This window comes from Diadema antillarum, unplaced genomic scaffold (genome assembly GCF_040938485.1).
Source record: "Diadema antillarum isolate AM-2024a unplaced genomic scaffold, OU_Dant_1.0 seq00000491_RagTag, whole genome shotgun sequence".
In the NCBI taxonomy this organism is placed as follows: domain Eukaryota; kingdom Metazoa; phylum Echinodermata; class Echinoidea; order Diadematoida; family Diadematidae; genus Diadema; species Diadema antillarum.
The window spans coordinates 27,859-89,279 of record NW_027271452.1 but is presented as its reverse complement, the minus strand read 5'-3'; the positions used below and the strand labels follow the sequence as shown (position 1 = coordinate 89,279).

The 61,421-nt window shown below is 38.8% G+C and overlaps 4 protein-coding genes and 1 pseudogene across 4 annotated transcripts in view; 3 read left to right on the top strand and 2 right to left on the bottom strand.

Moving 5' to 3' along the window:
• Window positions 1-10,424: 10,424 nt before the first annotated feature.
• On the top strand, window positions 10,425-18,556 carry LOC139733787 (uncharacterized). The gene is made up of 4 exons (XM_071644592.1): window positions 10,425-10,830; window positions 15,845-15,884; window positions 16,692-16,737; window positions 18,509-18,556. Exons 1-4 carry the CDS (start codon window positions 10,524-10,526, stop codon window positions 18,554-18,556), a joined length of 441 nt encoding a protein of 146 aa, XP_071500693.1. The 5' UTR covers window positions 10,425-10,523.
• A 1,490-nt stretch (window positions 18,557-20,046) lies between these two features.
• Window positions 20,047-30,746, top strand: LOC139733777 (UDP-glucuronic acid decarboxylase 1-like). Its single transcript, XM_071644581.1, has 9 exons — window positions 20,047-20,107; window positions 22,767-22,947; window positions 24,223-24,387; window positions 25,489-25,610; window positions 26,726-26,889; window positions 27,775-27,835; window positions 28,797-28,854; window positions 29,653-29,756; window positions 30,381-30,746. The coding sequence occupies exons 2-9, from the start codon at window positions 22,815-22,817 to the stop codon at window positions 30,462-30,464; spliced, it is 891 nt and encodes a 296-aa protein (XP_071500682.1). The 5' UTR covers window positions 20,047-20,107; window positions 22,767-22,814; the 3' UTR covers window positions 30,465-30,746.
• Window positions 30,747-38,314: 7,568 nt separating this feature from the next.
• On the bottom strand, window positions 38,315-55,811 carry LOC139733775 (armadillo repeat-containing protein 3-like). The gene is made up of 18 exons (XM_071644580.1): window positions 55,731-55,811; window positions 54,709-54,826; window positions 53,517-53,642; window positions 52,871-52,939; window positions 52,119-52,320; window positions 50,897-51,065; window positions 49,986-50,169; window positions 49,010-49,162; window positions 47,931-48,216; window positions 47,292-47,364; window positions 46,153-46,289; window positions 45,455-45,623; window positions 44,422-44,522; window positions 42,857-42,952; window positions 40,734-40,946; window positions 39,604-39,766; window positions 38,868-38,963; window positions 38,315-38,425 (listed from the first exon to the last, which is right to left on the bottom strand). The coding sequence occupies exons 1-18, from the start codon at window positions 55,776-55,778 to the stop codon at window positions 38,315-38,317; spliced, it is 2,514 nt and encodes an 837-aa protein (XP_071500681.1). The 5' UTR covers window positions 55,779-55,811.
• Window positions 55,812-58,167: 2,356 nt separating this feature from the next.
• Window positions 58,168-61,421, top strand: part of LOC139733786 (succinate dehydrogenase assembly factor 2, mitochondrial-like) — a 10,591-nt gene continuing 7,337 nt past the window's right edge. The window contains exon 1 of the mRNA XM_071644591.1: window positions 58,168-58,239. Coding sequence (XP_071500692.1) covers window positions 58,168-58,239 — 72 coding nt within the window. The remainder of the gene's footprint in view (window positions 58,240-61,421) is intronic.
• LOC139733774 (uncharacterized) overlaps window positions 60,617-61,421 on the bottom strand; it is a 2,151-nt pseudogene continuing 1,346 nt past the window's right edge.

The following is a 61,421-nucleotide window of genomic DNA, read 5'->3' as shown; positions in this document are numbered from 1 at the left end:
GCAGGTGTCTATGAGAAATGCGTGTTATGGCAAAATCAGTCAGTCCTCAACGGGTTAAACACTCTCTACTGTGTTTTTACTGGCCCAAATAATTGTTATTCTATGCATGCAAAAATTTCTTCCCTTTTTCGATGTATTAGCAGGTTCCATCTGGGAAATGTGGGGTGCACATGCAATTCAAATCTGTGCATGTATTTTGTCAGTGGTCTGTGTCCATGTGTTAATTCAACAATTAAAAGATATAATGTGTATATCATGTCTGTGGACATGATTGTAAAAAGCTACATGGTGACAGTGCTCCCTTTTTAGTGCTGGTTAAAGTACAAGCGTATGAAATGGCAAAATAGGATGAATAAAAACCTCTCTATTTACAGCTTTATTTATCTTATTGTAATGTTGTTTACTGTGTTGCAGAGAGCAAAGATGAGATATCACTTTGAATGCTTGTTGGCGTAGTAAACCTTGCATGAGTTGAAGTCCTCGGGACTGAAGAAAGTGTTTCGACTCAAGTGTTAATCATCTCTCACAAGAATCGAAGTTATGAAACATTTATGTGGTAATGTTATGCTATTTTTTTTACTTGTTCATGTTGTATTTATGTGTGTGTGTGTGTGTGTGTGTGTGTGTAAAGTACTGGGTATTTAGGCACATTTATGTTGTAGTTTGCTGTCATCGAAAACACAAAGTTTGTCCATGAATTGTGCACATGGCTTCCAATTGGGTTGTATTGTGCATGTACACTGTACTACAAAACAGGATAATGCATATGAATTTGTGTATAAATCTGTGTGTGTGTGTGTCATTGCATTTTATAGAATGGGTAGCGAGAATCCTGCGATCTGATTGGTCGAGAGCTATGTGTTCATTTTTACTGGCCGCACGCTGAGTCACAGTCGTAAACATGTTATCGCGCACTTAGCAAGAGTACGCGTACTTGTAACAAAGGTTCGCGCACTAAAGCAAGCGTTCGCGCACTCAGCTTGGCCATGCATCCAGTAAAAACTTATGCATGGCTAGCCATGCATCCAGTAAAAACCGTAAGTACGGGTATGCATGCCCTTTACGGAAAGCCAAAAGGAAATGCATCCAGTAATTTTGTCATCGGGTAACACGATAGAAAACTGGGTTTTTGACAAGAAAATTACCCATTCTATAAATCAAATGACGCACATGTCTTTTCGTGCGTCAGTCGGAATATAGTGTGCATGCGGTAACTATGGAATTTAGCCTAAACCCACTCGGCTTCGCCTCGTGGGTTAAGCATTCCATAGTTACCTTATGCACACAATTCCGACTGACGCACTCAGACCTGTGCGTCATTTGTATATTGATTGCGGATCATTGCTATTTCGCTAGCCAATGCTCAATTTAGACACCTGGGTGATACACAACTAGCCAGTCCTCATAATTAAGCAGCGGTGACTACAGCAGTCTGAAATGTGTTGTTTTCAGGATTAAAATCATGGAATTACTCATAAGTCATAGGAAATGTGCTCCAGTTGTTATGGTATGGATTCATATGTGAACACGTATACATAGAGTATGTGGGAATGTCACTCATTTACATCATGGCATACTAACATATACCCACACATAAACTTGGCTACATGAGTAAGATAGTAACAGGAGGGTGCGTTGGAGTCTCGTGTAGAGCAAATAAAGAAAAAAGAATATATACACAGTGTGTGTGTATAAATATATATATATATATATATATATATATATATATATATATATATATATATAGATATATATATATATATATATATAGATATATATAGATATATATATATATATATAGATATGAAGAGTTTGTTTGCAAAAACCGATAAGTCCATTTTTGAAGATTTTGAAGTAAGATCTCTGTCATAAAGTACAAAATAATACCTTTTAAATGATATATTGGTCACTACATATAAAGGTACATTTTTGAAGTTATGATCTAAAGATGCAAAAAAATTCTTATTATTATTCTCTTTATTTTTCTTGACCTTTAATCGCAAATATCTCCATTTGGCAAATATGGACTTATCGGTTTTTGCAAACAAACTCTTCATATACATATGTATATGTATATATATATATATTGTAGTTGCTCTGCGTATTGGCAGTACTAGAAATAGCAATAATAATGTCACAACAGAGGAATGCATTAAATGCCAATCTTGATTTTAATTAAAAATCCGAATTTTCAGGGGTCCTCCCCCTTCGTCAGGGATGACAGTGCAAATGAATTTTCACAGTGATATTAACAGTGAGGTGTTAATTCCACACCTCACTGTGAAAATTCATTCGCACTGTCATCCCTGACGAAGGGGGAGGACCCCCGAAAATTCGGATTTTTAATCAAAATCAAGATTGGCATTTAATGCATTCCTCTGTTGTGACAATATTATTGCTATATATATACATATATATATATATATATATATATATATATATATATATATATATATATATATACATATATATATATATTGAAAGAAATTGGACTGAGGCGGGACGTTGCTCTCGATCTTAGTCTCCCTTTTATTTGTCAAGCTTTCGGCCCGTCATTGGGCCTTCGTCAGGACCTACCAACAGAATGATTATCATATGAATAACCTGATGTGTCATATAATATATAATGCAATTTCATATATTACCAATCTTCTAAATCATTTCCTTTATATACACAAATCAATCATTCAATTCAATACAAATATCCAATCAGACCTCAAATCATCATCAGAATAACATCATATGTCCAAAATATATATATATATATGAATAAATTCTTATATCATAATGCTGCCATATAATAATCATATTGTCATATATATATATATATATATATATATATATATATATATATCTTTTTTCTCTATCTGCATATGAACACATGGGGAAATTGGGACTTTATGGGGTTTTTTTTGGCTCGTGACTGATGAGTGTGAAGTTTGCTGTATGTGCGTGTGTGTGTGTGTGTGTGTATGTATATGTGTGTATATGTATGTATATATGAAGTTTGTTCGCAAAAACCAATAAGTCCATATTTGCCAAAATTAGATATTTGCGATTAAAAGTCAAGAAAAATAAAGAGAATAATAAGAAAATTTTTGCTTCTTTTGACCATAACTTTAAAAATGTACCTTTATATGTAGTGACCAATATATCATTTATAAGGTATTATTTTGTACTTTATGACAGAGACCATACCTCAAAATCTTCAAAAATGTACTTATCGGTTTTTGCGAACAAACTCTTCATATATATAAATATATATATATATATATATATATATATATATATATATATATATATATATATATATATAATTTATTTATTTATTCATTTATCATCAGTAAAGTCCATTTTCCCACTCTGTCTGGTTGGACAGTTTTTTTCCTTAATAATGTTCTCCTTTGTGCTGTATAGTATATTCAAACAATGTTTATATCTTAAACATGGTGAAGGTTCAACTTTCAGAAATGTAATGAATATGATATGATGTGAACTTATGGTCACAATTCTGGTTAAACACGATGAGGATCAGAGGAGGAGGCGTTTCCATAGACATAACCGTATCTTGTTACTTCAGCCAAGGAGTGTATGTGAGTTGCCGGCATTAGTTTGTCCAGGGAGGTGAGACTCACCTCAAAGGGTTGTCTGTCTGCTTGATCGTTCTATTTGCAAAGTTAGACAAACGTTAAACACGGATTTGCATAAAAGTTTCAGGAAATATCGCTTATGACACAATCAAGCACAGATGATTAAATTTGATTAGTGATCCAGATCACCGTCTGGCGGATCAGGTGTTGTTGTTGTTTCATTTTTTTTTTTCGTTTTTTAGCTTTTGAATTTTTTAGCAGCGGTGGGGTTTATCGTGAACACTAATTGGCGCGCTGGATTTTGCGATCATCAGAGCCACTGCGCTGTTAGCCAGAAAGTACGGCGGAGGCAGCGACGGCTGGTCGGCAGGGAAGGTATAGTTTTGATGGTCAAAGAGTCAAAATGGTGCAGATGATTTGAATGTATTGGACTATGATATAGGGTAACTATACACAGCCCAGTCGCTGTAAAAATGCGTTTTTACAGCGACTGGGCTGTGTATAGTTAGATTAGGGTGGAAATCAATTAATATGGGTGGAAATTATTGAAGTGCAATGATTAGCGGAGGTCTGCGTACTTTGAGTGATTTCTATGGTAGTAAATGAAATGTTTCACTAGCTTGCCCACAGACATTGAATCAACAAAGGATCCTCTCTCTCCTATTCCAGGACTTCAATGGACTATTTGATCATTATAGAAATAGCGATCAGGCCATTTCCACAATGTATAACTCATCTTCTTTGGAATAAGTTGTTAGTTATTAGTGTCAAATCTGAATTGTTTACAATGTAGGGTCTGATTCCTCATCCTACTCAATTTTGCGTAGAATAGCACAGTATGCAATCAAACAGAGAGAATGATCGGTCACGGTATCATAAATACAATTCTTTATAAATAAATTCTCGTGTATCCTAAAACTTAGCAATGATGTCCTTCAGGGACAAAGTGAAAAGCATGATAGCAAAACGAGATAATTCACAAAAAGAGACAATTAAAGGGACATTCCAGACGATTTTCATAATTTCACATCATGTAGTACATAAATCGACAACTCCATTTATAGATTAATTTGTAGAAGTCATTGTGGTTCTTGAGCAGAGAAACAATACTTTGAAAAACCTTAAACAAATTACACTGAACAAGGATGATGACATAGGAGGTTCACATATTTAAGAAATGTAGCATTGTAATTCCATTACAATACCGCTTGCTTGCGAGTTCACCTGTGTATAATCTATGCATGCCTTCTTCTTTTGTTCTGCTTTCTTGAGCCCCAACTCATGCATTCTTATGGTGACTCTGCCATGTTATCATCCTTGTTCATTGCAATTTGTTCTAAATTTTGAAAGTATTCTTATTCTTCATCCCAATCATCACAAATTCTGAAACTCTGTCCTCAATCCTTTTGCAGTATAACTAATTTGTAGTTGTTCAAATGTAAAAATCTGAAAATTATCCGGAGGTCTCCTTTAAGTAAAACCTTTACCTTTTCTTATTTCAGCATTTTATCAGTGTTTATTGATGATCAATCACATTTCGTGATTAAATCAACAGATCAATACTTTTTCCAGCCCTCTGCGTGCCTACCCATAAGTTTGTGTGTGGAATGTGTGCACATTTGACTCATTGGCAGAGAAAGAGTTAATACGGTCTTCCCGGGACACAAATAGAATTGTCAGAGAACGCAAAGTAATTCACACATTCTGGATTGACACAAACCATGGAGGTGAGACGAAAAGCTTCTCACGGTTCCTATCACAAACACACAGTTTCACGAGGGAACAATGTGTAGGACGCCATCTTGTGTTGTCACACAGAATCCACGTTTAATGCGCTCATCAGTCATTTAGGCCTATTATTATACTTTTCTTCTTTGGCACGGACGACGTTGGCTTGATACACGTGTAATTTTCAACGTCGATTATGCCAGTTTTCCGAGAAGAATATCTATAAGCCCTTGTGACAACAAACACTACTTAAGCAATTTTGCAAGTCGTCTATCATATACGCCATAGCTGTCGCGAATTTTGAATATTATTTATGTACTCTCGTTTGTTTGATTGTTTGTTTGTTTGTTTGTTTGTTTTCATTTACGAATGGTTGGATGGACGTTGGAAGACTACGACTTCAACTAATTTGTAAAGCAACACACAGTTTATAAAGTAAATATTGGTCGAACATTTAACCTAAGTTTGGTATTCGGCATTTTATAGAAGATAGAAGACTTAGTGTTAGTGCTGTTTTGCGACGCGTCGTATCAAATTGTTATTTCTTTCTTATGACCACCACCAGCAGCTATGTGTTTCTCAGTCCTTCTCATATAGTTTTAGATTAAAGCAACAACAACAACAACAACACCACCAAAACAGCCAATAACGTATTTAGTCCTAAATCTACAAAATCCAGGGAGGCAGATGCTTCAATCCACCTCGTCCCTGATCTATACATCTAGGCAAAATAATCAAAATTAACAAATTAAAGACAGCACAAAACAACAACGAACATAAAATACCCTTCTTCCCCGCCATGTACTGTAAAAGTAGATATTTTCGCACGAGTAATTTTTCTCGCTTGGCCGGGTGAGAAGAGTTTCGCGCGTTTTTAATTCCGCGGAATCAAGACATCACGTGCAGGAACATACATGGCAAGCAAAAATATTCGCGTGCTTTTATTTTCGCGCTAGTTTCGCGGGTTGCGCGAAATGCGCGAAAATTTCGACACCGCGAAAATTTCCACTTTTACAGTATACCATTGCTTGCCCCGCCCTACCCAATATCGATCTCATTTAATTTCATTGTCTGTTCCTGTATACCTTGTCTGCAATTTCAAATTTCCCGCGATAGAAAAGTGAATGCATCTGGATGTGACATACTGGAAGTCATTTCATCGATTGGTGAGATTTTTTTTTTCCCCCAAACAACACGGCATATTCATATCTGTCTTTCTTCGTCTCCTTCTTCTCCCAGCTCGCTACACCACCACAACTTTCTGTTTGTTTGTTTGTTTGTTTGTTTGTGTGTGTGTGTGTGTGTGTGTGTGTGTGTGTGTGTGTGTGTGTTTAGGCATACTACAGAAATCTGTAGTTGCTATATCACTGAGTCAAGCTGAGAGTGCACAAGTTTTAGTATACACTGAATACTAGTAGGCCTATAGTGTCTCGCGATTGCGTTTCTTTGTTTTACCAGATTATTCACGTAATTAGTGACTGTACTTCAATATATATTTCATAAATGCTATTGGATATGAACATGAATCATACCACAGACGTATTACCTCCTTGGTTTATCATTCTTGTATTATTGACCATTAGATTATGTCGACTGACAGTCTGAGAGAGTCCGATTAACGTTCAGATCTTGAAGATTAAATTTTCAGTCAATTTCGATCAAACTTTGTTTGTATGAATTCTATCCACCGTCATATACTCAGCACGCACGAATAATATAGTTTTGTTGATGATGATTATGTGTGTGTGCCATACCTCAATTCATTATTGTTTGTTTGTTTGTTTGTTTTTGTTATTGAGCTATATTATTATCGGGCCTACATAAAGTAACATTTCTGATGACAGTATGTCAGAGGAACGGGAAATGCCAATAGGCAAAGGTCTCATTTCAAGGTATACACTAAGTTTGCATAATTTATTCAAAAAGATGAGCATGACTATACAAAGAACATATTAAGTTAGAAACGAAAAGCACTGCCAAAAATAATGATGTAAGTGCTTGCATTTTCGTGAATGAGCTTTATACATTAATATTGCAGGGCTGCTGCAATTAATCTATGCGTTTCACGTGCATTCTTGAACGCACTTCCACACTTTGTATATGATCTAAGAAAAATCATGCAATCGCATGCTAATGAAATCAAATTAGATGAACTATAGTTAGTCTTTAGAATGTTGATCTCAGTTATCATTCAAATTTGACTGAACATGAATCATCGCATCGTTAAATCGAAAGCAAATCTGATGAAATTAGGGTGGAAATCCTATAACAAAATATACATGAGAAACATGAAGGCATTATACTTATTAATTAAAAAGTTTATTTGTTCATGTATGCTTTGATTTGTTTATATCTTATTGTGATTTTTTAAATTAGTTTTCACGGAAAAGCAGCCAAAGTCCCATGGGTATATGCCATACACGGGCTATTGAAAAGACAAAAGACAACCCCCCCAAGAAAAAACAAAACAAACAACCAACAACATATTCGAGGCAGCAGCATGATAACCTAAACCACCAATATCTCGTTACATCGAGGTCCTAAAAAACAAACAAACAAATTAACAGACAAACAACAAAGATGTATACATAATATGTATGGAAGGTTTTTATCACCGATATCTTACTGAATATATTTTACAGCTTGCCAGGCCTGGAAGATTCATTGCATGTATGATTGCGGGTGTAGAAATTTTATAATTTGTGCCTTTTGTTTATTTTACCTGCAACGTGTCATGCAAACGGATCAATCGTTCCCAAAATCAAGTTTAATCGTTACTCCGCGGTGGGATAAAATCTTGTTGCGACTTTACTTAATTATTTTTCAGTTTCTTTGTGGATCATATATACACTTGCAACATATATGCACAATAATGATAATAATACAATAATCATGGCTCGACACTAACTTTTTTGCTTGGTGGCCCGATGGGGCCACCAAAATCCAACATTTCAAATTTTGGGTGGCCCGAGAGAAAAATTTGGTGTCCCCCCCCAAAAAAAAACAACAAATAAAAAACATTAAAAGTCCATTTTTTCATGAGTCAAATATTTAAGATTTATGATAGTAAGAATTAGAAGTTGGACATATCTATACTCATAAATAAACTTCAACAAACTTGCAACACTCACTCTCAGGCATTAATTCAGTCCTTTTCATCCATCCTTTGAACACATTTAACTGCTAATTTCCGGCGCAAAAAAGTTACGAATTTATTGACATACTTTTCAAAACATTTTGGTGGCCCGAGGCGGGCCACCAAATTTGCCCTTTTTTGAAATTTGGTGGCCCGACTTTCATTTTTGGTGGCCCCGGGCCACCGGGCCACCGTTAGTGTCGAGCCCTGCAATAATTATGTGTTGACATTCAATTGCAATGGGACACGAGAGTGAATAAAACTTTTTATATGTTTTTTTAAATGAAAAAGTGCATCATGGTCACAACTCGTGGTAATGAGATTATATGCCATGTTCGGAACTTTCCTCATCACAGCCGGTTTTACCTTGTGAAAATCAAAGAACTCAAGTCATTCTGTTTACAGATCATCTCTTGACTATGAATTTTAACGTGTATAATGCAACAAATACTACTTTTGATCGTATAGTTTTGGTTGATACCTATTATAATTTCAGGTTTCTAACATTACTAAGTGAGATGAAATAATAAAAAGAGCATGTAATTCTATGAGGAATTCAATGTCTATTTGATGTTTATTTGAAATGGCTGAGATATCCAAAAAAAAAGAGCGATTCTAATAAGGTGTGGGACCCACACTTCATTACGATCGCTTTGTTTTACTTTGTTTTTGGATGTTTCAGTCATTCCAAACCCGATGTTCATCAAATAAACTTTGAATTCCTCTAAAAAATGGTATAATTATATGCTCTGCACTATATCATAAGTGTTTTCTTGGTATCTCGCAAAAAGTTAAAAGCCCAATTCTCATCTCCACCAATACTGTACCATCCCTTTAAAAGGTACCGCATTTGAAATCAAGAAAAAAAAGTTTAGAATGATTCGATACGAAGGATAACCATGCAGTATCCATATCCCCTCACATTTAGAATGTTAGGGAAAAGGAGGAAATACAGTAAGGAGTTCGGTGTTAGCCGATGGGAGACATGATCCCTTATTAGAGATTGTGATATCACTCTCATGGAAAAAAAAAATGTTTAAATATTCCCCAACTTTGTAGCTATACGTATTATCCGATTATGATGAACGTGCAGTTTACTTTACTGTTCAGTTTTTTTTCATTCTTGCTGATGTTGTTTAACTTCAGGAAATCCACTGATCGAGCGGCATTACGAGGTGTCATGGTAACGGATCTCGTGTAGGGCCTATACTAATTTCCTGCTTGTTTCGTTCGTCTCAGACTCAGCTCCGGGAGGTTTGGTTAGGATGTTATTCAAAACATATGATGAGATGAACCCATGAAGATACAAGACGGTAACGCAACAGCACGATATGTAAAAGAAAAAAGAAACCCAAAATAGATATTTCATTATAATCATGTCCGACTTTATGTGATGATGACTACTGGTATTTCATGATTCCGTTCGAAGTGTGTCTTATATAGAGAAAAGTCCCTCATAAAACTTTCATGAAACCAGGGAGGTGGGAAAGATCATCCCTGATGAAACGGACCCCAGCCCACATACAGTAATTTGAAGGAGATAGGCCTGCACAAGCGCCTGTTCAGGTGAATGCTTCGGAAAGGCAAAGAAACGCCACTTTTACCATCAGGAACTTTTACAGCGAAAGCGTAGAAAGTAAAGATTTGGGTATGGAATTACACGACTACTCTCGTATAGTGAAACGGCACGGAAACGCAGTGCGTATATTTTGTACTGGGGTTATGTTGTGTATCGTGCGCGTGCAGTACTGTTACAACGTTAACAGGATCAAGGTGAATTCGAAGCCCCTACTTCCTCTGTGATCTGAAATCATTAGTCCTTACGAAGATTGACCAGACCTACAGTGAGGTAACACTTAGTACAAAGCGCCAGCAAACAATGCGGCTTAGAGAGGCAAAAGAAAGAACCGTGTGTATCTCCATTGTTTGTTGAACCCCCTTTCGATCGTACATCGTGCGGCCATCCCTTCCCCGAGCACACAGTACACGAGCGCAGCCCGTACGTTTGCTCTAGTGCGGGCCAGGGTCAACGGATTAACGGGATCCGCCGTTTGGCACCGGCCAGAGGAATGCACAGCGGCAGCAGTTCATTATACGATGAACGGGACACTGACAGTACGGGTACCGGACCGTTGCAGTCACAGCTGAAACGATCGTCAGGCGCACTCAACGAGAGTGAGCCGTTTGCCGCAGCCGAAACTCACCCACTCTCCTCCTCCCGTGGTAGCCCTCCTACATATCGCTCGGGTAGTAGTAGACACTGGACTTTCTCTTGGTACAGACGACGGCTCAGAATGAACTGGGCATCTGCCATGACTATGTGGAAACGCTGCAGAATATTCATTGCCTTCGGGGGAGTCTTGTGTATAATCATTGGTAAGCAGCGACTAGGTTCAAAGTTTGAGTTTGACTGACATCTGTTTGCTACTACTGTGAAATGTAGGTAGAGTAACTGCGTCAGTAAGCGGCCGTGCAGCCGTTCGCGGCAGGTACAACATACACGGTAATATACAGCTAAACACAGCATTGCACTGTCACATGCACACTACACATATACTAACACACTAGCAATCAACAAAAACCAACCGATAAAATGGGCACGATCTCTGACGAAAGTGAAATTTTCTCACCTAAATGACAACATATCGTGTCCAAAATGAAATTTTCGGTACTTCTTAACATAACAGTTAAGAAACAATGGTCCAAATAACTGGATTTTTTGTCGTTTTCTCGATGTTCATGGATTTTGAAAACATATCCTCACGTAAAATAGAACTTTCGCGAGCCGATGTGGGCCGCCATTTTTTTCGGAAAGTGGATGTTACCATCGAAAAAAAATGAGAAAAACACGAGAAAGACATCAACAACACCGCCAGAATTGCGATCTTGTTTGCGGCCAATGCATGTGCGCACGCTATTTTCACGTGCTTTCGCAATGGGAGTTGGCGCTTACGCAATGTTCGCGAGACATGTGAAGGCGTTCAGCTAAAGATCGCGGAGCACGCGCGTATTGCATAGGGATTGTACATCGTGCCGCAAGCAGAAATACTACGTCGCATATCGCCCTTATCGGCGAAAATTGTGCCGGGTTTTGCCCTGGTAAATCATGAAAACTGCGTTGGTCAATGGTAAATTTCTTTCATGAAAACAATTGCGTTAATGAATAATCTTGTCTATGATATATGAAATGGTTGAAAATAATTTGCCTGATTTGTTTACAAGTTGGAAAAACCCTTAACAATGCTTAAACTGCCGCAAACGGGATATTTTACTCTAGACTTTATTGGTTTTGTTTTATGTAACGTTACTGTACAGTGTCGACTGTGAGTGTTACTGTAGTATTAGTAGAAATCTACAAGTGTGTTAACTGTAACGTTAGAGTCTACACAACCATGTTGCTGTACACAAGCTTGCACGGCGTCTGGTTAGGCTACTCTGTGTGTGTGTGTTTGTTTTCGTTTTACCTAATCCTGTTATCATCGAAATTATATTCCTCACAAATTATTTCTTGTCCTCTGATTGGTCGAGGGCATTGAAAGTAACCAAACATATCCACCATGAAATTCCTAGTCCAACTACTTTCCTAGTACAGTAGTAGGGAAATAGTAAAAAAAAATATATCATGCTGCCATGGTATGCTAAGCGCACATTCACCACTATTGTCACCAGTGGCAGTGCGTATCATTTAGTGCATGAGACATCATGGCACAGTCTGGTTTTCCACCAAACGCGCGACGTCTATGCTTGGCGAGATAGAGGCCATCGCGCAGTCGATGCATACTTTTTCACATTGTAATTTTGTGCATGAAAAAAAAAAAGATGACTTCATATCAGTTCACAACCCACTTTACTTTGCTGTTATACAACAGTCGTACTCTTAAAATTCATTTGGATGGATATAAAACAAATATACCAGACCATTGTGCCTTCGGTGACTTCAGTAGCACTATTTTTGGGGGGCTGCGCCCCTCAGAAAATAGTAATAGTATCACTGAATTCACCTCATGCACATAGTTTCAACCAGAACCTCTCAGGCCTTGTATATTTGTGTATCATTTACGTGTTTGGTGTACATGTAGGTTCTATGTTTTTATGGTAATACAACGCTGTGGACTGTTTCTACACTGTACATTTGTATAAAACACAGTCTAGTGCTCTTTACAAAAATGTATCTGAGATGAAACATTTTTCTTGGTTGCAAATATTGTACATGTATTTGTACATGTACTCATATGGTTGTTACTGTGGATTGTAGTATTGTATTTGTATTATGATATCTGTTTTCCATAAAAGACAAAAGATAGAGCAGTGGGGTGTTTCATAAAGCTGTTCGTAACTTTACGAACAGCTTTATGAAACAGGGCCCTGGTCTTTGCTGTATGTTGTTGTTCATGCATGAAAATTATTTCAAAAAGATGTATTTATACAAATATGTGAATAAATTTGTGTGTACATGTACAATTGTAATCATATGGGACTTTGCGAAACAGCTTGAACTGCACCAAACCTGACTACAACAACCACCTGTCTAAAATGACCCCATTTGTGTAGTCCCTTGAGCCTTTGTTGTTGACAGGTTTAAATGTTTTTCTGGACGGCTACACAAAAATAAGAATTGTAACTGCATTCATGACATTGATCGCTCGGCTCCTGGCAAGTGGTAGGAACGCTGCATTTTAGCTGGAGGAACATGTGGTACTCTTGCCCACATTTAATGCATATTACCCCTTTCACAGATGCTTCCCCAAATTTCTGCATTAAAAAAAAAAGTAATGCAGACTTATCTACCTGTCACATGAACAAGCTCTAAAAATAATTCACACCATTTTTTTTTTCTGTAATGAGTATCTGTTAACCCCCCCCCCCCCCATGGAAAATATGAATAATTGTCATCGTGAATGCACATGCACCTGGTGATGTGTTTGTTTGTGTGTGTGTGTGTGTGCGTGTGTGTGTGTGTGTGTGTGTGTGTGTGTGTGTGTGTGTGGGCAGGGGGGGGGGGGACCTGTAGACTGTTAGTGTACTATATGTTCACCTTCTTCATAATTATAATCATACAAGTATCAGAATGCAATATACCCTGTAAATTTCAAGTGGAGGAAAGTGCTCTAATAAAGACTTGCCTTCCTAGTCCAAATGAAGGGATATTCCTTAATGTAATTCAGCAATTGAAGCATGCTGCGTAATGCATGTCTTTTTCTTTTGTCGAGTGTGTGTATCTGTGTTTTTGTGTTGGATATTTTCTACCAACTATTTGGCCCGATTTTGTAAGTGCACGAAGCCGCCACGTGGAAATCTTTGTAGGAAGTCATGAATATTCACGACGAGACCCTCCTCTATTCAGTGTCAGTGGCCCCAAATCCCAAGTAAGACTTCCCTTTCAATGGATCAGGTTGGGTGGAGTACCGTCTCAAGTTAAACAGAACAGACAATGACTTGGGAATGTTTGAGGGGGAGGGGGGATTCTTTACAAGCGGTGCCCAACTGGGGTGAGATTATTGCATAACGTTCTGTCCTCTGCGCCTGAACCATTCCAGCAAATTGCAATCGCTCAACATCACTGCGCCGCAGTAAGGGATACAGTGTATTATTCTTTAACCCTTACCGGTACTGTGCTTTTGAATTGCTGAATAGCAAGTACCGGTATGCTGGAGTGATTTCTTCTCCAGTTGGTACTGGTGTGTAGATACTAATTTTGTCAATGAATAGAGATTACCTAATCCCCCTAATCCCTAGTGTGTCACCATGGCCTCTAGAGCATTGGGCTGAGGCACAAATTGCTACACCCCAGTGGGCTCGCTAACTTTACTATCATGGGTCTTTACAGTGTACCTTCTCTTCCCACCTCCCTGTTCCAACTGAGGCTGCATTTACAAGTTTCCCATGTTTGAAACGTTTCAATACTCATATTCAGAATGCCTTTTTGATTGCATTTCCCGAGTCGTTACATTTATCAACTCTGTTGTTATGTTTATCAACTCTGTCTTGAGTTGATTGGGAGGCCTTGTCACTGTACTGCTCCATTGCGCTGTTTTTCCGGAGGAGTGGAGATGTGTAGTTGGCAGTGGTTCTAACGTGGGCAGGCTGGAGCTATAAATGCATGAAATTTCAAAATGACTTTGCATTTACAATGTATCGTCTCACAGATGAGTTTCTGGCTCAAACGCAATTTGTAATTGCACTTTTTTTTTTTTTTTTTTTTTGGGGGGGGGGGGGCAATTCAGAGACATGTTTTTAACCCCATAATCAAAACACCTCTGCGCTTATATCAACTGCCCAAAACTCCCTGAAAGTTGTTTGGAAGTCTTAATTATGCACCAGAAGTGAGTTGTGTACTGTAAATGCACCCTACACTACAGTTTGTTTCACAATTACTGAATGCTGATATTAGTGATAACAAACTTATAGCAAGTTGAGCTACAAAATGTAAGTGAATGGGCACATGAAAGTCAAATCATTTCTTCAGTTTTCACCGCACATCCTTCTCCTGAGGCCAAAATAAATAATATGTTTGTTTCCGGTAACATGACCTCTAGAAAAGTGGGTCGGAAGGTGGGGGAAAAATTTTATTTTCTGAAAAATGTTAACCCATTTTATAGATAATATTGGTTTCCGGTAACATGACCCCTAGAAAAGTGGGTCGGTAGGTAGGGAAAAAATTTTATTTTCCAAAAAAAATTTTACCTGTTTTTTTTTTGTCTGTATTTGTTTTCTGAAGCACAACTAAAAAATCTGTAGGATTGGAGATCCAAAAAAGGAAAGAAAAAAGGAACATATGTTTTTTGATATGCCTTTTTGATCTAGAAAGGTAGAATGTACTCATTTAATTTTTTTGTGTGTGGATAAAATACATGTACAAAGATTCAAATAAATGGAAGAAACATCTTCATGGCTGTAATATGTACATTTATACCAAAAAAACAAAACGCAACAGAGGTACTGGTCACTTTGTACAATGTTTTATTTCTTCCGAGCTAGTGTTCCATTTATGGTGATGTACGGTACACCCTCGGTGTCCTATTGACACACTCTCTTCCATAGCCTGGTTCAGGGCAAATTTTGCTCAAACTTTTGATGACCGTGCATATAAGTGTTCATTTCACTTGTATAATCAGTGAAAGCACTGGTTATACACTGTGAGTTAAATGCCAATTTTGCTTATTGTATTTTATTACCCCCAAACAACAAACACACATATGAACAGATAAGAATTAATTGTATAGGCCCATAAAGTCAGGAGTCTTGAAATTAATTGAAGTTGTGCTTGTTATCACAAAAACACATCTTCTTCCCATTGTTTATGTTCAGGTAAGTCTGAAATACCAAATGAGTGTTTTTATATCAACTGACTACAATTATGTTATTTCTCCATCTTTTGTTTGAAATTCAGCAGGTGTATGGGGCCAAGGAAACAAAGATGAAGGTGATAGGTGAGTTGAAAATGTGGCATTTTACATTACTATAGTTACTGAAAAGGGGCTTTGAAGAGAAGTGAAAACTGCAAAACAGTCTATGTCTGTTGCTTGTGGTTGCAATTCTTTTAATGGGAAATACAATGTACATTGTTAATTTCACTGACATATATATTTGTAATGAACAGCACATTTTATACATGAACTTCGAAGTTCCCCCTTTTTTTTGGACAAAATACTCATACATCAAAGAGATTGTGTAGAGGGGAGATGTTTCTTCGCTTGGAATGTGCAGGCCTATCACAAAACAAAAAATGATATCTAAAAATTGCATCATAGAAGACTGTGTGTCTCGGCTATGATGTGGGACCATTTTGTTGTGTTAAATTGTAACCAGTTGTGACAAACATCACAGTCAATCAGATCATATTTTGTGTGATTTTATGATATTCTACAATGTAAGATGACTTGTAAACATTACCCGTAGTCTGTTTTGTTGAAACAACTGTGTTTTATTTTGACACAATAATTGTCATCACTAGTTTACAGATCTTTTTCTGTGTTGTATTCCTGTAGTGTTTGGTTATCAATTTGTAGTTCAAGATGCAGAATTTTGTTATCTTTCATTGCAGGAACCAGATGTGCATCAGTACTTTTCAGATTTGTTTGTGTTCCATCAAAACCATCAAAAAGCATGACTTCCAAGAGATAAATCTGTAACTAATATTTGTGTGTTTGTTGTAATGTCTTGGGATATTTGTTTGATTTGATGTGTTTGTCTTAGTTTAAACCATGTAAGTTTCCTTTCTGTGTGGTATCTTGTAGATTTGTCAAGGGTGCTGGCTTTGATATGCAGTCAGAGGTTAGAAAGGTGAGGAATTTACTATTTTTTATCACAATATTGCTGAATAGATATATTCACAATAATCTTTTGGTGGATGATGTACTTATTAAAAAGTAATGGGCAAGACGTTTGATATATACCATGTAACATTCTACAAATGTACATTGTATGTACTTCTTACTGCTTGTGCATGCTATTAACATGTCAATTTTGTCAGAAATATGTGTAGTATATTGTCACATATTATATTGAATAATCTTTATGGTTGAAGACTTGAAGCCATTTGGTGGAAAACAATCTGTTCTACTGACTTCACAATGGGAAAGGAATGAAATAGTGGGTTTTGTTTGCAAGTCCTTCTTACATTTGTAGTTGCAAATGTCGTCAGGCAGATGATATTGTACAAGTGTATGAATTGTAAAAAGTTAAGGACAAACAAGCACTGTAACCCTGACCCCAAACCCTGCTAGTATGTGGCTGTCTGTGTGTGTGTGTGTGGGGGGGGGGGGGGGGGGGGGGGCTGCAGGATGGACACTCAATCTGCCAATTGTATGAGGTCAATTGATTGGTGTGGTATTTGGGTGGGTTGAGGGGCAGTCAAATAGTTGCATGTAATGAGTAAACAGACTTGACATTTTGTTTCTCCCTCTCCCTTTGCCAAAGTCTGATTGACTCTTCCAACCACCCAGTGGAAGTTATTTAAACAACTTGAAAAAGGTATCAAGGGCATAGATGATGCCCTGTCCTCTTTAACGAACAAAACTGATCAGTACCCTTTCCCTGACTTTTCTTAGTGAGTTCACATCTCAAGTGTGTTCTCGCCAACCATTGTGTACATAGAAACGATATCACAGGCACAAGTGTTTGTGCCCCGCAACCTCCTCCATTTATCTTTAAGTTAAACAGAAGAGGAAATAAATTGGGGGGGGGGGGGGTTGAAGGTCTTTTTAAAAGTTTCCAAGAGGAAGGCTCTGCTCTTGATGTGTAACTTGCGTTCCATTCAGAGAGACACAGAGAAAGAGGAATCATTGAGCATGTTGTAGAGGGAGTATATGGGAGAGATAGCTAGAGATGTAGACAGTGATACAAATGACAGTCAGAATATATGTTTGAAAAACTGAGAAATGAAAGTTTGTGTTTCCTTTGTACTCAGTTGATACAAGTTTGTCATGACATACTATGTATGAGTAGTTGTGTTTGGAATATCTGTTGTTACATGCTGATATCACAGTGTATGTGGGTTGCCTTGTATGAAAATAGAAAATCAGAGGAGGAAATCATTGAAGATTTGGGACGCACAAGAAAAGTTAGGAATTTTCAAGTTTAGAGAGTATTATTGAGACAAATTGGCAGTTGTCCGTTTTTTTGTAACTTGAAAATTCACTAATTTCTATTTCCTCCAATATTTGGGCATGTACCAAGAACAGGTCTGAAGAAAATTTTTCTTAGGAGACAAACATGTAAAGTGATATTTCTTTGTGGGGTGTGTACAAACCAAGTGGACAGCTGCTCAATATCTTCATCGCACAGAGTTGCCCATTTGCCTTACGATACTCTCTAAACTGTATTATCATAAAAGTTCATAAGTTCTTTTGTGTGTCACTCAGACATTTTTCCCTTCAAATTTTCCCTGATCTACTTCTCAGATTTTTTCTTGTTTTCATACAAAGCAAAATAATATCAGGATGAAATTTCCCTTTCTTAAACACAACCAACTTACAAGTGTACATGTGCAACATGTACCTCACCCAGACTTTTACCCAATTCTCTTTGACTTTTTGCTGTGTGATTTGTACAGGCAGTGGAACCACTGGAAGGACGGATCTCTGCAATAGAGAAAAAGTAAGCACTGTCACTGTGGGTGATTCCGCTTATATCCCATTTTCTCTTACATCTGACTATACTTGTAATCAGACTCACAAGATACTGTAAGCACCTCTTTCAGGCATGGGTCTATGAAATTTCTCCAACATACCCATATTGGCACTCGGGCAAGGCCACCATACTTTCAACATGCAAGTTAAAATTGTGTCGCTTGATAAGCTGAGTGTGGGGAACATTTGATCGTTGCACAAAGTAAAGACGTGAGTGAACAAAATTTCCTGTGCACTGCTACCACGTTGCACTAAAAAAAATTTTTTATTTACATGGAAAGAGCCACTACAGTGAAATATTGAAATGTTTTCATGTAGGCCAGCCCAAAATCATTGGTGTGAACACACTAATTGTGGGTACCACAGTACCAAAGTACCACAATTTGGGCCCCAACCTTGGGCTGACCCAAAGCTGGCCCAGCAGTGTATTAAAACGGGGTCAAAGATTACAGTTATGACATCATACATAAGGTTGGCATGCAGAATCAAATTCTAATTTAGAGATTGCCGCACAAGTAGATATCAACTTGTGGGAGTTAGACAATACAGAACGGTGGAAGTGAAATTCACAAAACATCACTTTCAGTTCACAGTTATACATGGAAATAAACACATCGTGTCTTTTCACTTGCATGTGGCCATTCGTGCAAAAAAGAAAAGGCAGCCATTATGAACAATTTGAATAGCAAATAATTATTGGAATTTCGTATGGCTTGTACATTGTACTTATGGAAAATTCAAGAAATCTACACTCCAGTACTTGGATACTAAAAAATCAACACCAGATAACTGGTTAGTCTTAGGCAGACAACCTATAAAATGTTAAAATTTGTGTTTACCTGTGTGTGTACATGTAATTTTTTTTCTCACAATGTACACAGTAAACCATAATAAGCTGAGCTTTTCAGTTCACAGTTTTACTTGTGGGAAATCTGTGGCTTGGAGCTGTGTCATGGAGCCCACTCAACCGTGCTGTTAAAACCACCATATACATGTATTGTACCACAATACGCATAGTACAAGCAATTGAATCGAAATTCCTTAGGAGCTATTTGCTGAGGATGTACAACCATTGTACCTAGAAAAGGCTATTAACTGTGTGAATCTCCTGTAGAACTTTTTTTTTTCTTTGGAGAGTGACTGCTTCTGTTGGAATTCTTCAAGATAAAATGATCTCATAAATTATGCTATGGCTTGTTTGGTTTAGCTTCTTCTTTTTGTGATGTTTTTGACTTGCATACGTAACTCTTATTGTAGAGCTTGTTCATGCCAGTACACTTTGGATGTACAATTGTATACTCGCCAAATTTCAGTTGTTTTTTTTCTGTCACACTGTCCTATTATAACTTCTCAACCCCCCCCCCCCCCCACACACACACACACACTCATTGCAATATGAGCTTTGCGGGTGTTTGAAACAATTTTGCCTGTTATTTATTCCTACTTCTTCTGATTTTCACAGAACTGTAAAGAGGTATCCAGAGGTTGCATATTTACCAGAAAGCACAAGGAAACGAATCTTAGTAAGTACATGTATGCAGTTAGCTACCAAGGTATTCAGCAGTTCGGTTGTGTTGATTACCATGCTTATGTTTACACCTACCTGAATGTGTTATACATGTACATACCTACATAGACTGTCATAAATTCAGACACGGGCATGCATGGATAAACATTGTCAACAGTGTATACAAATGTTTGTGAACTTGGGCAAACGGTAGCGAAGAAGGCAAGTGCTTGTCAAGTTACATTGTATGTTATGCTATGTTTGTCCCAATTTGCATTGAATGCACATACCCTGCAAACATCTCTCTTTGTTTGGAAATGTACAGTGTATGAATCTCTTTTGGACCTGCAAATTAACTCTGCGATACCTGTATTTACATGTACCAGGTCTGTGCATACATGTTCCAAATACAAGGAAATTGTGTACGTGCATTCGAGATGAGTGTTCATTCCTTTTAACCATTTGTCTCCAGTCTGGCATTGAATTGCCCGAGGTTGCACACCAACAACTTCCTCCAGACTGGATTGTCTACCTCTGTATCACAGAATCCCTGCGAAGGAAATTTGTATATAATACTGTTTATGCCTAATACTGTATACGCCGTTATTTTTGCGAATTTCGCGAGCTTCGGGCTGATCGCGAAATTAAAGACACGCGAAAATATTACCCCGTCATACCTTATGTACAAATCGATGACAAAATGCATCCAACGCTGGCTGGACCAGAACGCGACTGTTACACCGGCCAGTACATTATGTACACATACTATATTACTAGTACCTACGCTACGGTGCGACCGATTGTGGAAGTGCAGTACGATGCTAAACATGCATTAAAAATGTGCAATCTCCGTGGTACGTTACCCTACGCGAACGAACGCCGGCTCGACGTGGTTGGGTGAGGCCTATAACCTAGGGATGCATATAGCCCGACCAGACGCCGTGTGCGCAGGTTAGGATGCATGTTAGCCCGACCTGACACCGTGCGCTAGCGCGACACTTGTGTAAGTACAGCGACAGGGCCGTGTATAATAGGATGCATGTAAAACTTTCGCTAGTGCTAGCGCAGCTCTGAAACTTTGTCGTCTAGAGTTGTTGCAACATTTGGTAGGTAGGCCTACCGAGTACTTGTGAATGCCGTGTGTGAGTGTCTCACTGCAAGTTCCCATAATTGTTTCATTTTAATTTTATAAATCTTCTAACGTTACTGTGTCTTTTCTATTTTCACGTTTAGGAAGTCACAATGCAAATGGAAAAACGTTACGAGTACGTTGGCGAGTGTTTGAACGTGTTTCTCGGGCTTGGCAGTAGACCCTACTACTACAATACCTGTACTAGTATCAATCGCGAATTTAACAACACGCGAAAATGCCACTGATACCGTGATTCGCGAAAATATCTGAACGCGAAAATATTGGCGTATACAGTAATTCACAAGGTTTTTATTTTCAGGGATTCCACGAGTCATGCACTCTTCGCAAATTTGCAAACATGCAAAAATATCAACTCTGATCCCGACAAGAATGTTGTGTACACGCACACATCTCCGTCCGTCCGTCCTCAGTCCGAGTGTGTTGTCTGTGCACTGTATCGCTGATTGTAACAGGTGCTGTGTAGACCATACAGCCTTATGCTTTGCATTACATGTAAGCATTCTTTGATCAATAAACTGCACCTGTTACATTACAGGGCATAATATCATATTTCTTTGTCTTGCCCCCCCCCCCCCCCCCCCCCCCCTTGGGGCAATGTGCACTTACAGAGTGGAGGCGAGCCACTGTGCATTGTTTCGTATGAATTATAGTGATGAAGAGGCGCATGAATTATTTTGTGATTGAGTGTCGTGGTTCTACATGAGACTAGTAATGCTATTTTACAATTAGTAAATATGAGAAAAAAATACAAAGCTCGACTGACCTTGTACAATTAAAAGAATGAGGGAGACACTTTGCAGCATCAGTACATGTTTAGATGAAGCATCAATTGTCATATTTTTTTTTTTTTGTCTGTAAACAAAACAAAATTTCCAATATTAATCCCACATGTCTGTATCTCTGCTAGTACCTGCAAACACCACACAGTCAAATTAAATTGTGGTGATTTTCATTTTCCATAATATGCAAGGTTATACTAAGTGTTCATCCTAGCAGACTTTGACGAAGCGAGTGCCAGTGTGCATCACGTTAGAACAAAACTAAGCTATAGAAGGGGAATTGAAGGAATTTGACATATTCTATTGGAAAGAATATGTGGCAGAGATGAAAAATTTGGATCAGCACAATTTTTTTCTTCCCTTTTGAATTCATACTAGTTGTGCGTTGATTTATGACTTGCTGTAAGATCAGAAAATTTTGCGTGCATGAAACTTTCCGGAATTATGCAAGGAGCCAAGATTCACAAAAGTAAAATGCATGCAAAAGTGTTTGTCTACACAATACATTGAATGCCAGTGGCGATTCACAAAAAGTTTCATGCCGAGATAGAGGTGGTTGGCTCCAATATGTGAAAGTTTCATGCCGCAAATGTTTCTGGTTGTATAGTATCTTTGCTGTTCAGAGTATGTGTAGAAATGTATTGGTATCCTAAATATCAATAACTGAATCCCTTGCCCTTGCTATAGCTAAAATCCTAATGTGTAATGAAGCCTTTTTGGTTCCATCCGGAATGACCATGTAGATTACCGGCGGGGCGGGCTTTGTCGGGTCGCACCTCGCGGATCGCCTCATGCTGGAGGGTCACGAGGTCACTGTCGTCGACAACTTCTTCACGGGCCGCAAGAGGAACATCGAGCACTGGATCGGCCATCCGAACTTTGAGCTCATCAACCATGACGTCGTCAACCCACTCATGCTAGAGGGTAAGTTGATGGACAGAAAAAAAAAATAATACTGAATATCCACATTAAATCTGGGTCACCAGCCAGGAGAAAAACAACAGTGAAATGAGCAAATGAGTGACAACAATGACAACAAAACTCTTGTAGGTTCCTTAGCTTCACCAGGGAGGCGTTACAGAGAAGGAGAGACAACTACTGCTCTCCTTTGAATTCATGCGCGGCACCGCCGAGAAGTTATGCGTTAACTAGAGGTGTTACCCATGTGCTTTGACAAAAGAGAGCATCAATAATCGGGACTAGCGCTCTCACATCTAGAAATACTTGCCCCTACTGCAATTCGCTCTCTCTTTCAATGTGATGGCAACAATGAATTTGTGTACCTTGAATTGGAGCAGCGAATCAAAATGCAGTGTAAAACTGACAATTTGAACAGCAAATAGTTTAAAAGCATGCTGGAACACGCTTTAGCGGAGTACTTTATTTGAAAGATCAAAATATCCCAGATTGAAAGATAGAAAACTAACATGTGGAAATATGCACATTATAGAAAAATATTAGGTTTTTAAGAGGGCCTAATTTTCATTTCATTTTGATTTGCGCATTACGAAGAAACTAGAAATACATGTTTATGATACTGAATTCTTTCGTAAACTATTCTAAATCAATTCGAGTATTTCATTTAAAATTTTACGGTGAAATAAAGCTTGTAATTCAACGAAAGGTGAAATGCGTTCTTCGTCTCTGAACTTCGTCTTGCAACTAGAGCGGTGCCGAGCATGACTGCAAAGCGTAGTGGAATGCTAGACATCCCATTGTAACGCCTTGAACCCAAACATGTGTTTGCGTGAATTACGAAGAGTAGCCACTCCATCTCTGTAACACCTCCCTGGCTTCACCAGGAGTGTTTTCTTGCTTGTTTATTCAATCATGATCCATGGACAGGAATGTTGTATTAGACCTTCAAATCTTTGCTTGAATTTTTTGCTTGTGTAATTTGTGAAAGATCATGGAAATTTTTGATTTTACAGTATTGTGTGGTAATGCTGTATTTATCCTATGCACATTCTTGTATTGTGCTTTCTGATTAACAGAAATCTTCCACTTTTGCATCATGGCTAGTTTTTTATTTTTTTTTTCAAATGTATTCATGCTCCTTTACATACATTTTTTTTTGCATAGGATAGATAGCAAGTACTCTGAAATAGTTTGCAAGTGTGAGCATGGTAAGTCTCTTAGATATTGTGCAATTAGGTTGTGTGTTGATGAGTTGCAAATTCTTGTGATCATAAATTGCAGTCGATGAAATCTACCACCTGGCATGCCCGGCCTCCCCGCCCCACTACATGTACAACCCCATCAAGACCATCAAAACCAGCTCCCTGGGGACCCTCAACATGCTGGGACTGGCCAAGAGGGTCAGGGCCCGCCTGCTCCTGGCTTCAACCTCAGAGGTCTACGGAGGTAGGTGCTGGATCTGAAGAGGAGGGGGGTATATTTCTTGTATTCGTTGAGCTAAGATTGCGGGCTATTCGGTATGCCCATCTGCGTACTTTGAGTGTGACATATTGTTTCTACAACTTGTGACAGTAGTTATTCATTGATGGGTACTGTATCTACCGTTTTGATCAAATTATTCTGAAGTTACATATGTGACCGTCTGTCTGTCTTTCTATCTTTCTATTTATTTATTTATCTATTTATCTATCTATCTATCTATGCATCTATCTATCTATCTATCCATCCATCCATCTATCTATCTATCTGTCCATCCATCTATCTATCTATCCATCCATCCATCTATCTATCTATCTATCTATCCATCCATCCATCTATCTATCTGTCTATCTATCTATCTATCTATCTACCTATCTGTCTTATCTATGTATCTTATCAAGCCATTTATCTACTCATTCATGTACATACCTATCTATTTAGCTATTGATTTATCGTTTATTTATTTTTCTGTCTGTCAGTCTGTCAGTCTGTATGTTTATCTATCTATTTCTCTATCTCTCTTTCTATGTACAGTGTTTCTATTTATCTACATGCATGCTGACACAAATCTGTATGTGTATAGAGAAAAACAACAACAAAGATGTCCCTTTGTTTCTCTTTGAGCAATGATTCTCACTCTTCACTCTTTGTGTCCTTTAGTTCTTTCTTGTCTGACGTTCTATGTGGAGATCTTTTCTTCTTTTTTTGTGATTAATGTACTGTAAAACGAGGAATGTTCGCGTGCATTTTAATTTCGCGAATTTCGTGAGTGCGAAGATTCGCGAAATTAAAATGCACGCGAAAGTTCTTTTCTACACTATATGCATTGAATGCCAGTGGCAGTTCGCGAAAATTTCATGCCGCAAAAAAGGCCGTCGGCTCCAATTCGCGAACAATTCATGCCGCAAATATGTCATGTTTTACAGTATATGAATTTGTCTTTTCCTGTCTCTATATGTACAAGTTTATTGACTGATCTGTTCGTCTGTTTGCCTCCTGATTGATTTTTGCATGTGCGTTATACTTCCTGTCAATCTAAGTATTGTTTAATTTTTCTCTGGTGTCCAGACCCTGAAGAACATCCACAGAAGGAGGAGTACTGGGGCCATGTTAATCCCATCGGTCCCAGGGCCTGCTATGACGAAGGGAAGAGGGTGGCTGAAACAATGTGCTACGCTTATGCCAAACAGGTACATTCATTAAAGGGATGGTATAGTTGTGATTGAGACCTGGCTTCTGGTTTCTAACTTTTTTTGTGTGTGTGAGATAATGAGAAACATCTTATGATATATGAAAGAGTATGTAACTCCAAGAGGAATTAAACATTTATTTGATGAACACTGGTTTTGAAATGGCTGAGATATCCAAAACAGAATGATCCTAATGAAAGGTGGGACCCACCTTTCGTTAGGCTGTTTTATCTTACTTTGTTTTTGAATATCTCAGCCATTCCAAAACAGATTTTCATCAAATAAACTTTGAATTCCTCTTACAATGGTATGCTCTGTAACATTTCATAAGTGGTTTCTTTGTATCTTGCAAAAAGTTAAAAGCTCAATTCTCGCCTCCACCAAGACCATGCCATCACTTTAAAAGCACTTTGTGGAGCAATAATGCATATTTTCTTGGATAACTAGCAGTACCAGTGGTCACCAAGGATTTCAAATGAGATTTGCAAATGGCAATGATAATGAAGATCTGTATTCTTGGACATGTGAATGAGTAATGTGACATCACTAGTGCAAAAGTGATAGCATCTTTTATTCCTCAGGAGGGTATTCTGAAAAGAAAGTGAAGTTTGGTATTTTGCACATCAACTGATCTGAAGTGATGTGTCTTCCCCTTTCCCTGTATCACCCTGCGGTGCAGTTTCTTTTACATATACATATGTACATTGTACAACAAAATCAATTTTAAATCCAGACTGAAACAAAATTTGCACATCACCTGAGATTTTTTGAAACAATGCCTGTGTAAGAACAACAAGCACCTCGTCCATTCTAATTATTCAGTCAATCAAGAAGTGCTGTTGAGGCCCAGTGGTTAAGACCATGGACTCTAAATCATGAGATTCCTGGTTCAAGTCTGTCAACAGCTACAACTGTGCAAGACACCCAATCCTTATTGCCTAGTCCTTGTGATGGGGCTTCAAGCAGTCAGTCCGACGGAAGCTTGCTTCTAAGCGTTTAAGTGCTTCTGCAGTATCCACATTAAAACAATCTATATTTCAATTCTAATTTGAATATAAAATTCAATTCTAAATTTCAAATGTATTAATTACCTTTCAATTTTTCCTCTTTGTCAGGACAAAGTAGAGGTCAGGGTGGCCAGAATATTCAACACGTTCGGACCACGTATGCACATGAATGACGGCAGAGTGGTCAGCAACTTCATCCTGCAGGCCCTCCAGGACGAACCAATCACAATCTTTGGACAGGGCAAGCAGACGCGGTCATTCCAGTATGTCAGGTAACTGGAACCACAGAGGCTTCTCTAATGGACTGATGAGTCACAAGATATTGTCCAATCCGTGCAGGCATTACCCTTGCTTTGATTGTTTATTTGTTTTGTTTATTCATTTCAAATTAGATATAAAAGATAAACAACAAATACAATGCATACACAATACTTCATCATCATTTTCAAACAATTGGGGGGGCGTTTCATCAACGAGTTCGTCGGAGGTTTTCACCGACAAATTTGCTATCAGCCAATCAGACGCAAGGATTTACACTGACAACTGTTAAAAGCTAATGAAATCCTTGCGTCTGATTGGCTGATAGCAAATTTGTCGGTGAAAACTCTGACGAACTCGTTGATGAAATGCCCCCCTGATGTTATGCTTTTTTTTTTAGATTGTCAATGTGAAATGAACTAAGAACTTAAGAAAAGGCTTGTTGGCTTTAGTGGGAAAAAGAGTCATCTTAGACATTAGCATAATATGAGTGCATTTACAAGTTACAATAGCACACAAAAAGGCGGTGATGAGAAATCAAATGCTCAGAGAATTTTGGAATAAACTGAAGTGTGTGCCTGATTGTATCTCAATTTGTACATAATTGCAAACATTGGGAAAGCTAGAGCGAAGAGATCTTTTTGTATAAACCGGATGAACTTTGACCGGATTTTTTTTTTTGGTAATGTACTGACACCATATTAAAGATGAATACTCTTTGATTCTTCTGTTTTTAGATTCATTCCATTTTGTTCTGATTTCTTTATATTTCAGCTGTAGCTTATGTTCAAGATCATTTTACCAGGTAATTTGTGAACAGTGTTACAGAAGTACATCAAAAGTGACGAAATCAAGTGGGTAGGGAATGAAATGACATGCCTCATCTTCTGTCTCCACAGTGACCTGGTCAGTGGACTCATAGCCCTCATGAACAGCAATGTCTCATCTCCAGTGAATATTGTAAGTATGTCCGTTCCCGGCAACTAGTGTTTGACAGTGATGATAAGTGATACTGTAAAAGTGGAAATGTTCATACATTTCACGCAACCAGAAGCTAGTGCAAAAAATAAAAGCATCCAAATATTTTTCACATGCGATATGATCCAGTAATTTTTGTCACGATTCCGCAGAATTAAAAACACGCAAAATTCATCTTACCTGGCCGAGTGTGAAAAAATACTCACGCAAAAAATAGCCACTTTTACAGTAGCCCTTTAATTAGCCTGGTAGTCTTCCTACTGTGCAATTGAGTATTTGTGAATAGGGGATCAGTTTTGTCCGAACCCATGCAGAGTTGCAGGATGAAATATGCTTCTCCGTTAAAAGTGATGTAAGTGCGGAAAGGTTCATTGCCACCTGAGCTTGGCCATACCTTGAAGGATGACAAAACCTATCCAGGTGTAACATTGAGGCAGTCCCACGTGAAGGCCATTATGACACAATCAGGACATACGAGTGTAATTCTTAATTTGTTCCAAAAGACTTCAGTAACAACTGTCTTAAAAACATCTTTGCCTACTGGCAAAGAAATAGAGACTTTGGATTCTAAAGTGCTTCTTACATTATGGCGTCACTGCATTTAATCAACCACTGTAGAATATAATAATTTCAACTGTTTTACATCAACTGTTTACTTCTTATATTAAACAAGTATAACAGTTAGCAAATGATTTAATTTGCAATCTAGAACTGCAGTGACAAAAAGAAAGATATTTCTTACTTTTGTGTTTCAAGAGGCATTATTACGGCATGTTGTTAACATGCAGATCCCAGTTGTCCTACAAAATAAAAGCAGTGCAAAATATCTGCTGCATCTAATGTATGTCAGACAGTTCTGTTTTCATTGTCTTTTACACTTGTTGGACAGACATTTGAAATTGTTTCTTATATTCAAGTTTCACTATGTTTTTGCACATTCTAGGGTAATCCTGATGAGCACTCAATCCTAGAATTTGCTGAAATCATCAGAAATAAAATTGGTAAGTATTCCCTATCTCTCTTGTTCCAATCCATTGGAGCTGCAATAGTTCACCATTACATGTAATTGTTGTGTTGGCCCGTTTGCTGCTGAAAGAAAAAAAAAACCCTTTTACATTTTACTTATTTTTTTTTTGTAACATGGAAATTGAAAGAATATGTGTTACAGCATTATTTATTTACTTTATGTATTCTGTTTGATTTTTAACAGGGTAGCCCTTTCAGTTAAAAAAAAAATGATTTACAAAGGGGCCCTGCATAAAAACAACACAAAATACATACAAAGTTACATGCAAAAATAAGAAAATAAAAATAAAAACAAAATAATGAAAACAATACTGTAAATTTCTTGTGAATTTATTCAGACTCCAAAGAAATTCAAACAGGTACGAGAAGGGACTGTATTCTTGAGTGACGTAGGGTTAGTTTTTCATCTCATTTTTAAAAAAACTCGTGAGATGTATTACCCTAAGATTTCAGACGTGATGTTGGGAGACATTCTTCAACCATGCGGAATGTCATGACGTTTGCAAGAGTGATAGAGGACCTTTAAATGCGAACAAATTCTGCACTTATCTAGCTCGCTTATGGGAAGATTTAAAGAAAAAATATTCCCCTCATTTATGTTTTAAATTTTACTTGCCCAATCTGGCGAGTAGATTTTACAATCTTTAGAAATATCTTTACTTGCCCAACTTTAAGTTTCACTTTCCCCATGGCAAGTGGGCAAACGCTACAAACTGTAGTGCCAATCTCTGTGTCTATGCCTTTATTATTGCCGTGCTGTCTTTTGCCTGCAGGTGGCTCAAGCGTCATCTCCCACGTCCAAGCGGCCGAGGATGACCCGAAGAAGAGAAAGCCGGACATCACCAAGGCTAGGACATTACTCCAGTGGGAGCCGAGGGTGAGTGGATGACCAGAGAAAAAAAAAAGTGCACCAAAGCCTCTCCTCTGTAGTTATCTTATTTGGGGGAGACATCTTGTTTTCATTTTGAATCTGATTGATTCATGCTGAAGGCACATGGCCTCCTTCAGTAGTGCTCATTAGAGGCTGTTTCTGTCAGAACACTCTTCTATGAAGATATTCCATCAGTGGTTTCTTGTAAAGTGATGCATATCATTTTAAGATTAATGTGCATTTTACCTGGACACTCCTTGCGATTAGCTGTAGGTGCCCTTTGCCGAATGATGTATTGATTTGTTTTCTTTTATAGAGTTACCATTGCACATAATGTACCGTTGCCCGTAGCAAATGGGACATCGTGTGGACCATGCTGTGATATGAGCCACACTAATATTGAATAATTTGAGATTTTAGTTTATACAGATATGATTGTAACACAGATTTTACTTTTTTTTTTTTCTTCAAATCCACTGTGATCTGTCTTCACTTGTTAATCAAACAATTACAATCACCGAAGAGAAATTTACCCGTTCCTTAAACACTCCATCTCCTCTTATTGTCAACATTTCCTCTATATTTCCGTGACAACTTGTCATCTTTCTCTCTTTCTATGTTGCTGTTCAGGTACCTCTTGATACTGGTCTTCAAAAGACGATAGAGTACTTCAGGAATGAGCTGAACATGACGAACAGCAAGATGACCCCGTAATCCTTGTCGCTGCCTTGGCAACCGTGTGCACGACATCTTTCATGAGCGAATTTTACTTGTGTTTACTACCCCCTGTACTCGTCGGACTGGGAGCCTTACTTCTGAGCGGTGATGGACAAGATCTAATATCTGTGATAGAGCAGATGATGTGAGCCAGTAAGACTCCGGGGACTAACTTCAGTACAGAAGATTCTTGACACAGTAATTTCCTCTTCTTTTTTTTTCATTGAAATCTATGATTTTCTTTATTAAACAAAAATGTTGCTTGTTTTGTGGTTTCCAATGCTAGGGTAAAGCATGTTACTAGACATTGATTGTCTATTCGAAATATGTGTTTATTTCTTTTATTTATTGATTTTTTTTTTTCTAATGAAAAAGACCATCATTGAGCTACAGGGATGTGGCCAGATGGTCATTGGTCAGTGGACCGGTCAAGGAAGCGGTCAGTGGGCTGGCAGTGATTATGACGGCAGGGATCTGTGGATGATATGATGAGCAGCAGCTGGACGAGTGAGATTTTGTCAGGGTTTTAGTGCAGTGCAGTAACACGTGTACAGGGTGTTGGTACAATTGTACAGTGTGTAGGGAATATCTTCTAACAGATGGTATAACACAACCATGCTACAGCTGTATGTTGCCCACAAGTATGTGGCAGATAATGATGATGAATTAAAAAAACATTGAATTAAAAGTCTTAGATGTCCTCAAGTTGCCTGTACAAGGGATTAATCTTAAGATTGAACAGAATACGCATTGACTCATTGCAGAGATCGTGTTTTCATCTATTTACGCAGTAAAGGGAATACACACTATATTTCACACACTTAACAATTTAGCATGAGTAAAGCCATAAAGGGTTTAGACAGAAACGCATACTGAGCTTAAAATGTATCTGGGTGATATACTGTGTATGCAATAAATTTCACGGTGTTTTTTTGCTTTCACAATTTTTTGCGACTTGAGCGATATACGCAAAATTATCAGATGTTAACATTGGGAAAAGTTTTGAAATTAAGGTGTCATATAATTTTATTCATGAAATGGCATTATTTTGAGGTTTAATAAAAAGAAAAGTAAATGGCTGTTGTACATATTTCTGCCCCCTTCAAAAGGGGTCTTATCTTCATTTTTGCTTTGTTTTTCACATTTGGTAGTACTCGTCTGTCAGCAACTGTGCTTTGATTGCTGTCAGAAATTGGTTGCACTCTCTTGTATGAAATATTGGAATCTATTTATAGCACCGTGTGTCATGTTTTTTTTTTTTTTCCAAATCTTGGTGGATGTCTCAGTGGTGTGTTATTCTTTTTTAGCTTTTGTTTTTAATTGATTACAATACGAAAGTGCCTTTTGTGGAGAATTCCATCTACCAGGGCAATTCTTTGATAATGTTGCATTCCTACCCTTCTCTGGCAAAAGGGAGCTAATGGCAAAAGTGCTGTTTTTTCCCTGAAAAAAAAATGAAAAAAAAATGAATGAGTTGTATCTGTCATTCACTCTGACATTGGTGCCAAGATATAATGTGTTGACTTGGATATCTCTCAGTAGCATGAGTGTTTAAAAAAACAAAAACAAAAACAAACAACAACAACAACAACAACAACAAAAACCCAACCAATGAAAGCTATGCTAAATTCATTATTAATGACAGGAATTACTCAGATTTTGATAATATGTCACTTGCTTCCTTTTGCCAAGTAGGGCAGTTCTTTTTTCTTTTCTTTTTTTTGTTCTGCGAAAAATTATGTTTAAGAAAAGATGTGTTGGAACACCACTACGGAAGTGAAGGAGTGCTTTTGTCTCATGGCAAGAACCAACACAGTGCCAAGTATGTGGGACTGTGCTGGTCGTAATTGGCCTTTCTCTGCTGATGACTTCAGTATGTTCTTGTTCTTGTTTTTTATTTCTTCCTTTCTGCCTGTGATGCATTGTGATGTTGGAGTAAATGGGAATATCCTCTGTACATCAAGGAAGGAAATCATGGGAGAAGGAATCTTCTCCAGTACATAGTTATGTTTTACCCTGAATCGTGTTTGGTGTAATTGTGACTTTAAAGGGAAATGTGAGAGGATCTTTTTTTTTCTTTCCCTCCATTCACACTGTAGTAATTTTTTCTCTCTTGGGTCACATGTTAGTCATGATTTAGAAGTATCAAGGGCAACACTGCAGTATTGAGAGTTAGAGCATTGTGGCATGCAGTGTAAGCTCTGTGTTTGTTATATCTGTCAAAAATCACTGCTCGTGTGCTGTCTGTCCCGAGCTTGTAATGCTGGTCATTTAAATTCTTAACAGCCTGCAAGATTTAAGCTGTCGAGGAAATTTATTCATGTCTTATGGACTACAGTATTCAGAATGAATTGGCTTGTCCTCCTCTCTCTTTATGTGCTCGGAATTTAAGGCTATCGTATGTCTGTTTTGGCTGATGAATGGAGTAAGTGTTGTTGCAGATATGCTTAAATAATAATTTCTTTGATCTGGATAGTTACATGCTGAATTGGTTGGTGTTTCAAGAATGGATACCTGAAGATAAGATTTAATTTGTCTGTTTTCGATGGATGGGGAAAATGAATTTATTGACTGTTTTGTTTGAAATGTTGTGGCAGTTCTTATGAATTGACTCATGTGCAAATATTACAATTCAGAAAATCACTGTAAATAGAGGGTGGTGGATTTTACTTTCATGTTCATGAAGTATTGCACACTATCTTTTTTTAAAATTTTACTTATTTAATTTTATTTTTCATTGTGAGTTAGAGGACGCAAGTGTGTAGTGCCCTCTTTAATAAGAGTTTTGTTTCAGACGTACCAACTATGAGCAGATATATCGTCTTGTGATGAAACAAGAATCTTGCTCTATTCTGCATTGTTATTGTCATGTACTGAAAACATATTCTACTAGACGTTGCAGGGCCCATCTACTGATGGGATTTGAAAACCCCATCTAATTTGGTGCTCGCATTGCATCTACAAAAGTGTACCCTGTTACTGCTGATGCACTCCATGCTTGGTTGCCATTCCGATGCCTGTTACGGCAATTCAAAGATTTCAACCTGATCCCAATTTCCAAATGCTGGCTTGTGTGGCACTCATTCACACACCCCCATATATGCATTTTACTTTTTTTGTTTGAAATGTGTTTGTGTATTATTGGGGGTTACATATTCATTGTATTTCATCGAAGGAAATGTGACACAAAGTAACAATATTTTTTATTATATTCTATTTATTTTTTTTTTAATGCATGTCACAGCCTTTTGTGAAAAGTAGTAGTGTGAGCAGTACTGGCTTTTATTTTCAGTTTATCCCTCTTTTGTAAAAAAAAAAAAGAAGAAGAAGAATTTGTGAGAAAAAAAAGTCGAATTTAGAAAGATATTTATGAAATTGAAATTCATGGCAATAGAGAACAAATTTTGTGTACTTATTTAAGGGATAAGCATCTCTCCTTTTGGAGCACAATGATTTAGTGTTGTTGGATGCACACTAATTTTAGGAGAATTTACAAAAATATTCCAGATATATAGTGTGCTTTTTTTTTTCTTTTCTCTTTGACAAAAAGTATTAGCATGACAAATCATTTCTGTTCAGGTATGTTGGAAATGAATATATGTATATCCTGTCCAAATTGTTTTTGTAATAAAAACCAGGAAATGAATAAACTATGTATATATATTCAAATATTTATGGTTACTCCTTACAGATTGTTATTTTTGTGTTTGTCTCATGCAGTTAGACAGGAGGTTGTACCCGATGTGAGAAAAGTCACTATACAGTGAAACCCCGTTATAACGAGTTCGGTTATAACGAGGAACCGCTTATAACGAGGTGATCGTGTCGGTCCCGTTTTCCTTTGCGTGTAAACCTATGGCAAAACGAATCGGTTATAACGAGATTCCGGTTATAACGAGGACATTTTTGGCGCATCATGATAAAGAAAAACATAAGAAATTTGGTCGGATATAACGAGGTACCATTTTTTGACTTGCCGCTTTTCAAACACGCGACAAACGAAACATTGAAAATCGAATTCACGCTATCCATGTCTTTTTCCCGTTTTGCAGAGGACGGTTCCTTCCATGTTTTCTTCTAAACCACGCAATAAGACACATAAATACCATCAGATGTTCTTACTAAATTATTAAACATAATCATTCGATTTTCTTTTTCGCGAGATCACACGCGTGCGTAATGTTGTAGGTCAGACCACAGCGCAACAAGGGAAAAAAGATAACGCACTCAAAAACTTTTCATGTAACGACACTCGTGGCAAATATGGAAATTGGAATGCGTGTTCAACTCAACATTTATCATCCTTTCCATTTGTAGTCCCGACTTTCAGTTCTTTCGCTGGTGCTGGTTAGCAAATATGAGTGTATGATTATAGCCGAAATAATTAATGACTTCACGATCTCGCCGGGTGACAGTAGCGTAAAAATAAAACGCGAAGGGATTTTCGGAAGAAGATAAAGAATGCATCTTTAATCCCTTCGAGCGCAACGATAATACATTGTATGAGATTACAGTCAAAATGATTCATGAAATCATCGCATTCCCGCTGGGCACCAACAGCGTAAAATAACCTCGCAAGTTCCGGTAAACGACACATGTATGTTACTCTGAAATCATCGCGATCTCGCCGGATATGACAGTAGTGTAAAAATAGTTGAATAACGCATGTTAAGCTACTGTAATCGGTGTTCAAAAGAAGAAACAAACGCATTTAAAAATTTGAAGAGATCTGGGTTTGTTCATTATCACAATTTTAACAACGCATTTCACAATGAAGATTTTTCTTTCTTTAAGAATGGTCTACGAGGAACAGATTTGCGTAAAAAGGATCACAACTTGACCTTCTAACTTCAATCCTGTCGCATATTTTTCAAGAATGGACGTACAAAACGCGAAGAAGAAAATGAACAACGCATCTTCAATCCCTTCGGGGGCAACGAACATACATTGTATAAGATTACAGCCGAAATGATTCATGAAATCATCGCATTCCCGCTGGGCACGAACAGCGTAAAAATACCCCGCAAGTTACGGTAAATGACGCATGTATGTTATTCTGGAATCATCGCGATCACGCCGGTTGACAGTAGCGTAAAAATAGTTAAATAGCGCATTAATCGGTGTTCAAAAAAAGAAACAAACGTATTTAACAATTTGAATAAATCTGGGTTTGTTTATTATCACAATTTTAATAACGCATTTCACAATGAAGATTTTCTTTCTTTCAGAATGATCTATGAGGAACAGATCTGCGTAAAAAGGATCACAACCTTCTAACTTCAATCCTGTCGCATATTTTTCAAGAACGGATGTACAAAACGCGAAGAGATTTTCGGAAGAAAAACAACAACGCATTTTAATCCTTTCGGGCGCAACGATCATGCATTGTATAAGATTACTGCCGAAATGATTCATGAAATTATCGCATTCCTCCTTGACACCAACAGCGTAAAAATATCTCGCAAATTACGGTAAACAACGCATTTATGTTACTTTATTTGCGCTGGCGTTTAGAAAAATTTAACAAACGCATTTTATACAATCTGATTTTGATATAATATAGAAATAAAAATGATATAGATATAGAATAATTTCCCTTTATTCTCTCGATAATAATGAGCCATAATATTGTGTAATAAAACGCAAAGGATGTTCTTAACTTTCGTTAATTGGTATATTATAACGTCGTCCTTATGTTTTTCTTTGTTTTTGATGCGTACGGTTATAACGAGGTACCGGTTATAACGAGGTAATATCGCCGGTCCCACGGACCTCGTTATAACGGGGTTTCACTGTATTTGTAAAGCATATCAAAATGCAATTTCAATTCTTGAACCATCAAAAACTTTTCTACGATCAGCGCAATTGCCAAGTCTGACCTCAAGATCTGATACGATCACCACGATCACTCCACGATTGAGACCATGATTTCAATTGTGTGCTGCAAATTGTGATACAAGTACATGATCAGCTGCTAATAGCCCAATTGTGGCGTGCATACTGGATCACACAATAGTGGGAACGAGCCATAAGTAGTGGAAGAAACTGCAAACTCGTGCAGAGGTGTATGGATTCTCCAACAATTTTATTTCTACAATATATCCAAATATAACTGACTTCTTTTTTTCTTACACATATGCTCACTGTATACACTGTACAAGATATTATACAGACTAATCTGTGCATCTAGCTTACATTTTTTTTTGAAATTGTAGTGACAGTACTAATGTACTTGCTACAATGTACACCAGAATTATTCAAAGTTCGAAATGTATCCTCGAGGTGCAGTTCACATTCAAAAGTAAAGACCAACTGAGAATTTGAGAGATATAACTGGATGGAATATCGTCCTCTTGGGAGGTTCACATGCAAAAGCTTGTCATCGCTATTAAAGACAAGTCGTTTCTGACGTGATTTGCACGAATGCATGAATTTTTGCAAGTTTGTTCACATTTTCACATGTATATGTTGCGGCTTTTGTATTTGCCAAATGCCCATCGGTAAGGCCTCTTTTTGGGTTCAGGGCTGTGGCTTTTTCTCCGCTGAGAAAGACACAGTAGCACATGCGATAGCATGCAAAATATAAATGTCATAACATGTTCAGCCAATCAGATGCTACTACACTTCTGAAATCCCCCCTCAAATGTACCTAAAAATGAAAGGCTTTTAATCAGATGATATGACAATGTCTCTTCAGATGCATATGTACATTATTCATATTTATAGCATACGATGTCCTTGAAATTCCAAGAAGCATAAAGTTTTTGTACTACACATCGAAAGAATTCAAATTCGGAATGATCATGACAAAATGGAGGACGGAGTTTAGCAAGAGTGGAATAACCACAGAAATGTTGTAGTACAGTGCAACAGATAAATCAAACTCTGCATATCATACATGTATTTCACATAGAAGCACATTCACATCTGACCAAAAAAAAAAAAAAAAAATGCTCCCATGGGAAATAACCACGCATTCTTGGAGTGCCTCGTTATCCAGTTAAAGAAAACATGGATTGATGAAGAAAAAAATAACCCTCAACTCAATATACTGTGAGATAAGCGTTCTACAATTGTGCATCCCAACATGCATGGGTAACGATTTGCAAGAAGGGGACGGAGGTGTATGCACAGTATGGTCCCGATCTCTAACAGTCGCTGTTATTTCATGCCCTAGTGTATACAGTACTGATACACTGAACTTCTCTAGAGTAAGCAAAGGCACAGTCCCACCCTTGTATACCACTGCGGTACAATACATAATAATAATAATTGTACAAATTCATGACTCACAAGTGCTCGAACCTATAAGTCTTGCATCAGGAAGATAATAAGTATTAGATACTATGTATTTTCTAAACAGGCAGCAATGTCATCTACTTGTGGGTGGAGAGTTATCCATTCTAATGGCACTGTTCACATCCCTCTGGTTAAACCACTTGGTAATGGCATTCTGTTTTCCATCGGAGGTCTTCATAGTTAATGGCACAATAAAATGGACGGTACAGCGAATCACACATCACACTGGTTGAATTCGTCTCCTCTTATAGGATGGAGAAGGAGAACCATCATGAGTGGGAATCAGGCTTTCTGTCCAAAGATTAAATTTCCAAAAGAGAATTTCCACTATACAGGGGAACCACAAGCTATGCAATCTTCATGCCCCTTTCATACTGTCTGGTACGAGAGAAGAAACCCAAATGTGAAAGGGGAGGGGCGGGTTGTGGGATGTGTCATGGGTCCAATTGGGGGGGCGTTCACATCTTCTGGTTGCATCTTACAGGAGTGGTTTATGTTTCAGATGGAGATTGTGCCTTCCAATCAAGAGGAGGAGGAGGAGGAGGACTTCATATCTTCTGATAGTTGACCGCATCATTGCTGTCTGACCTCATCAACCGTCCAGGCTCGTGGACCAGATCCACGATGTAGGCCTTGGGCGGGAACTTGGGGTTCTCTTGCTGCATATTGAATAGGAAAAGTGGGCAAAAAGAGCAAAAAAACAACAACAATGAATCAATATAGAAAAATTAGCTACTACTCTACTCAATAAAGGAAAATTACCAAACAACTCACTCCACATGCTGTCAAAATGCTGTCGTCTGCAACATCACAAACAAGTGGAATACACAGAAATTGGCTCAGAGCAAAGATTTGTTATGTGTAAGTTTTCATATTGAAAGAAATTAATCTTTGTCATTATAAAGTTAATATAAGTCCTTCTTTTACATCAATATACAAGAATTAGTAATATGGGCACTGTACCTGCAGGGATCCTATTGCCTCTCAATATAAATTGAAAATTTCTGATGTTACTTTCTTCCCTTTTTTTCTTTTTGGATGATGCCAAAAGTATTCCAAGACAAAATGACCAAACACAGGGGACAAATGACCGTTACTTACTGAGTCATCCTCATCGGTCAGCAGCACCTCGTTCCACGCCCTGTTGTAGTTGCCCCTGACCAGTGAGCAGGCCACTCCAATGCGGTCAGCCAGTGCCTGGACGTATGCACCAAAAATTGCGAGTTAGATTAAAAATTCATTTCATGTTTACTATGTTTAATCTATTAAATATTTACATGTCTAATCTATAGGTGGAAAAATGAGCAAAGAAAAGGGGATTCCATTTGGATTTGAACCCCAGACCTCCAGATATTAGACTGGTGCTCTACCGACTGAGCTGTAGAAAGCCGTAGTACAGTGTCTGTCCCAGAAACCCTTAATTCTAAAAGCTCGAATGGTCAGAAGCTAATAGCAGTGTGTATATGAGTGACACACACTTAAACCTGACATAAATCTGAAGGATAATTCAACTTGGGGATAAATACGAGGGATTGCCGAGGTGATATTTTGGCGTGTCATCAAAGTCAAGTCATAACCCGAAGCGATTTGCGAAATCAGTGCTACATTTATGGTACTATTGTTACTAGGGAGTTTTAGATTTGCAACGCGGATGTTAAGACAGCTAAAATGGCCAAGAACCGTTGTGAAACTCAGACAATGCAAGATCGATTTTGATAAGCAAACTTTGGCATGTGCAGAATCTTTTTTTTTTTTTTTTCATCAACATCTGCGTCGCAGGTCTAAAGCTCCCTATTATATGGGGTGATCTGATTTACAGTTCCCTTCTGAAGCCCACCTTAAAGAGAAGGGCTCGATGACAGTGGATCCCCCGCTCGATGCGGCCGATGGGAAGGATGTTACTCTTGAGCTCAAACTTGAGCTGGCTGAGGCTGAGCTCGTAGCTAAAGTTGGCCACCTCGCCCCTCTCAATGGGACCACCCATCTTGTTGCTGACGTACCTGTGGGGGGACAGATCGACCAATCAAGAGCTGGTTCAATTTTTGTGTACTTTATGCGCAACATATGTATCATAACTACTGCTTTCTTGGTCCAATACAATGGCACTGTTCACACTGAGATTCAAACTTCTTCCAAAGATAACTTTTGAAAAGCATTTTAAATTCATGTCAACTTGGGACATAGAACAAAAATTAACAAGTGAGCATCTGATCATTACACATTAAAAGAAACAACTGTCAAATAATACTTGTTGTAGTATTCAGTGCAGTATTCTGCAGAATCATGATTCTTCAGTGTGTGAAGGATTCTTCACAAGGTATCTTAGCTTCAATGCAGCATCACAAGACTCTATATCAATTCCACTTATGACATTATTCAATGTGTCTAATAATTCATCCTTGACTTTTTCTTTAAAGGTCCAGTTTACCTTTGGGAGCAGTGATTTCAGAAATGTTCCAGATATCACATTTGATACATATGTGTAGGATCTGTTGTATCATAAAACATCCTACCATATGAAATTTTTGCAATAAAACCTAAAATATAAGGAGATATCAGGGTTTTTCGCAATAAACCGTAACTGCATACGGTTTAGTCTGGAAACATTTCTATTATAATTGTTGTTCACATTTTGTGTATTTTACAACACTTACCATCGATTATACAGATTCAAATTTTTACAGTGGTTTTTTCTATCCCTAAGTCACATGTTAGAACTATTTTAAAGAACTAATGCTGGGTTTTTGTTTAATCTGCAAATGGTAAATTACACCTTTAATTATTTCCACAGGGATTTTTGAGGAAGAACTTACTTAAAAGAGATTTGCTTTTGTGACATCATAAATGAAGGATTGCACACTGATGTTTACATCTTCTAGTGCAACGTCTGCCACTGAGACAGAGGATGAACACATTCAAGTTGCCTTGGAATGTGATGCGAGGAACCGGGGAAGAAAACTGACTCACTGGGCAATGGTGATAACCTGCTCCCTTGTGGTGGGCAGCGAACAGACGTCGTTCAGCATGTCGCTGATGTAGCCCTCAAAGGTCGGGTCGGCCGGGGGCTCGTACTGGGGCGGCTGCTGGGCGAGGAGCGCCTGCTGCTCCGCCAGCCGTTCCGCTTCGAGCCGCTCCCGCAGCTCGCGCTCCTCGCGCTCCTTCTTGCTTTCCCGCTTACCCCTGCTCCGCGGGATGCATGGATGGAAGATAAGGTTTTTAAAAAAACACATCAGCATTCGTCCACAGAGTAACAAGCACTCGCAGTTTGTTGAGTTGAATTTGAATTTATTTTATGCAGCCAATAAGGGAACGCATTAATATCCAAAGTCTTTAAATGCTCACAAACAAGCGACTACAAAAGGATTTATGGCTGTGCATCCCCTCCCAAGGACTAAGCAATGAGGATGAGGTACCTTTTCTACTGATACTTGCCATAGCTATTGATGGACTTGAACCAAGGACCTCAAGACTGGGAGTCTATGGTCTTAAACAGCTGAGCCACATAATTTCCTTCATGAAGCTTATATATTTATTTATAACAATGTATATGTACAGCGTAAACACAACATGCACCTTGCTTTCATAATTTTACAATTGCATACATGTATATGCTACTCTGTGATTTGCCAGAATGATTTCAGCAGAGAGTCCGCATTTTTTGCAGAAGCACACCTTTTTTTGCTTGGTGCATGGCTTGGCTCTTTGGCTTTGCCTAAGTGATGAAGCTGCAATTGGCAGGATGTTCTAAATATGTGATTGTGTGCACAAAAACTGACTGACCATGATTTAACACTTTGCTGTCTCATTGCAGCGTGCAACCGTATTTGGAAATGCGTAACCTTTTCTTTTCTCCTCATTTGAATGGGACGATATTAAACAGGGCTAAAGTGCAGGTCTTCTCTATACACAGAGATTACTATTTCCACATTTGAGTGCACGACATACATTTTGCAAGCATATTTTGTGAATCAGGTAGTGTAAGACATTTTCTACAAGTGATTGAATTTTGCGATTGAGAGCCACGGCAATGGATAAAGCAATAAGTCTTATTCCTTTTCACGGAGCCAAGTTCGCAATTTCACACAATGAAGATGATACATATACACTGCTTTTGTGATTCCGGAAGTAACATTTTGGCGTGCTGTTGATTATTTAAAAAGTATCAGCCAACTTGCAAAATTTGTGTAGAATAAGACCACCAAGAAATATATGGCATATTCAATATTGATTTGGAGGAACAAAGAGAGAGAGAGAGAGAGAGTGATCTTTTACCAGCCTAAATACCATCTGCTCTGATTTACAATTCAGCTCAGGAAAAAAACAACAACTGAAAAGCAAAGCGTGAAGTGCTCTTTATAATGAGCTTCAATAAGTACAATATTGTTAAATGTAAATATGATATAACTAGATGACAATTCAAGCAGTGGCCTTAAATAGGCAACAGTTGCCCTTTCCAGGATGGCAAAGCAATTGATTTATAAACATCTGACACAAACACAGACACTTACTCACACATAGGCCTACATATATAAATATGCACATTTATTTATATGTGCATTGGTGTGTGTATATATGTGACCCGCTACAACAAAAGGATCCTAAAGTTGCTGACGGGCGAGCCAAGCATGGCCCAGAAAAATGCTGTTTTCAGGCCTTTCCTTTGATCATTTAGCTTCAAAATTTCGGCAGATGATAGAAGATAAATTAGACTACAAAATTACGTAAAAACAGAAATCCGAACGTTTTGAAAAATTTTGGTGATCTGACTTCAAATTCGATTTTCTCGGCTCACCCGTCAGCGACTTTAGGATCCTTTTGTTGTAACGGGTCACATATATGTGTGTGTGTGTGTGTGTATTATATATATTTGCGTATGAGTAGGTATGGATATACATGTCTGAAATGGTGTGTATGTATATGTCTATTCATATAAATATGTACACATATATATTAGTATCTGTATTTGTCTACATGACTGTATTTGTGTATGTGTTTGTGTGTATGTGTATGTGCGTCTGTGTATATGTTTATACCAAGGACACATATCTCTCCTAACATTCACAGGTGGAGTGCTAGCGGTGACAACCTACCCTTTGACGGACGACTTAGACGACCGGATGTTGGACTTGGACTCCTGTTTGACATCGAGCTCTGACGGGACGGTGGGTGCAGGGGTGACTGGCGGGCTACAAGAGGGCCGGGATGGGTGGTGGAGGTGGAGGTGGGGAGGGGTGGAGGGGGAGGGGAGGGGAGCAGGATGTAAGCAGGTGAGACAGGTGTCAACATGCATATAATTTGTGTGGCGTGTCAGGCTTGTGGATGAAATGCCAGATTCCCATCACTATATGAAGAGTTTGATCGTAAAAGGACTTAACTCCATTTTTGTCAAGTTGAGATATTTGCCATTAAAGCCGCTAAAAAAACAAAGAAAATATGGTATAATTTGGATCGCAACCTCAAGGATATTCCTTGTTATGTCACAAGTGAGGTATCACTGGAAAAGTTTAATTTTGCTCTATCTGATGATTTAAAGAAAAAATAAAGAAATAAAATGACAACACTGAATGACAAAAAAAATATGATACTGAAATATATATGTATATATATATGAGAATAAGTAAGTGAAAACCAAACAAATTTTACAATGCTTGCCTTGTGATAGTGATTCATGAAACAATACATTCACATAATACATCTTTTTCATTGGCAGTGCTTGCCTCCGTGCAACATAGATGTGTAAATGCTGTGTCCAAACTTTCTCTTCCAAACCACGATGACATGACAAAACTTTTCATTTGGGCAAAAATTTTAAGCAAAGCTGCCATTTCTCACTTCAAAGTCTTACTAACAACACTTTTGAATTAAGATGTCAAAAATGCTGGCAGAAATGGAGAAAGTTAGACGAATGTTTTCTATTCATTTGGTTTAATTACTAGACAACCTTTTGCATTCAGAATGTGACATATGACACGTTATTAAAGACACTGACAAGAAATGCATAAAATTGAGCAAACACAAAGTACAAAGTATTTCTTACTTATTTATTTATTTATTTTTTTACACCAGCATGAATTGTACTAAAGTTACTGTGGACAAATTGAAAAAGTAATGAAATGTGAACTCATACTTTCTCTAGTGCATGTTGCAATATAACCTGCTCTTAATTGGAGTGCTACATTTTTCAAGTGCAACATAATATTTTTATTATTATTTTTTTTTTGCATCAGTAATCCTAATCATGTATCCATACAATGTACATACAAATCTTTAAATGTTTTGAGCCTACCCTTAATGTCCAGTGTCTGCCTTATTTGTCTAGTGTCCAGTATTGAACTGTTTGGTCTTTCAATGTGCAAGGTCCAGCATAAGTCTTGTGTCCAGTCTAATATATGAAGTGTCCCACAATTAAGTGACCAGTGTCCAGGATCTAATTGTCCACAAGAGTCCAGCACATAACTGTTGAGCATCCAGTCTGTCTTGTACATATCTAGTGTCTAAAATTTACCTGACCTGCGTCCAGCATCTAACTGTTCAGTGTCCTCTCTTAAAGTGTCCATTGTTTTGTAATGACTCACAATTAACTGTCCACTATCCAGTCTTAAAATGACCAGAGTCTGGTCTTGGACTGTCCAGTGTCCAGTGACCACTAACTCACCTCTTTGGAGCACCACAGTTGACCAGGAGGATGGGTCTCTTCTGGTTGATCTCTAACTTGCTAAGCTCTTCCAAGGTAGCAAACTTGGCCTCCGGTCGGATCTGGGGGGGGGGGGGATGGAAAAAGAATATCACCAATATTATTAAAGACCATGGAAAACTTGATAAAAAAATCTCTCTTTCCTAGCAAATGAAGAGTAGAAAATACGGCGAAATGAGTAAAGGACAATTCACTCTGGCCAAATATCTTCTCTTCAAGTATTTTAATCCATAAGTTGTGATCCTGCCTCAAACTATTCATGGTTTTACAGTTCTTTATGACAAGTTCAAAGTTTGTCCTCGTATGGAAATATAAACCCACAAATTTAAGAATGGATTGAAAATGTTTGAAAGTGATGCATTAGACATACTAAAATACCTGGGGCAAATATTCAAAATTAGTGACATTTATGTCATACACATATGTCAGTGGCCAGACACCAACTTTTTTTTTTTCTCTGGTGGATGGTTTGGGAAACTAAAATTTTTAAATCTGTAATTTTGGTGGCCTGAAAAGGAAATATAATGACCAAAAATACCCCCACCCCCCGGCAAACCCCCCCCCCCAAAAAAAAAAAAAAACACACAAAACAACAACAAACAAACAACAACCACAAAACAACAACAACAACCACAAAAATCCATTTCAAATGTTAAATGCCCGATTGGGCCACCAAAAAGAGAGCCTTTCTGGAAATTTTGGCCCAACATCAATTTTTAGTGGCCCAGTGGCCCGGGGCCATCGCTACTGATGAGCCCTGCATATGTGCATGTATACGAGCAGTGTTCAGTGAAACAACTTATCTTATGATAAGTCAGCTCTGCACAAAAAAAAGAAATCATGTATAAAATATATCAACAAGTCTAGTAAACATGTACAAAACATGCTGAAACCGAAAAAGTTACTTCACAAAGTACGAGTGAGTCACGCATTGATATTGGCTGAAAATTCAGAAAGAATGATAAAGACTCAAAAGCATGCAGCTGTTGCACACCTTTCCAGCGTCGTAGAAGCCGTCAGCGATGACGTCGTTGGGGCCGAGATGTCCCATCAGGCTGTACTTGGCAGGAAGCATGCTGTCCAACAACCTCTCGAGGGCGACATCACTGAATCCGTTCTTCCTGGTGCCTGACTGCTGGATCTCCTTCAGAGCGTCCAGACCACTGTGATGGCATGCGTAAGTGTGAGGAATTGACCGTTAAGCAATCAATAGAACTGACCACTGCCTACCACAAGAACTGACTCACTATCATATTTTCTTTCTTTTTTTCCATATATATATATTTTTTTTTTGCACAAAATATAGGAATATATAGGGTGTAACTACTTTGGAGTCCCCCACTTTTTTAACCCTGGAAGTGGCACCAGAAAAAAAAACCAAATAGAATGTGGTACAGCTTTTTTTTTTGCTTCTCAGCTGAAGAAACCCGCAAGTGGAATCAGGAAGTTGCGCTGAAGGCCTTTTTTTGTTGTTGCTTGTTAGCTGATGAACCTGGAAGTGGCTCCAGAAATATACACTGGGCCCCCCCACTTATAAAAACGTGGCACAGGCCATGCAAGTGAATAAAAATGAAAATTATAGTTGGTGTGCGTAGCATCTCTCATCTTATTACTCATACTTGCCCTCTCTTGGGAGCTGTTTAGGGGGAGGGGAGAGCCACTATTAACCCCCTACCTACAAGGAGTACCTACCCCAGTTTGCAGAGTTCTGTGGCTACCACGGGGTCACTGGCACAGACCACCAGGGCCCAGGATGCAGCCCGCCGGACGTCGTCATTACTGGACTGAAGGAGCTTGAGAAGAGGGCCCAGACCACCGAGACCTCTTAGCTAAAGGGGGGGGGGGGGGGGGGGGGGAGGGAAGATGGAACAAAAACATGACATTCATTAAGAGCATTCTGGCAAAAGGAGGCAGTGTGCACCTTCCACACAGCAGTTAGAATATTGAGCCATCTCTATTTCATTTGTGACACATTCAATGTTTTCTTCATATTGCACCGTGAGTATGGTAGCAAAAGCCACAAAAAAAAGTTGCAAACCAACTCCCTTAGGTGGCACTTTGATTGGTAGATTTACATTTGCACTTTTGGCATTCTATTCTTGTGCTATAACTTTGAGAGGTAGATTACCTTAATACTGTTCAAATGAGGGTCTGTACGGGTGAGTGGTGGTGCTGGGGTGTATGTGTGTGTTTCAAAGTAAAAGGGGGTGAAAATACAAAATCTTACAGGCCGGCAGAGAAAATATTATCCAACTTAGCCGAATAAAAAGAGAAGAGAGAAATATTTACTGTCAGCAAGCAAACAGAAACTGCATCCTCAAACATAGATAGAGTATAATAATAGACTCCACTCTTGTTATATGTCTAAAAATTTGCTTACTTGGTCGCTGTGCCCAAGAAACTTATGTAAACATGGTTGACTTGAAATCCATGTTACCATGAACTATAACACTTTTATCAGAACAGTTATGCAGCATTTCTTATTTCATTATTCGTGATATCCTATCAAGTTCATTTCTAAATATGCTTCTCACTATGCAAAAGAGGATTAAGGCACGATATAATTGATTGTAATATTTAAGCTTCCTAGTTCAGAGTTGTTATAATTTTGCTTTAAGAAGCAATTAAAATTTCTTGAGAACAGCTACATTTAGACAGCAAATTGAAATCAATCATCTAAAGCTCATCTATGTTAGCTCAGAAGAATGTAAGGAGAGAATCATTGTATTGCTCTCTCTCCTTTCCCTCTCAAAACTAGAAAAATTTTTCTCCCAGACTTACTGCTTTTTCACTGCTCTAGTTTTAAAAGGACAGAAATCACAGCTCCATACCTGATTCCTGGACTCTGTGTCGCACACAAATGCAGCCAGGGCCATAGCAGCTTTGGTTTGGACGATCGCATTGCTGCAAAATTGGAGAGGACGGGGTAGACGAAACAAGAGACGTATACGACCGATCAGATGCCACATTCGTGTTTGCAGTGGAAGACTAGATTCATGCCAGCGTTATTAGTTCTAGCAACTGTTGTAGACTGTAGGCTACACTTTACAAATGAATGAATCCATTGCCTAGCACATTAACATCACTATATTTATACGTGGGCTGGATTACAATGGGAGAAATCTTGATACATGCATCTAAGCAAACTCATTTGCAATGATTTTTAATCACATATTGTAAGATGAACTTTCCATTTTAACTCAAACTTTCATTTAAACTTATATATAAATTCATAACACGGACATAGCAAAATTTTGTTATAATGAAGTGATAATTCAGGTCTCCAAATTACCATCTATATGTCTTTGTTTGCTTTCTTTGTTTGGCTTTCATGATATTTCAAAAAAGCTAAAGAAATCTTCCGGTCCCAAGGACTCTGTTATAACAGAGTTGCCTGTATACACAACCATGTCTTTTCTACTCAGTAATTTTCCTCATGAGTAAAACCCTTTTTATCCCCCTTGGCTCACCTGGAGTGGAGGGGCGTGAGGAGGGCGCCGACAACCCCGCGGCTCTGGATGTCGGCGCGCAGGATCTCGTCCGTGGCCATGTTGGTGAGGACCTGGCAGGCGTTGGCCTGGGCGCCCTCTCGTGACGAGCTGAGGAGACCGATGAGGGGCTCGATGCCGTTGCGCTCCGCCAGCTCCACGCAGTTCTGGACGGTGGCGGAGGTGAGATTGGCCAGGGCCAGGGAGCTGTTCTCTGCCACGTCTCCATTGTCACTGCCGAGAAGCTTGACCAGCGGGGCGATGCCATCTGCATATGGGTACACCAATAAAACAAAGAAGTGGTCAGAAGTCAAAGGCCAGTGATTGGTGGGAGTGAAAAACAACTCATCTCATACATTTATGATAATAACAACAATGATGATAATAATGATAACAATAGTAATAATAATAAAGATAATAATAATAATGATAACAATAATATTACTGCTACTACTAATGATAATAACAATGGGAAGAAGAAGAAAAGAAGAATTTACTTAATGCCTATTACAAAAAGTTTCAAAGCTCTTTGCAGAAAATGACACCAATGAACATTGATAATCAACGAGAGAAGCAAACATATAAAACGACTACGAGTACAAATAATCCATGAATTATGTAATCATTGGTATTGTTCTTCAAACAAGTGGTCTTGAGTTTCTTCTTGAAAACGTCAATGGAGGGAGAGTACTTAATTTAAAGGTTATGATACCTTGGAGCTTGCAGGGTCTACTACTACTACTACTACTACTACTACTACTGCTACTACTACTACTACTACTATTTGAAGGACACATCCAACATCGAGTTCACAGTGCTTTGACAAATATCTCTGTACATCATCAGTATTTGCATGTCAGCTAAATCATGCTAAATATCTTGTGCAATGAGATCTTGTAATACTACTTTTGATAAAATTTACTGTATTTTACCAACGAACAAGATTCGAAAAAGAAAGACGAATGGGAGTTTCTCTATTGTCCGTGCAATCTGTGCAAAGTCTCTTGCTTTCAAAACACAAATCTTGATCGCCATCACTTGCCACTGATTCAATGACTCACCGTATTCTGCAATGGTTTGCCTACAGAGGGCGCTCTCTGCCATGATGGCCAGTGCCTGGGCTGTGGCGGCCTGCACAGGGGCGCTGTCCACCTCCAGCAGACACACCAGGGTCTTCTCTCCTTCCTGCTCGTGGAATATTTTGCAATTCTCGGCTGGAAGAAATATGTGAGTGATACAGAACTGACATACAGGCACAAAAATGTAGGTGCTGGTACAAGAAATATCTGGCCATATTCACTACTCAGAAATGTCAATCCTTCAGGTTCTCACCAATTTTGCCTTTACATGTGATGGAAACTCTTCACCAATGAAGAGATATCTATCTGAGATGAGACTAGATCAAGTTTTCATATCTATACTAAATGTTCATTAATAAAGCCAAACAAAAAAGACAAGAAAAAAAAAAAAGATGGCGATTAAAGGAGCTTCTTCTTGGAGTACCTAGCATTACAGACTGATGGTCAATCTCACTACAGTGATATCTCTCCCTGCCTTTCTCACTGCTTTAAGGACATGCAATAACCACATCTCCGAATTCATGAAACTTTTTTTTTAAATTCATATATGAAATTGATCAAGAACTAGACGGGGTCTTATGTAAGAACAATATCATTTCTACAAAGTTATACCTTTGAAATATGACCTATTAGCTTCCTCTTTTGTGCTAAATACTTTGACCTCTTTGCATTCATGGCACACTTTAAGTAAACTTTATCCACTGATTCCAACTGCATGAATTTCCACCCTTCTGGTTCTAAGTGAAAGTGGTCAAAATACATATGTATTTGCACCCATTCTAAATCCATTCTGATAAAGCATCGTCAAATTGACTTAATGGTATTGCAGAGAAGTAGTGACACAAGCCATTCAAACCCTAGAGTTAGACACGGTTCCTTTCAAACTCATAAGTGACATGCTACGTTCAAATCTTGTCCATCTGGGAGGATGTAGCCCCCCGTGTGATGAGTCACTCACGATTTCGTGCAGCCCTGGCGATGGCCTTGGAGGCGTTCTCCTGGACCTCCGACCGCTCGGACTCGGCTGCAAAGGCCAGGAGCTTCTGGAGACCGCCTGTAGTCTGGATTAGTTCCATACTCTCCACGTCCTCAAGGCAATTGGATAGGACGTTCAGGGCATGCACATGGAGCTCCTCATACTCCTAGTGATGACACAGAGCAGGACGATTAAAAATAGTTTTGGGCAAATTACCGTATTGACCGGTACATCAAGCACATTCCTTTTTGTTGCTTTTGCCTTCAGAGAGACCCTAAAAATAGGGGGTGTGATATTTGATATGATGAAAGCAACATTTATCCTTAAAAGATCGCAATTTATTGTCTACAGAACATCATACCATAGACGCTTTGGAGTCAGCAGTCCTTATTCTCCTGGTGAGGACACAATTCTGAATGGATGATTAAAACAATTGTGAATATTACTGAATTTCCAGTGGTTCAACCACATTTTTTTTTCATTTGTTTTGCTTTGTTTTGTTTTTTCTGTATAGGGAGACCCAGAAATCTATGCAGTTTTCCATATACACTAAGAGCAACATGTGTGTAAAAAAAAAATGCCACTAGGTGAAAAGTTGCAATGTAAAACTTGTAATCTAACACAATTCCAATCCATAAACTGATTCAAACGATATCTTTAACGATGGTAATGCCATGTAAAAGAATGACCTGTTGGACTTTCAAATTTGAATATAAACAAATCAGCCAAGATTTCCAGCCCGTGAGGACAGACACTAAAATAAAGTGAATATTGATGACCTGGTCACAAAGCAACAAATACTATTCCACAAAAAGAAAAGAAAAGAAGAAGGAATAAATAAAAGGCAAAAATCACGGTGAAAGGAAAGAGACAGAAAATCAACGATCCCCTACCTTCGTTCCAACGAAATCGACCAGTCTCTCCAGCCCCTCCAATTCCCTGAGAGCCTCGCGGTTTTCAGCATCCTGGGTAGAGAGTGTGAGGCTGCGTAGGGCAAGCTCCTGGATCACAGGGTAGTCTGACTTCAGCAGCTCCAGCAGCGGGTCGAGGCCATGGGCATCCCTGGAAGGACATCATCAAGACAGAGGACAGATAAAAATATGTGAGGCAATGTACCATTATGATCAACTTTACGGGATTACAGGAAAACATGCATCCATAGGTTCATATCGCACGATCCAATTGACGTGTAACTAAAATATTTTGTTCAGATAGAAATACTGTTGACGTGGTATTTCTGGGCACAATGTAAAAGAGCAGTAGCTTTTTTTTCTGTAACCCACTTGAGATAAAATATCTGAACAAAATTAATAGAATTAATCAAGCTTATAAAGATTTTCAAATATGTTTAATTGTAGATGACAAAGTTGATTTATTACGGCACCCTGAGACTGGTAACACTAAAAGAGGAAGAGGAAAAGAAGAGGGCAAGGCAGAACAGAAAGAGAAGGATAAGGTGGTGGAAGAAGAGGAGGAAGAGCAAAAAACTTTTGGTGGGTAGAGATCATAAAGGAGGATAAAGAAGAGAAGGTGGAGGAGGAGGAGGAAGAGGATTAGAAAGAGGAAGATGATGAGGCGAGGTTGAGGAGGTGGATAGAGGAAGAGGATGAGAAGGATGAGGAGGAGATGAAGAAGGAGGAGGAGATGGAGGAGATGGAGGAGATGGAGGAGGAGGAGATGGAGGAGGAGGAGGAGGAGGAGGAGATGGAGGAGGAGATGGAGGAGGAGGAGGAGGAGGAGGAGATAGAGGAGAAGGAGATGGAGGAAGAGATGGAGGAGGAGGAGGAGGAGATGGAGGAGGAGATGGAGGAGGAGGAGGAGGAGGAGGAGAAAGAGGAGGAGGAGATGGAGGAGGAGGAAAGCGAGAATGAGGTGGAGGGAGTGGAGGATGAGATGGAAAGTTAGCAACATAAGAAGGAAAAGGAAGAGGATGTTGATGAGGATGATGATGAGGATAAGGATGAGGAAGTAGAAGTGGAAGTGGAGGTGGAGAAGGAAGTGGAAAGGAAGAAGAGGCAGAAGATGAGGAGGAGGGTTCGGAAGAAAGAAAATGAGGATAAGAAGAATACAAGAAATGAAGATGATGGAATGATGGTATCGTTCCCGAATACTCACTTGATGGCTGCCCGGCTCTGGTAGTCCTGCAAGAGAAGTGCGATAGCCTCCGCTGCGTTCTTTTGGACGTCCGGGTCGGGGTCAGAGAGGAGAGCAATGAGGGGGTCCAGCCCTCCCATCTCCATGATCTGCATCTTGCTGGAATACTCATTGGCCATGCTGGCCAGACTCAGGCTGGCAAACTCATGAACAAGTGTTTCCTCTGAGCACAAGAGAGGACCAAAACACTATTTAGAACATGACTTCTTTCTTAGGGATATGATATCAATCACAGTGATATCATCAATATCCGATACCTATGATGGCAACATCAATTTCAGATTACTCTCAATCAAATTGTTTTCTTTGTAATAATTCAGCCAATACTCTTCGGAGCTGTTTAATATCTCTCTACTGATCTGATTATTTCAGCTCGTCATTTTTCTTTTGCATCTGAATTGCATTCCATTTGATTTCATTCCATTGATGATGTAGTGATGAGTGGAGACTTATATTCTATTTATGTGGTACAGTCCTTTCCACAATAGAAGCAAGCTGTCTAAACTGATGAGAAAAAAGAAAAGTTTGATTACAAAGTACATGTACAAATCAGACTGGCATGTAATACTGTAAAAAACTTCAAAGGCAACTTGCCCTTCCTTTGTGTAGCATAAAGATGAACCGAACATATTGCTATTAAAAAAAAATAACACCAACAGGATATATAGTTAAAGATACCTGGTTCGAACCAGTCTCGTAAATGTTTGACTTACCTTCAGGAGCAAGTAACTTGATAAGGTTAGGGATGCAGTCACTTTTTCTAAGCATTCGTCTAACTTCATCTGAAATAGAAAAAGATGACAAAAAAAAAAATTGGATAAGCCAGTTGTACCCATCTATATATCCATCCATCCATTCAGCCATCCACCCATCTATATGGTTTGCTACAACGAGTACATGACAATTCACACAAAGCCAGCAACATAACTGACTGGTTTCAGAGTTTTGAATGTCAATAACTCTGGAATTATGGTGTAGAACCAGAACACTTTGCTGTCTGCACTCTTTGATGTGTTCTAACATTCGTTTTGACATAGATGGTACCACTGCTTTGGCAGACAGACATGTTTCTTTTGTGAAAAACATGTTACAAAACATATTTGTTGCATTCAGAAATGGCTCCCGTTTTCCAAAGTATTGGACAACGGCTGCATTTCCTTTGAAAGATGCTGCAGGCTCCTACGACAGACAACATCAAATTGGCCCAAAGCACCTGAATAATAACGTAAGTGTAATGAATGGTGAGTGTGAGTGTGACTGCTTCAACTTAATATGGTGATTACTGAACCCCTTATGAAATAGACACCCTAAAAATGATAGCATTATTGGTGCTGTGGCAAAGACTGACAGGCTACTCACTGTGAGCAGACATGACCCCAAGGGTCATCGTGGCATTCCTTCGGACTGTCTTCTCCTCCGACGTGATCAGCTTCAGCAGGTGGTCCACGGCTCCAAGCTCCATCAGCATCCCTCTGTTCTCGTCACCTGACAGCCAAGACATAGTCATGTGATCACCAATAACATGCTACCATACATTTAAGCAACTGCATACAAACAGTTGTACTCATAAGAAAAGATAACTTTGTTCACCACCTATTCTCAATTCCTTACCATCAATCATAACACAATGACATTTGCTATCACACTGTTTTGACTTCTCTGTTCCTCCTCTATTCTCTTTTTCCCTATAAGGCATTCATTTTACAAGAAATTTAAAATCAAACAAGTCCCAATTCTGGACACATGTTCATTTTTTGTCTTTGCTTTGTTTTTTTGTTTTGTTTTGCAAGATATATTCCTTTGTGCGCTTGGAGTGCTGCTTGACACAGAAAACTCCATAGCATTGTACACACTGTCCAAATCTCCTGGGACAGAAAGAGTTAAATAATGTACAATGCATGCATGATAGGACTGACAATTCTAATTTGTCAGTATTATAGAATGGGTAGCGAGAATCCTGCGATCTGATTGGTCGAGAGCTATGTGTTCATTTTTACTGGCGCACGCTGAGTCACAGTGGTAAACATGTTATCGCGCACTTAGCAAGAGTACGCGTACTTGTAACAAAGGTTCACGCACTAAAGCAAGCGTTCGCGCACTCAGCTTGGCCATGCATCCAGTAAAAACTTATGCATGGCTGGCCATGCATCCAGTAAAAACGGTAAGTACGGGTATGCATGCCCTTTACGGAAAGCCAAAAGGAAATGCATCCAGTAATTTTGTCATCGGGTAACACGATAGAAAACTGGGTTTTTGACAAGAAAATTACCCATTCTATAAATCAAATGACGCACATGTCTTTTCGTGCGTCAGTCGGAATATAGTGTGCATGCGGTAACTATGGAATTTAGCCTAAACCCACTCGGCTTCGCCTCGTGGGTTAAGCATTCCATAGTTACCTTATGCACACAATTCCGACTGACGCACTCAGACCTGTGCGTCATTTGTATAATGATGGTTTTAGCATCATACGGATGATGATAAGATTGTGTGATCAAGGACCAGCACTTTCAGTCCAAAATGTGACGAAGTAGATGAAGCGGCGGCTCACATTTTTCGGCAAATTTGTAGAGCGCCTCACAGCCCTTGATGAGAATCTCCTCCTCCGGACTCTCAAGCATCAGCACAACGGTGGCGGCCTTCTTACTCTCCACCGGCAAAGGATCAAACTAAAGTGGGGGGGGGGGGAGAAGATTGGGAAAATCTTTAAAAGAGCGCCAAAATGGCATTTGCAACAATACAACATCATAATATGTGCAGATGAGGTAATTTTGATGGTATGGGTTCCAATTCCACCGCTGCCATCAATTGCAGGAGTGCTACATGATTCTGGACACGGGCACAGAATAAGTCCTCCCTGTAGTCGTGAGGCGCACTGATTTATTGTGGAGCTGCTTGTCCCCAGCAAGATTTCCCACAATGAACGTGATTTACATGAAGTACAACTGCACATTTACATCTTTGCATATTTGAATTAACTCAGAGAACCAGTAGAAATAAAAGGACATGTAGAAGCTAACTACAATATAAGAACCCAAATTGATGCATCAATTCTACAGGTGAAAGCAAGTAGGATGAAGATGGCAATTAGCTGGGGTGAATGCCTAACACTGAATGTTGAGCAAAAGAGTCAGATGTAGAGATGCAATGAATGAACACATCTGAACAGGAAAGGGATGAAGGTGATAACAGAAATACACAATGTAGAGGTCAAAATGAGCATGGGGGAACAACCTAAAGACCTATGATACAAACTGAACTAAACACCATACCAAACTGGAAAGAAGTTAACCGGACCCCCCCCCCCCCCCCCCAAAAAAAAAAAAAAAAAAAAAAAGAAAAAGAAAAAGAAAAAGAAAAAAAAAAGAAAAAGAAAAAGAAAAAGAAAAAAAGGCAAAAACCCAAAACCACTTTAATATACCAACTTAGTTGTCTTTCAGGACTACTATGATATCGAGACTGTTGTACAGTAGTGAATTAAGTTTAAATTCAATTCAAAAGAAATTGGCCATACCCAAACCAAGAGAAAACATAAATGATGGCAAAGATGATAAAATATTGTTGATTTCTTACCACATCCTTTGGAGGTGCCTCAGTCTCCTTCTTAGTTTTCTTCCCCATGCTGAAGGTGTCCTTTATCTCAGGGAGAAGGTGTCCTTTATCTTGGGGAGAAGGTGTCCTTTATCTTGGGGAGAAGGTGTCCTTTATCTTGGGGAGAGTGTGTCTGTGAAAATTATGACATGATATTTCCTTTACAGACTAGGAGTAACATTAAACAATGATGTGAATTATCAGAGTTGATTTCTTATGGCATTCATATTGTATCTTGTTTTTATTTTCTAGTCCACTTATTTTCTGATTTTTTATTTTTTAAAAATCGAAGTAGACTTGCAGTACCGCGGTAGCACATCATGATGTGAATAGAACATAGTGCAGTGGTAAACAGTGGGGTGCAGCCATGTCTACGTGGGGTGCAGCCATGTCTACTAGATTAATAGATAGGTTGTCTACAGTTCTCTCTAGTATGACTATGTGGAGTAGATTTAAATTTACCTAAATTTAAAATCTATTAAAGCCGAGGCTCTACTGTATGGTTGAGTGTCTAATACATCAACACCCTAAAGTTTTTCTATCAACAGAAAGTTAAGATACCACACAATTTGCTCAAAATTCTACTCACATGTAGAGAAAATACTCTGAATTCACAAGCGTGCATCGAAAATGTAATTTGACATACAAGCTTGAAGTTAATTGCTTCAAACACGTTGGGTGATATTTTCTTGCACTCAGTGGCGCTCTTCTTTGAAACCGACACCCCTATCTTCCATAGGGCTCTATTGCCAATACGTGTGAAGTGCATGGAATGCTTTTACTTATATTCATCATATATGGCATCATTGTTTTGCTGTTGCTATTGTTTGTTTATTATCATTTTTTTTTCAGCAATATGTGGATGTGGCCATTTAGATATATTATATCTACAAATCCCCAGTGAGCATTGTGTGTAGACTCATGCGTGCATATTCGTTCTGTACGCGCAATGTTATAAAAGTTTCAATGTACAGTGTCGATGTGTTGCCACGGTTGGAAACCTAGCTACCATACTGGTTAATTTAAGTTAATACGTAAAATAGGTTTCGTATGTTTATCGTCGTTGCCGTTGGTCACGTTGGTGGTTACGTTATTAACTGTTAGACTTAACGTCAATTACTGTATAGTCGCCACTTGCATGTATTTCCTATGCACTCTCGGGTTGGCAAACTAACGATAAGCACTGATTTAGTTCGCCGCCCATAGCGCACCACGTATTATTAGCGCATGTGTTCTACACACACTTCAATGCATTATGTAGGATGCATTGTGGATCATCGCGTTTGAAAAACTTTGTTAATCTGCCACCTGAAATCCATTCAAAATAAAAAATAGTCTTGCATTAAAAATGGTTTTGTCACCTGTTACATATGGTAAAATACATTTGGATTACAATTATTTGTGTTTTTGTGGAGGATAAAGGTGAATTAGGGATGTCTTTTGAGAGCGATGAAAATCCGTTGGCCCAGCTGATCTGCGGCGCGCATTACATGCAATGTGAATGTCTGGCGACTTTAGGTAGTGGCGACTTAATAATGGTAATCGACGTTAGTTAGAGTGCCATTGTATCGATGACTAGCCAGAAAGTAGAATCTACATTAAAAGGAAAAAAAAAAAAAAAAAACATTACTTGTTACTTGTCTCCCTAGAACTACCAAGTAACGTTACCAGCAATGACCAGATGAAGTCAAAACCGATGTCAGTATGTTTACAGCACAGGCGTTGTGTTGCATATTTGGAACATTTCGCGATTAAATGCAGTGCAGTGCCAGCTAGTACTAGGTCTAGAACAGTTCTAGTAGTAGTGCCGTGGACTAACACAGCCAAAAAAAAAAAAAAAAGAATACAAAGACCTACGTAACGTTACTTATTACGCACGAGGCGAGGGCAGCCGACCGACAAGCGCAGCATAAAATAACTTGCCATGGGCATAAGCAGTCAGTCGAGTCAGGGTTGTTTTCAAACTTACATAGATATACACAAATGGGACTAATACAAAATTTTCGCTTCGGTGTATTTTTCTACAGTTGTTATCCTCTAATTTGGCCTTGAAACAAGCAACATGACCATTGAAAACAGAAATATGAAACAAAAATGCTGAGATAGTGAGATATTCCAATGAAATAATAACAGAAGTGTCTGTTTTCTTACCGCAAAGCGGTGTTCAAGGAACCTTTTGCTGGGACTCCGAAATTGTTTTCAGCAGTTGCTATGTTGATTGAAGATGTATATTAAATTTCTTTATTTATTTCCAAAAAAATAATTTAAGAAAAGTTTCAAACAGAAAAAATTAAATTAAATTTAAAAAATATATATTATAAAACATTGTATGTTTTCTTATGGATTAAAATCAAATTATTATATTATTTTTATAATATACATTTATGGTTTCTCGATATTACCCAGCATGCACTTCAAAATGGCTTCTTACGTAAATAGGCTGCTACTGCCTTTCTCTGGAAACTTCAGGCGACTTTGGTTACATCATACGGTGAATATTTTATTAATTACTATTTAGTTTTACTCTTCCGCAATCAAGTCATCATTTGATTCCAAAAGAAATAGCCAAATAAAACTATGTTGATGTGAAATAGCTATTGCAATATGTGTGTGCCCGTTGTGTTAGTCCCATACGTTTGTTGACGTGTAGCTGCTACACAGGCCATTGACCGAAAGATCGGTCTGTATCTGTCCGTCGGGGAATGTTCCGCGGAGACTGCGTCTGGCTTCACGGATCCCCTCCGTATACGGAGGACAGAGTGAATGGCAAAATATAAAAGAGTCCTCCGGACAGACGGATCTTTCTGTCTACACAGGCCACAGCACAACAGTCGGTAAATTTACATATTACATTTTTCCCATTGTGTTTGTGATTGTGATTGTCAATGTCATTTCATCTAGGTATGTTTGATACGATACACTTTCTTGATGTAACTTAACACTACGGAGATTACTCGCTCGCTTATCCCTAAAAAGCATACCAATTATACATGAGGGGCCAGGGATACATTCCACGGCCACGTGACATTTTGGAACTTGGAATTAAAATCTTAAATTTACACCTTAAGCAGTTACAATTAGTGTTGATTCTTAGTGACGATTTGGAAAAAATCTTTTAGATGAATTCATAATACATTGTATCCTTTGTGATTTGTTGAGTGAGGTTTTTGACAAGTGAGAAAGAGGATGAGGTGTACAGGTGTATGTGTCGAGAATTAAGATTCGTAGTTATTTGAAGTAAGACTCAAAAAAGAGAGCACATTAAGAAGTGATGAGTGTCATGAGAAGGTACTTATGTAGAGCAGTGAAAGTGGATGAAAATTGAAAGATTATGCAGTAGGAAAACACTTTACAGCTCTGATAAGAAATCAAGGAAATATGAAGGGCCTACACACTTAAATTGCAAAACAACAACACTTTGTACACATCAGTTCGGGAAACCCACTCACAAGGGGGGCCCCTCCTTATAAGTAACCCGTCCCCCTTATAAGTAACCCCGTCCCCCTTATAAGTAACCCCCGGGGCACCCCTTATAAGGAGTCTCCACGCTTTTTTGCAATGCAACGTGAAAATGAAAGGACTGCGGCAATTCGCTTGATTATGTCCATAAAGCTTCACAAGTTTCCTAGTTACTCACGAAATTTGAGCAAAATCGGTTCAAGGCATCATATCTAAAATCATGGATTTAAATGCGATGTCAAACGACCCATGCGAATGCTGAAATGCGAGCGATTACTGGCGTGAGTGTCGCCAGGCGCGGCGACGCGGTAATGCTTGAGTGCAAACGTGGCGACTGAGTACGGAGACTTTCGTTCATTCAGGTGGCTTTAAATGAAGGAAAAATAACAAAAGTAACGAAATAGTCAACCACCTACCTTTGCAATTGGTATGCATATATACAAAAGGATACGTTCCCATAGGGTTGTCCAGTTGAAGTCGTCCCTAAACAAAAATTTTAAGTTGAAACTTGCAAGTTTCGCCGATGAAGCTTGAAATTTCCAACAGCTTCCGCATTCAGCAAGTTGTTCAGCGCAGCTAGCTAGCTGAAATTGCGCGCCAGACAACTCGCCCTCGAGACAGGTCGCCACGAGGACAACTCAAGCTCGCTCATACATGAGCCAATTGCAAAGGTAGGTGGTTGACTATTTCGTTACTTTTGTTATTTTTCCTTCATTTAAAGCCACCTGAATGAACGAAAGTCTCCGTACTCAGTCGCCACGTCTGCACTCAAGCATTGCCGCGCCGCCGCGCCTGGCGACACTCACGCCAGTAATCGCTCGCATTTCAGCATTCGCATGGGTCGTTTGACATCGCATTTAAATCCATGATTTTAGATATGATGCCTCGAACCGATTTTGCTCAAATTTCGTGAGTAACTAGGAAACTTGTGAAGCTTTATGGACATAATCAAGCGAATTGCCGCAGTCCTTTCATTTTCGCGTTGCATTGCAAAAAGCGTGGAGACTCCTTATAAGGGGTGCCCCGGGGGTTACTTATAAGGGGGACGGGGTTACTTATAAGGGGGACGGGTTACTTATAAGGAGGGGCCCCCCTTGTGAGTGGGTTTCCCGAACTGACATGTATACAAAACTGTACAGTGTATAATTTGCATCTTTATTTAACAAGCACTAGTATGCAGTTAGAATTGTGAGATTTGGCTACCTGATTCTGAGAACTGAAATCCCAAAATCAAGCATTTCTGACACTACGACGGGGACATATCTCACACAGTGTAATTTATGTTGGCTCTTAAAAGAGCCTTTTGATAGGTTTAGTTTTCTGACATACATAACATAAAATAACATGGTACATGTACAACATGAGTTGCCTCTTAAAAGAGCCTTTGGGGTCAGTTTTCATACAAACCATCATGAGTTGAGTGGAACCAACATTGGCTGCATGTTCGCAATAGCAGCACACACCACAAACGCAGACTCCATTAAGTCCTTATCATTGTTAGCGGAATGGGTCCTTGAAGAACAGCAAACTCCATCATCCTCCCAATTGCTCGTTCCACGTGTATCCGAGCATTAGCAACTGTCTTCGTCTCCACATTTTCTGATTCCGTGAATTGCTTTGTAGCCTTTGTTGTCATGAATGGAGGGATGACAACTTTCACCTGTTTGTTCAGAAAGAGGTCTTGAATGTTGAAGCCCCTGTCAGCCATGACGATGTCCCCTTCCTCGAATTTCTCGACGGTGTTCGACATCTTGAGCAGCCTCTTGTCGGACGTGTTGCCCCCTGTTGGTTTGGACACATATGAAATAGTGCCACCCGTTGTGATCCCCACAAGACACTTAAGGGTAGGTCTTGCTGTATACTGACTGTACACTTGTGAATGGGAACTTGGTAGTGTTGGCCTCTCAATCTGCACCTCTGTGCAGTCAATGATGCACCGAAACAGTGCCTGTGAACTTGTCGAAGCAGCTTGGGTAATATCTGAGAGTGTCCTCCTTTGACGGCCAATGAATGAATGCCTCAAGTTCTCTGCCGAGGAAAGGAATCCATGTTGAAATGACCTGCGACACTGTGCTCTGGTTCACACCAAACCGGCATGTGAGGTCCTCCTCCCAAAGGTTGAGTCGCAACTTCATCAGTGTCATCAAGAGTTCATCTTCAAGCGGCTGTGATCTCTTCCTCCCAGGCTTGGGATGGTTTTTCAGCTGGTACGAT

What these genes read in the sequence shown, in the direction of transcription:
- LOC139733777 (XM_071644581.1), top strand. Translation starts at nt 22,815, where the DNA reads ATGCTGGAGGGTCACGAGGTCACTGTCGTCGACAACTTCTTCACGGGC. An exon ending in CAACCCACTCATGCTAGAGG is followed by an intron (nt 22,948 to 24,222) that starts GTAAGTTGATGG and finishes CATAAATTGCAG; the next exon opens with TCGATGAAATCTACCACCTG. An exon ending in AATCATCAGAAATAAAATTG is followed by an intron (nt 28,855 to 29,652) that starts GTAAGTATTCCC and finishes TTTTGCCTGCAG; the next exon opens with GTGGCTCAAGCGTCATCTCC.
- LOC139733787 (XM_071644592.1), top strand. Translation starts at nt 10,524, where the DNA reads ATGCACAGCGGCAGCAGTTCATTATACGATGAACGGGACACTGACAGT. An exon ending in AGTCTTGTGTATAATCATTG is followed by an intron (nt 10,831 to 15,844) that starts GTAAGCAGCGAC and finishes TTTGAAATTCAG; the next exon opens with CAGGTGTATGGGGCCAAGGA. An exon ending in AACAAAGATGAAGGTGATAG is followed by an intron (nt 15,885 to 16,691) that starts GTGAGTTGAAAA and finishes GGTATCTTGTAG; the next exon opens with ATTTGTCAAGGGTGCTGGCT.
- LOC139733775 (XM_071644580.1), bottom strand. Translation starts at nt 55,778, where the DNA reads ATGGGGAAGAAAACTAAGAAGGAGACTGAGGCACCTCCAAAGGATGTG. An exon ending in AGGCACCTCCAAAGGATGTG is followed by an intron (nt 54,827 to 55,730) that starts GTAAGAAATCAA and finishes CCCCCACTTTAG; the next exon opens with TTTGATCCTTTGCCGGTGGA. An exon ending in CAAGTTACTTGCTCCTGAAG is followed by an intron (nt 52,321 to 52,870) that starts GTAAGTCAAACA and finishes TCTTGTGCTCAG; the next exon opens with AGGAAACACTTGTTCATGAG.